Here is a 58,349-nt window from a genome sequence, read left to right as displayed (position 1 = left end):
CTCCCGTTACCACTCCTGCTATTTTATAACCTTCATCAAAAGGCAAAAGAGAACAGGGTAAAATCAAACTACTGTGGGAAATTGGCCATCCCGACATTCAAAACCAATACAAAGCATGAAATATTAACTGTTACTCCTTTAACTAAAAAAAAAATGACTGTTGTTATACTGATGTTTGGACCATAGGAGAGTTGAGGGTTATGGAACAAGCAGAAGAGTTTGTTCCCCGATCAGATTAGTCATAATATTAACTATTTTATCTTCTTTTACTGTAAAAGAATTTACCCCGCTATCAAACAGAAACAAAGACACAGACCTCGGTATGAGGTTAACCACTTAATATGTGATCCCGGGGATCTTTGTCTTATGACTCTGCTAATGTCAGAATACATTTTAAATTTATACAGTAAATTTTGGGCAATAGCTGACAGCTAAACATACTTGGTCAGCGATTTCAAGAAGCACTTGTTAGATATCAGCCTAACGTGTCCTGCATGATACATAAAATTAGAACTGCTCGTCTACATTTAGTTCCTCTATTTACTAAACAGTCTTGGACAAAGGGCATGATCCACAGATGGCACAAGCAAGGCAGCGTCTACGTCCCATCCTGTCATCCTCACGACTCAAATCTTGAGCAATACTTAGCTAATCTAGCTTGACAACAAAATTTAATTTTTCTCTTAATTTTTCCAAACGCAGTCCTTCTTAATAATCTGATCAACCTTATCCGTCACCCACCTCTTCAGAATATTACTCTTCTATTGCCCCAGGGTAGGGAATATTATACGCAAGGGGTAAGGTCCTCGTGTTTAAAAAGGTTTCTTCGTCATATTCGAGACCTACGATTCCAATTCAACGTGTGGGAGTAATTTTATAGGAGGAGCTATCCAGGAACAGGCACATCGTTATGACCATGACCACAAGTAAAATCATTACCAAAATTAACCTTTAATGGACAAGGGTTCCCCACCAACTCCCTTGAAGTTTCCCAAAATGGCCACCAGCCAGTGGAACTACAATCATGGAATTTCCTACCTACCTTTTTAATCTGCTCCACACTTTCCTGAACATGGTCTACCAGAGAGCTGATATTTTCAGATTCATCAGGGAAGTAGGTACTATATTCCTGACCTATAATGGTGCAGGTTCCCCTTTTTCGGCTAGCATGAAGTCTAATCCAATCTATACTACAGAACCACGGTTGTAAAGGCCACTACTTCTGCTGTCAAATCTTTTATTTGCATTTCTGTGTTTTCTAAATCAGATGCTGTTTTATTAGCCAATTTTTCCAGTGCAGAGGCCATATTAATAATTTCTCTAAGTGTCTGGCCCACCCCATACCGAGGATACAATGTCACCCAAAAGCACTCAAACTGGGTGAGGGTGATCTTCTAATTTGTTCACCAGTCTCATAATGGGAACCCATGCCAGTTGGGACTTACCATGCCAGCAAAGGTAAATCTTGCTTCCTCAGACCCAAAGGGTATTGTGTGGGAGAGAAGGAGGGGTCTTTGAGGTAGAAATTCGTTCTCCACTCCATGAACTACTAGTCCAGATGTTACTTGTAACATTGCATGTACTTTTCCTTGCCTTCCATTTCCCTCCCTCCCTGCACCAACAGTTGTGTCCTTGGACTCTAAGGCTCGGGGGTGGGGGCATTGTGAGCGAGTTGTATAACACAGGGGAGTAAGAGTCTCAGCACTGGACACAAATCATCCCAAGGCATCATTCCCAGTTGCACGTTCAATCCAACTCTCCTGTCTTACTCTGCTGACCCCGTTCTTATCGGTAAAGTTATGTCCCCAGAATATCATCCCAAATCTTTTCATTACTTTCCCACAATCTTTAGTTTTGGTATTATTAAGAAATATTGATACTAATATACTTCTCCCACCCCCCCCCCACCCATTTTCTGCATGAGCGGGAATGGCCGAGCACACTCAACAGCTTTACACATTACTTCTGCTAGCGTATTCATATGCAAGTTCTATGTAAGTATTAAATGCATTCTCCTGGTTTATAAATCTCAGCAGTCCGAGCAACAATATATCTCTTCACTTTTCTGCTTTTTCTTCCACTGCCTGCTTTTGTTTATTTATTTATTTATTTATTTACGGGACATGGGCATCGCCAGTTAAGCCAGTAATTATTGCTCATCCCTAGTTGCCCTTGAGAAGATGGTGACGAGCTGCCTTCTTGAACTGCTGCAGTCCCTGAGGTGTAGATTCACCCACAATGCTCTTAGGGAGGGAATTCCATGATTTTGACATGGCGATAGTGAAGGAATGGCGATATGTTTCAAAGTCAGGATAGTGAGCAGCTTGGAGGGGGATTTCCAAGTGGTGGTGTTCCCAGGTATCTGGTGTTCTCATCCTTCTAGATGGTAGTGGCCGTGGGTCTGAAAGGTGCTGCCTTAGGAACTTTGGTGGACCTTGTAGATAGTACACACTGCTGCAACTGTTCATCGATGATCCAGGGATTGGATGCTTGTGAATGAGGTACGAATCAAGTGGGCTGCCTTGTACTGGATGGTGTCAAGCTTCGTGAGGAAGAACTTTTTCACCCAGAGAGTGGTGGATATATGGAATGCTCTGCCCCAGAAGGCTGTGGAGGCCAAGTCTCTGGATGCTTTCAAAAAAGAGATGGGTAGAGCTCTTAATGATAGTGGAATCAAAGGTTATGGGGATAAGGCAGGAACTGGATACTGATACTGAATGATCAGCCATGATCACAGTGAATGGCGGTGGTGGCTCGAAGGGCTGAATGGCCTACTCCTGTACCTATTGTCTATTGAGTGTTGATGGAGCTGCACTCATTCCATTACACACCCGAGTCCTGACCTGAGCCTTGTAGATGGTGGACAGGCTTTCGAGAGTCGGGAGGTGAGTTACACACTGCAGGATTCCTGGTCTTTGACCTGCTCTTGTAGCCATGGTGTTTATATGGCTAGACCAGTTCACTTTTCTGTCAATGGTAACCCTCAGGATATTGATAGTAGGGGATTCAATGATGGTGATTCCACTGAATGTCAAGGGACGATGGTTACAGCCTCTCTTGTTGGAGATGGTCATCACCGGGCACTTGCATGGTTCGAATGTTACTTGCCACTCGTCAGCCCAAGCCTGGATATTGTCCAGGTCCTGCTGCATTTAAGTACAAACTGCTTCACTATCTGAGGAATCACGAATGGTGCAGAACATTGTGCAGTCATCTGCGAATATCCCCAGTTCTGACCTTATGGCGGAAGGAAGGTCATTGATGAAGCAGCTGAAGATGATTGGTCCTAGGACACTTCCCTGAGCAACTTCTATAGTGATGTCCTGAGGATGAGATGATTGACCTCCAACCACCACAACCATCTTCCTTTGTGTCAGGTATGATTCCAACCAGTGGAGGGTTTTCCTCTTAATTCCCATTGACTCCATTTTAGCTAGGGCACCTTGATCCCATTCTCAGTCAAATGCTGTCTTGACGTTGAGAGCTATCACTCTCACCTCACCTCAGGTATTTAGCTCTTAGGTCCATGTTTGGACCAAGGAGGTGATGCGGTCAGGAGCTGAGTGGCCTTGACGGAACCCAAACTGGACATCCGTAAGCAGTTTATTGCCGAGTAGGTGCTGCATGATAGTACTGTTGATGACCCTTCCATTACTGTGCTGATGATTGAGAGTAGGCTGATAGGGCAGTAATTAGTTGGGTTGGACTTGTCCTGTTTCTTGCGTACAGGACATACCTGGGCAATTTTCCACATTACCGGATCGATGCTGGTGTTGTAGCTGTACTGGAACAGCTTGACTAGTGGCGGGGCAAGTTCTGGAGCACAAGTCTTCAGGACTATTGCTAGGATTTTGTCTGGGTCCATAGCCTTTGCAGTATTCAGTGCTTTCAGCCATTTCTCGATATCACATGGAGTGAATAAGATTGACTGCATACTGACATCTGGGATGCTGGGGACTTCTGGAGGAGGCCAAGCTGGATCATCTACTCAGCACTTCTGAATGAAGGTTGTCGAAAATTCCTCAGCCTTCTCTTTTGCACAGGTGTGCTGGGCTCCTCTATCATTGAGGATGGGGATATTTGTGGAGCCTCCTCCTCCAGTGAGGTGTTTGATTGTCCACCACCATTCATGGTTGGATGTGACAGGACTACAGAGCTTAGATCTGATCCGTTGTTTGTAGGACCACTTACCTCTGCCTATTTCTTGCTGCTTATGGTGTTCGGCATGCAAGTAGTCCTGTGTTGTGCCAGGCCATGAGGTTATAGATTGTAGTTGAGTATAATTCTGCTGCTGCTGATGGCCCACAGTGCCTCATAAATCCCAGTCTTGGGCTGCTAGCTCTGTTCGAAGTCTATCCCATCTAGCACGGTGGTCGGTAGTAGTGCCACACAACGGCCGTGGTAGTGCCACACAACAGCAGTGGTAATGCCACACAACGCGGTGATAGTGCCACACAACGGCAGTGGTAGTGCCACACAACAGCAGTGGTAGTGCCACACAATGGCAGTGGTAGTGCCACACAATGGCAGTGGTAGTTCCACACAATGCGGTGGTAGTTCCACACAATGGCAGTGGTAGTTCCACACAATGCGGTGATAGTTCCACACAACGGCAATGATAGTTCCACACAACGCGGTGGTAGTGCCACACAACGCGGTGGTAGTTCCACACAACGGCGGTGGTAGTGCCACACAACGCGGTGATAGTTCCACACAACGGCAGTGATAGTTCCACACAACGCGGTGGTAGTGCCACACAATGCGGTGGTAGTTCCACACAATGCGGTGGTAGTTCCACACAATGCGGTGGTAGTTCCACACAATGCGGTGGTAGTTCCACACAACGCGGTGGTAGTTCCACACAATGCGGTGGTAGTTCCACACAATGCGGTGATAGTGCCACACAATGCGGTGGTAGTTCCACACAACGCGGTGGTAGTGCCACACAACGGCGGTGGTAGTGCCACACAACGCGGTGATAGTTCCACACAACGGCAGTGATAGTTCCACACAACGCGGTGGTAGTGCCACACAATGCGGTGGTAGTGCCACACAATGCGGTGGTAGTTCCACACAATGCGGTGGTAGTTCCACACAATGCGGTGGTAGTGCCACACAATGCGGTGGTAGTTCCACACAATGCGGTGGTAGTGCCACACAATGCGGTGGTAGTGCCACACAACGCGGTGGTAGTTCCACACAACGGCAGTGATAGTGCCACACAATGCGGTGGTAGTTCCACACAATGCGGTGGTAGTTCCACACAACGGCAGTGATAGTGCCACACAATGCGGTGGTAGTTCCACACAATGCGGTGGTAGTTCCACACAACGCGGTGGTAGTGCCACACAATGCGGTGGTAGTGCCACACAATGCGGTGGTAGTTCCACACAATGCGGTGGTAGTTCCACACAACGGCAGTGATAGTGCCACACAATGCGGTGGTAGTTCCACACAACGCGGTGGTAGTGCCACACAACGCGGTGGTAGTGCCACACAACGGCAGTGATAGTGCCACACAATGCGGTGGTAGTTCCACACAACGCGGTGGTAGTGCCACACAACGGCAGTGGTAGTTCCACACAACGCGGTGGTAGTGCCACACAACGGCAGTGGTAGTTCCACACAACGCGGTGATAGTGCCACACAACGCGGTGATAGTGCCACACAACGCGGTGATAGTGCCACACAACGCGGTGGAGGAACTTGATCCCGTGCATCCAGTCCTTCTTGTCCTTCTAGCTTTACGACGGTTCTGGTTACCAAAATTACCTGGTAAGGACCCTTCCACCTAGGCAAAAGAGAATCTTTTAAAAGCTTTTTTACATACACGTAATCTCCACATTTAATGGGATTGGTGTTTTCTTTTCCCGGCTAAGGTAACACATCTGCTATGCACCTCTGACTTAATTGTGTTGCATCTCCCAATGTTTTGACAAATTCAATCATGTTCTCGTTGGTCCAGGCCAGTGCTGTTTGAGCACTTGTTAAGGGGGGCCGAGACGCCATTGGCATTGGCCTCGCCATCAATATATCAAACAGGGTTAGCTGGATTGTCCTATTTACCTGATTCCTATATAGCACCAAGGGAAATGCCCCCAGCCATCTCAGTCCTCTCTCCTGACAGACCTAGCTGGGGTATCTTTCAGGACTCCATTCATTCTCTCCATTAACCTTGAAGACCAAGGCTGATATGGAAAGTGCTATTCCCAGATGAATCCGAACACCTGGCTCAATTCCTTAATCAATTTCCCTGTAAAATGCGTTCCTCTGACTCTATTAAGCTTATGGTACCCCGAGCCTGAGGATAATTCTCTTCATTAAAGTTTTTACTGCTACCTGAGTATCATCCTTCCGCTTGGGGAAGGCTTTTACCCATTTAGAAAACAGGCCCACTATTACTAATAAGTATCTATATGCGAGCGCACAGAATCTACTTGTAGATTGGCAAAGGGGGCCTTTGTCGGCGGTAGGTGATCGAATTTTGCGGGGAACTTCCCTCTAATGTTTTGCTTACAGAGTTGACAACTCGCTACTCCAGATCCTGGAGAGTGGTGGACCGGAGTGGCTGTGGCGTCCGCTGTAGCCGCATAGCCTTTTCATCTGTTGCAGACCATCGGCCACCGCATCGGCCGCTGCATTGGGCTATGACGTGTTTGTGTGAGCTTCGCACTGAATGACAACTATTTGTTTTGGTAATTCCACCGCCTCCTAATAAGGTATGCGTGCTGTATGGGTTTTCCAGTTGACGTAATAAATCCTCTATGCTACTAGAGGGACACCAAATTGTGTACTACCCCGAGATCATATCTAGAGTCCGTGTATACACTTACAGTATATCCTTCTGCCAAAATACACGCTCTTGTTAAGGCGAAAAGTCCAGCCGCCCGTGCGGAGGTTCCTTGAGGGAGAGTCCCTGCTTCTAGAGTTTCAAACGGGCTTATCACCACCGCATATCCGGCCAGTGTTGTATTATCACTGGGTTTGCATGAGTACCCGCCTGTGAATAGTACTAGGTCCGGATTAGCCAACGGTACAGAGGGTAAATCTGGACAGGGCGAGCGAACTAATTCCACAACCTTGATGCAGCCACATGATTCGCCGTCCTCTGTCAAAGGCACTAACGTGGCAGGGTTTGGTGCCGGGGCTCTTTTGAAGGTTAAATTAACCTTACTAAGGAGCATTACCTCATACCCTGTACGTCTGGCGTTTGTAAAGTGGTGGCTCGCCGCCGAATTCAGGGGTAGCATCACTGCACGGGGCGCTAAGATAGCGCAGACATGGTCTCGCAGTAGCGGTTCGTCTTTTTCCAGCATCACTGCCGCGGGCACCCTGGCATTCCCCTTACCACTGGGGATCTCCTTAATCCCCCACGCTCCTGGGTCAATACTGCACAAACCAGCCCCTCCTTTTCACTCGCGTACAAGGGTTTCTTATAATCTGGCAGATCCAAGGCCGGTGCCTGTATCAGTGCATCCTTTAAGGCTCGTTGCATGTCTTCATTCCACGGGACATTATCAGGAACCTGCCTCTTGCAACATCGCCGTTCTGAGAACAGCACCATGAAGTCGATATTCTCGAACCTAATGTCTACAATAGTTTGCCATCCCCAGGAAGGCCACCATTTGCTTTTTAGTGGCGGGTCCAGGGGTTGTATAATGGCTGAAATGCGTTCTGGTCTCAAACGGCGAGTTCCTTGGTATGACAATAGATATACCACAGTAGACTGGCATACTGCAGTCTCGATAAGGATGCTCTGTGTCCTCTAGTAGCCAAATTAGTTAAACAGTACCTGCAGTCAGTCAGGGCCTGAGAAGCCAGCAATAGATCACTCGCATAATGCAGTATTATGCTGCATCCGTTAAATATCAGGCTTGCCAGACGGATAGTAGTTGGATAACTATATGGGTAGCAGATGCGTACAATATGGCAGGACTTTCTGTGCACCCTTCAGGTAGCCGTGTTCACGTATATTGCTGTCCGCTGTCTGTGAAAGCGAACAGGTATTGACTATCCTCATGCAGGGGTATGGAGAAGAACGCGGAACGCAATCAGTTACAAAGTACCAGCAACTGTCCGAGGGAACGCAGACTAATACTGTATCACATTGACTTCTGGCGCAACCGCAGAGGTGGGTTACGCCTCGTAAATCCTGCACAAAACGCCATTCATCCGGCCTCCCACGTTTTCCGATAGGCAACAATGGAGGGTTACACTTTGAGTAGGCCGAAGGACTCCATGATGCAATAGTGCCTCTGTCATCCGGGAATTAAAGAATCTGTTCGGAATCGAGTTAATATTGTAATGTAAAAAAAATGTGGCTTGTCACACTTGCATAGCAAGACCCCAACTCAGCCGAGTGATAATGAACAGATCCTGGAAGGTAGAATGAGAGGAGCTTTGATAGAGCTATTCAAAATTATGAGGGGTATAGATAGGGTACTTACAAACAGGCTTGGGTGGGACTATTGGGTCCGGGATATTTCTGATCGTGTCCAAGATATCCTGAAGTGGGAGGGTGAGGAGCCAGAGGTCGTGGTACATATAGGTACCAATGACATAGGTAGGAAAAGGGATGAGGTCCTGAAAGGAGTATATAGGGAGCTAGGAAGGGAGTTGAGAAAAAGGACCGCAAAGGTAGTAATCTCAGGATTGCTGCCTGTGCCACGCGACAGTGAGAGTAGGAATGCGATGAGGTGGAGGATAAATGCGTGGCTGAGGGATTGGAGCAGGGGACAGGGATTCAAGTTTTTGGATCATTGGGACCTCTTTTGGCGCAGGCGTGACCTGTACAAAAAGGACGGGTTACACTTGAATCCTAGGGGGACCAATATCCTGGCAGGGAGATTAGCGGGGGCTACTGAGGTGACTTTAAACTAGAATGGTTGGGGGGTGGGAATCAAATTAAAGAGGCTAGGCGTGAGGAGGTTAGTTCACAACAGAGGGGTGGGAACCAGTGCAGAGAGACAGAGGGGTGTAAAGTGAGGGTAGAAGCAAAAAGTACAAAGGAGAAAAGTAAAAGTGGCAGGCCAACAAATCCAGGGCAAGCATTAAAAAGGGCCACTTTTCAACATATTTGTATAAGGGCTAAGAGAGTTGTAAAAGAGCGCCTGAAGGCTTTATGTGTCAATGCAAGGAGCATTCGTAATAAGGTGGATGAATTGAAAGTGCAGATTGTTATTAATGATTATGATATAGTTGGGATCACAGAGACATAGCTCCAGGTTGACCAGGGATGGGAGCTCAACGTTCAGGGATATTCAATATTCAGGAGGGATAGACATGAAGGAAGGGGAGGTGGGGCGGCGTTGCTGGTTAAAGAAGAGATTAATGCAATAGAAAGGAAGGACATAAGCCGGGAAGATGTGGAATTGATATGGGTAGAGCTGCGTAACACTAAGGGGCAGAAGACGCTGGTGGGAGTTGTGTACAGGCCACCTAACAGTAGTAGTGAGGTCGGAGATGGTATTAAACAGGAAATTAGAAATGTGTGCAATAAAGGAACAGCAGTTATAATGGGTGACTTCAATCTACATGTAGATTGGGTGAACCAAATTGGTAAAGGTGCTGAGGAAGAGGATTTCTTGGAATGTATGCGGGATGGTTTTTTGAACCAACATGTCGAGGAACCAACTAGAGAGCAGGCTATGCTGGACTGGGTTTTGAGCAATGAGGAAGGGTTAATTAGCGATCTTGTCGTGAGAGGCCCCTTGGGTAAGAGTGACCATAATATGGTGGAATTCTTCATTAAGATGGAGAGTGACATAGTTAATTCAGAAACAAAGGTTCTGAACTTAAAGAGGGGTAACTTTGAAGGTATGAGACATGAATTAGGTAAGATAGACTGGCAAATGACACTTAAAGGATTGACGGTGGATATGCAATGGCAAGCATTTAAAGGTTGCATGGATGAACTACAACAATTGTTCATCCCAGTTTGGCAAAAGAATAAATCAAGGAAGGTAGTGCACCCGTGGCTGACAAGAGAAATTAGGGATAGTATCAATTCCAAAGAAGAAGCATACAAATTAGCCAGAGAAAGCGGCTCACCTGAGGACTGGGAGAAATTCAGAGTTCAGCAGAGGAGGACAAAGGGCTTAATTAGGAAGGGGAAAAAAGATTATGAGAGAAAACTGGCAGGGAACATAAAACCGGACTGTAAAAGCTTTTATAGATATGTAAAAAGGAAAAGACTGGTAAAGACAAATGTAGGTCCCCTGCAGACAGAAACAGGTGAATTGATTATGGGGAGCAAGGACATGGCAAACCAATTGAATAATTACTTTGGTTCTGTCTTCACTAAGGAGGACATAAATAATCTTCCAGAAATAGTAGGGGACAGAGGGTCCAGTGAGATGGAGGAACTGAGCGAAATACATGTTAGTAGGGAAGTGGTGTTAGGTAAATTGAAGGGATTGAAGGCAGATAAATCCCCAGGGCCAGATGGTCTGCATCCTAGAGTGCTTAAGGAAGTAGCCCAAGAAATAGTGGATGCATTAGTGATAATTTTTCAAAACTCATTAGATTCTGGACTAGTTCCTGAGGATTGGAGGGTGGCTAATGTAACTCCACTTTTTAAAAAAGGAGGGAGAGAGAAACCGGGGAATTATAGACCGGTTAGCCTAACGTCGGTGGTGGGGAAACTGCTGGAGTCAGTTATCAAGGATGTGATAACAGCACATTTGGAAAGCGGTGAAATGATCGGACAAAGTCAGCATGGATTTGTGAAAGGAAAGTCATGTCTGACGAATCTCATAGAATTTTTTGAGGATGTAACTAGTAGAGTGGATAGGGGAGAACAAGTGGATGTGGTATATTTGGATTTTCAAAAGGCTTTTGACAAGGTCCCACACAGGAGATTAGTGTGCAAACTTAAAGCACACGGTATTGGGGGTAAGGTATTGGTGTGGGTGGAGAATTGGTTAGCAGACAGGAAGCAAAGAGTGGGAATAAACGGGACCTTTTCAGAATGGCAGGCGGTGACTAGTGGGGTACCGCAAGGCTCAGAGCTGGGACCCCAGTTGTTTACAATATATATTAATGACTTGGATGAAGGAATTAAATGCAGCATCTCCAAGTTTGCGGATGACACGAAGCTGGGTGGCAGTGTTAGCTGTGAGGAGGATGCTAAGAGGATGCAGGGTGACTTGGATAGGTTGGGTGAGTGGGCCAATTCATGACAGATGCAATTTAATGTGGATAAATGTGAAGTTATCCACTTTGGTGGCAAAAATAGGAAAACATTATTATCTGAATGGTGGCCGATTAGGAAAAGGGGAGGTGCCATTATGGTATAATGGTGTCATTATACACCAGTCATTGAAAGTGGGCATGCAGGTACAGCAGGTGGTGAAAAAGGCAAATGGTATGCTGGCATTTATAGCGAGAGGATTCGAGTACAGGAGCAGGGAGGTACTACTGCAGTTGTACAAGGCCTTGGTGAGACCACACCTGGAGTATTGTGTGCAGTTTTGGTCCCCTAATCTGAAGAAAGACATCCTTGCCATAGAGGGAGTACAAAGAAGGTTCACCAGATTGATTCCTGGGATGGCAGGACTTTCATATGAAGAAAGACTGGATGAACTGGGCTTGTACTCATTGGAATTTAGAAGATTGAGGGGGGATCTGATTGAAACGTATAAGATCCTAAAGGGATTGGACAGGCTAGATGCAGGAAGATTGTTCCCGATGTTGGGGAAGTCCAGAACAAGGGGCCACAGTTTGAGGATAGAGGGGAAGCCTTTTAGGATCGAGATTAGGAAAAACTTCTTCACACAGAGAGTGGTGAATCTGTGGAATTCTCTGCCACAGGAAACAGTTGAGGCCAGTTCACTGGCTATATTTAAGAGGGAGTTAGATATGGCCCTTGTGGCTACGGGGGTCAGGGGGTATGGAGGGAAGGCTGGGGCGGGGTTCTGAGTTGGATGATCAGCCATGATCATAATAAATGGCGGTGCAGGCTCGAAGGGCCGAATGGCCTACTCCTGCACCTATTTTCTATGTTTCTGTGTTTCTATAACCAGAGGTCGTGGTTTAAGGGTGAAAGGTGAAAAGTTTAAGGGGATCATGAGAGGAAACTCCTTCACTCAGAGGGTCATGAGAGTGTGGAATGAGCAGCCAACTCAAGTGATCCATGCGAGCTCAATTTCAATGTTTAAGAGAATTATGGATATTAGGGATATGGAGGACGATGGCCCTGGTCATTGGGACTAGGCAGTTTAAATGGCTTTCGCATGGACAATATGGGCTGAAAGGCCTGTTTCTGTAGTTTTTTTATTCTTTAAGGGTTGTCCCAAATAAGCAGCTGCCTGATTAACTGATGACCCACTGTATTACCAAGAAGAATCGTACAGAACCCAAAGACACATGAACAGACAATTTGATGCAACTGACATGTGCCTCTCTATGTTTTCTCATTTCCCTTTATGTGACTGTGAGCATATATTGGCAAAAATCAAAAGGAATTGTTTCATCCTTCACGCAGGTGAGCTAAGTCCGCTCACCTTCTAACTCTGACTGCTCATCGTTTTCCCCCAGTCCTGATGAAGGGTCTCCGTCCGAAATGTCGACTAGACAGATGCTGCCTGGCCTGCCGAGTTCCTCCAGCATTTTGTGTATGTTACACCATCTAAATTACTCATCTCACCGTTATTAGTCTCTGAAGTAACCTTGCAAGTTAATACTGAATAGCGGTGTGTTTTGTAAACCATAGAACCATAGAAACTACAGCACAGAAACAGGCCTTTTGGCCCTTCTTGGCTGTGCTGAACCATTTTCTGCCTAGTCCCACTGACCTGCACATGGACCATATCCCTCCATACACCTCCCATCCATGTATCTGTCCAATTTATTCTTAAATGTTAAAAAAGAACCCGCATTTACCACCTCGTCTGGCAGCTCATTCCATACTCCCACCGCTCTCTGTGTGAAGAAGCCCCCTCCTAATGTTCCCTTTAAACTTTTCCCCCTTCACCCTAAACCCATGTCCTCTGGTTTTTTGCTCCCCTTGCCTCAGTGGAAAAAGCCTGCTTGCATTCACTCTATCTATACCCATCATAATTTTATATACTTCTATCAAATCTCCCCTCATTCTTCTACGCTCCAGGGAATAAAGTCCTAACCTATTCAACCTTTCTCTGTAACTGAGTTTCTCAAGTCCCGGCAACAACCTTGTAAACCTTCTCTGCACTCTTTCAACCTTATTTATATCCTTCCTGTAATTTGGTGACCAAAACTGAACACAATACTCCAGATTCGGCCTCACCAATGCCTTATACAACCTCATCATAACATTCCAGCTCTTATACTCAATACTTTGATTAATAAAGGCCCATGTACCAAAAGCTCTCTTTACGACCCTATCTACCTGTGATGCCACTTTTAGGGAATTTTGTATCTGTATTCCCAGATCCCTCTGTTCCACTGCACTCTTCAGTGCCTTACCATGCCTTACCCTGTATGTTCTACCTTGGTTTGTCCTTCCAACGTGCAAAACCTCACACTTGTCTGCATTAAACTCCATCTGCCATTTTTCAGCCCATTTTTCCAGCTGGTCCAAGTCCCTCTGCAGGTTCTGAAAACCTTCCTCGCTGTCTACTACACCTCCAATCTTTGTATCATCAGCAAACTTGCTGATCCAATTTACCACCTTATCATCCAGATCATTGATATAGATGACAAATAACAATGGACCCAGCACTGATCCCTGTGGCACACCACTAGTCACAGGCCTCCACTCGGAGTAGCAATTCTCTACTACCACTCTTCGACTTCTTCCATTGAGCCAATGTCTGATCCAATTTACCACCTCTCCATGTATACCTAGCGACTGAATTTTCCTAACTAACCTCCCATGCGGGACCTTGTCAAAGGCCTTACTGAAGTCCATGTAGACAATATCCACTGCCTTCCCTTCATCCACTTTCCTGGTAACCTCCTCAAAAAACTCCAATAGATTGGTCAAACATGACCTGCCACGCACAAAGCCATGTTGACTCTCCCTAATAAGTCCCTGTCTATCCAAATGCTTGTAGATTCTGTCTCTGAGTACTCCCTCCAATAACTTACCTACTACCGACGTTAAATTTACCAGCCTATAATTTCCCGGATTACTTTTCGATCCTTTTTTAAACAACGGAACAACATGAGCCACTCTCCAATCCTCCGGCACCTCACCTGTAGACAGCGACATTTTAAATATTTCTGCCAGGGTCCCTGCAATTTCAACACCAGTCTCCTTCAAGGTCCGAGGGAACACCCTGTCAGGTCCCAGGGATTTATCCACTTTAATTTTCCTCAAGACAGCAAGGACTTCCTCCTTTTCGATCTGTACAGTTTCCATGATCTCACTACTTGTTTCCCTTAATTCCACAGACTTCATGCCAGTTTCCTTAGTAAATACAGATGCAAAAAACCTATTTAAGATCTCCCCCATTTCCTTTGGTTCCGCACATAGGCGACCACTCTGATCTTCAAGAGGACCAATTTTATCCCTTACAATCCTTTTGCTCTTAATATACTTGTAAAAGCTCTTTGGATTATCCTTCACTTTGACTGCCAAGGCAACCTCATGTCTTCTTTTAGCCCTCCTGATTTCTTTCTTAAGTATTTTCTTGCACTTCTTATACTCCTCAAGCACCTTATTTACTCCCTGCTTCCTATACATGTCATACAACTCCCTCTTTTTCTTTATCAGAGTTGCAATATCCCTTGAGAACCAAGGTTCCTTATTCCTATTCACTTTGCCTTTAACCCTGACAGGAACATACAAATTCTGCACTCTCAAAATTTCTCCTTTGAAGGCTTCCCACCTACCGATCACATCCTTGCCAGAGAACAACCTGTCCCAATCCACGCTTTTTAGATCCTTTCTCATTTCTTCAAATTTGGCCTTCTTCCAGTTAAGAACCTCAACCCTAGGACTAGATCTATCCTTGTCCATGATCAAGTTGAAACTAATGGTGTTATGATCACTGGAACCAAAGTGCTCCCCTACACAGACTTCAGTCACTTGTCCTAACTCGTTTCCTAACAGGAGATCCAATATTGCATCCCCGCTAGTTGGTATCTCTATATATTGATTTAGAAAACTTTCCTGAACACATTTTACAAACTCTAAACCATCTAGACCCCTAACAGTATGGGAGTCCCAATCAATATATGGAAAATTAAAATCCCCTACCACCACAACTTTATGTTTCCTGCAGTTGCTTGCTATTTCCCTGCAGATTTGCTCTTCCAATTCTCGTTGACTATTGGGTGGTCTGTAATACAATCCCACTAATGTGGCCATACCTTTCCTGTTTTTCAGCTCCACCCATAAGGACTCAGTAGACAAGCCCTCTAACCTGTCCTGCCTGAGCACTGCTGTAATATTTTCCCTAACAAGCAATGCTACTCCCCCACCTTTCATTCCTCTGCCTCGATCACATCGGAAACATCGGAACCCTGGAATCTGCTGGTCCTGTCCCTCCTGTAGCCAAGTTTCACTAATTGCTATAACGTCATAATTCCACATGTCAATCCACGCCCTCAACTCATCCGCCTTCCCCGCAATACTCCTAGCATTGAAGTATATACACCTCAGAAGATTTTTACCACCATTCACAACCTTTCTATTAGCGGATTTGCTTGAACTTTTAACATCATTTATTTTCACCCCAGCCACACTGTCAGCTCTGGCACTCTGGTTCCCATCCCCCTGCAAATCTAGTTTAAAGCCTCCCCAATAGCACTAACAAACCTCCCTGAAAGGATATTGGTCCCCCTGTAGTTCAAGTGTAACCCGTCTCTCTTGTACAGGTCCCACCTGCCCCAGAAGAGGTCCCAATTATCCTGAAATCTGAATCCCTGCTCCCTACAGCAGTTCCTCAGCCACTTGTTCATCCTCCAGAGCATCCTATTCCTACCCTCACTGGCACCTAGCACAGGTAGCAATCTTGAGATTACCACCCTCGAGGTCCTGCTTTTCAACTTCCTACCAAGCTCTCTATACTCACTGTCCAGGACCTCTTCACTCTTCCTTGCTATGTCATTGGTACCGATGTGCACCACGACATCTGGCTGATCACCTTCCCACTTCAGAATGTCATGCAATCGATCAGAGACATCCTTGACCCTGGCACCCGGGAGGCAACAAACCATCCTGGATTCTCTGTCACGACCACAGAACCTCCTATCTGCACCTCTAACTATCGAGTCCCCTATCACTACCGCTCTCCTCTTTTTCCACCCTCCCTTCTGCACTGCAGAGCCAGACCCAGTGCCAGAGATCCGGCTACTGCAGCTAGTCCCAGGTAAGTCATCCCCCCCAACAGTATCCAATGCGGTATACTTGTTGTTGAGGTGAATGGCCACAGGGGAACCCTGCTCTGCCTGCCCTTTCCCCTTCCCTCGCCTGACAGTGACCCAATTTCCTGTCCTCTGCTCCTTTGGCGTAACTACCTCCCTGTAGCTACGATCTATAATCTCCTCATTCTCCCGAATGATCCGCAGGTCATCCAGCTCCTGCTCCAGCTCCCTAACGCGGTTTGTCAGGAGCTGCAGCTGGATGCACTTCTTGCAGGTGTCGTTGTCAGGGACACCGGAGGGCTCCCTGACTTTCCACATCCTGCAAGAGGAGCATTCCAACATCCTGTTAAAGTTAAAGATATTTTCCCCACATCAAGTTCTGAAAGCTTCTCTAGTCTACAAATGAGTTCAGATAAAAATTAACTTCCCATCATCACATGGACGCAGGAACATGAATGTCAGTATCTCACCAGCAGTTTAGTTAGAATTGATGATCTTAGTTCAGGTAATAATTGGATAACCAAGAGCTCTGTCTAGTTACCCCTTTAGCAGGTTCGCACGTGGCCATTACTGGAATAGAAGACAGAAACATTGTATGTTGCAATAGTCAGTGTGGAATATGCACATTCTCTGTGATCACATGGTTTCCTCTGGGTACTGAGCATTCTTCTCACAGCCTGAAGAATGCAGGTCAGCAGGTTAATTGGCAACTATAAATTTCCCCTAGAGTGTAGCTGAATCAAGAGGGAGGTCTTGGAAGTATGGGTTGAATAAGTGGGTCTGGTTAAAAAAAATGGTTGAAGGTAAGTACAGAGTTGAAGGGCTGAAGGGCCTGTTTCTGCACTGAAATACTCTACTGCTCACTTTCAAAATGATAACTGGATAATGTTTAAGATGCCAGAGGTTGTGTGTTTATGCAACTATATTCCAAATTGTGTCAATGTCTTTGGGAGGCAAAGGAGAAACTGAATATAGAAAAGAAATCCAAGGTAAAATTATTTGATACTACATGTAAAAATAGAAAGGACAGAGGTGGATCAGTGTTGTAAGAGTATTGCCACATTTATTTCTCATTTATTGAAGATATGTTGTTATTAGCTGTGGTTTACTGCCCTGTTAGTTCAAGCCCCACGCCAGGTACATGGGATTTACTAAAATTTAAACTTCAAAACTCCGCTCCGGTGCAATATCAAGGTAGTTCTACGTTGGTGGAACTATGACCATTTTTTAAGAGGTTAAATGAACACACCCAAGACTTTTTTTCAGGATGTCCTGAAACGTACCAAAATAGCTTCTTGAGGACAAATAATTGTGCTGCCCTGGTGGAGTCGTGAACATATATCACTCAATTGTAAAAAAATCATTAGCATGTTGCAATTGTATGTGCTTGATGGGTCCAATTTGGCTCCCTTGTTAAACACAAAATACTCTGCAGATGCTGGGGTCAAAGCAACACTCACAACACACTGGAGGAACTCAGCAGGTTGGGCAGCATGCGTGGAAAAAGATCAGTTGATGTTTCGGGCCGGAACATAGGTCAGGACATAGGGTCAGGACCTGACGAAGGTTCCAGCCCAAAACATCGACTCATCGTTTCCACGGATGCTGCCCGACCTGCTGAGTTCCCCCAGCATGTTGTGAGTTTTGCTTTGGCTCCCTTGTTTTCTGCAGCAATGATTATACTTCTGAAGTGCTTAACTAGGACATCTAGTAATTTATTTATTTAGAGATAAAGGATGGAACAGGCCCTTCCAGTGCTCCGAGTGGTGCCGCCAGGGTCCCATGATTTAACCCTAGCCTAATCATGGTTCAGTTTACAATGATCAATTAGCCTACGAGCTGGTACGTCTCTGGACTGTGAAGGAAACTGGAACACCCAGAGGAAGCCTGCACATTCCATGGGGAGGACGTGCACACTCCTTACAGAGGACATTGGGATTGAACACTAAACTCCATCAGCCCTGAGCCATAATGGCATCACGCTACTGTGGTGCGGCAATAAGGTGTGTAGTAACATTATTACATATTTGAGCAATATAGTTTTTTCTAAAAGTGGTGCAAAAATACCAGCTAAATTAATAATAATAATAATAGCTAGCAACTACAGGTCGAGCACCCCTTATCTGAAATGTTTGGTGCCAGGAGGGTGTATCAGATTTTGGATTTTTTTGAGATTTTGGAATATTTGCATCTATATAATGAGATACCTTGGGAATGGGACCCAAGTCTAAACATAAAATCCATTTACATTACATATACACTTATACAAATACCCTGAAGGTAGTTTTATATAATACTTCAATAATTTTGTGCAAGAAACAATAATGTGTACATTGAACCATCGGAAAGGTAAGCTATCACTACCTCGGCTGCCCAGGTGGATAATCAGTGGCTCTTTGGCATCGCCATCATTCCTGACTCTGAATTTAGGTGCTCCTGGTAAGCAGTCTTTGTCTTTCATACATAAGTACTGATACAGCTGTTCACCATGCAAGCTTTTCGTCAATAAATTCCTCTGTTGCTTTGTGATTCGTGATTTATCACCACAAACCTTTAAAAATTTAATGCTGTGCCTTTTCTTAAATTTCTGCAACTTGTCTGCAGAATATTCATAATTAACTTTAATTTTCAGTTTGTTGTGATAGATCTTTGCTTGTTTCATGATCTGCAAACGGTTAAGCGATTCACTCTGACACTGACAAATCCACTCTATCAATGCACTCTGTAAGCTTCTTTTTTAGCTTTATGCAGTGTTTTTCTATTTTTCATTAACTCTGTTCATTACATATATGAGTTTACTGCTCAGAACTGTCTGCAGCGCAGAGAGACCCGTGCATTGCCAGGGAACCTTCCTAGCGCCTTGTAGAATTTTCCATCATGTCAACACTCAAAAACATTTTCGATTTCGGAGGTTTTCAGATTTTAGAATTTCGGATAAGGGGTGCTCAGCCTGTAGTAACTAAAATAGTTACACACACAAAATACTGGATGAACTCAGCAGGCCAGGCAGCATCTATGGAAAAGAGTAAACAGTCGATGTTTTGGGCTGAGTCCCGAAATGTTGACTGTTTATTCTTTTCCATCGATGCTGCCTGACTTGCTGAGTTCCTCCAGCATTTTGAGTGTATTGCTTTGGATCTCCAGCATCAGCAGGTTCTCTCACGTTTGTGTAACTAAAACAGTTACCCAGTGCAGGAAACCAAACTCATGAACTCATATTGATTGCTTCTTTTGTCTGAACCACAATAGACTGCAATTAAAAAGGGCTCTCAGGAATGCAACAGTGGAGAGGCAATTGCCTTTACCTGGCTAGTTCTGTAATTGTTGCAGATCAAGCATCCTGTCACATGATTGCCTGATTTCAAAACCAAAAAGAATGTGTTGTATGCTTGTTGTGACTAGCCAGTAGATAATGCTATAATTTAAATGTGATTACATACACAGTGCATGCCCAAAAATGGTTATGGGTTATTTCCAGACAAGTACAGAGCTGATTAATTGCCTTCAACAGCCTGGGTCATGTTTGCCTTCTTGTTAGGGTGGAGTTTAGTATGAATCACTAGCACAGTTTTATTTTGACCAAGAGTCTGGTCAAAGTATCTGTGGTATCATATAACAAAACTAACTTTCTACTTTTACAGTAAAGGGAAACTGGTCCAAATGATAAATTAATCCTTCTGATGAAGAACAAATTCTAATCCAATCCTGACGAAGGGTCTCGTCCCGAAACGTCGACTATACCTCTTCCGATAGATGCTGCCTGGCCTGCTGCATTTTTATGTGTGTTGCTCTAATCCAAATTGCCTCTTGCCCCCAAATTTATTTCACATTCTCATTGAAGCAAATTTACATACTAATTAGTAACACTAACATGTTGTTTACATATAGTGTAGAACGATCCTTCAGAACCTGAATATTGGGTAGCAATGTTTTTTCCCATTGTTGCAACAGCCACAGTTTTGGACTGTACCCAGAATCAGGTTCATTATCACTGACTGAATGATAAAAAATGTATTGTTTTATGGCGGCAGTACAGTGCAATGACATAAAAGTTACAGAAAATTACAAAATAAATAAAGGAAAGGTACGTCGCGTCTGGAGTTTCTCCGGTTAGTGGGTGATTTCCCTCCACGCCTCTCTGATGTAGTGGGGAACCGTGTATGAGGCAAGTAACAGCAGTGGTTTGCCATTGCCTTCTGCCGGGTGAGTTTCCAAAGAGATCACCAGCTCGTAACCCTGCACGGATGGAAAGTTGGATTGGAACTCAGGACCTTTTGTCCCGAAGTCCGATGCTGATGCCACTGCACTACCAACTGGGTCCACAAAATAAATAAATGTGCCAAAAATGGAATCGTGAGATAACGTTCATGGGTCCATGGAGCATTCAGAAATCTGGTGGCAGAGGAGAAGACAGTGTTCTTAAATCATTGAGTGCAGGTCTTCAGAATCCTGTATCTCGTCCCTGATAGTAGTAACGAGAAGATGCCATGTCCCAGATGGTATGAGTCCTTAATGGTGGAAGCTGCCTTCTTGAGGCACCGCCTCTTGAAAATATCCTGAGTGATGGGAAGGATTTTGCCAGTGATGGAGCTGACTGGGTCTGCTCCTCTTGTGATCCTGTGCATTGGAACCTCCATTCCACGCTGCAGTGAAACCAGTTGGAATGCTGCCACCATATACAGTATCTGTACAAATGTGCAAGAGTCTTTGGTGACATACCAAATCTCCTCAAACTCCTAACAAAGTAGAGCCCCTGGTGTGCTTTCTTAGTGATTGCACCAAGGAGTCGGGCCCAGGATTGACCCTCCAAGACATTGATGCCTAGGATCTTGAAGCTGCTCACCCTTTCCACTGCTGACACCTCAATGAGGACTGCGTGTGTGTTTTCCTGACTCCCTGAAGTTCACGTTCAATTCCTTGGTCTTGCTGACACTGAGTGCGGAGTTGTTTGTGTGGCACCGCTCAACCAGCTGACCTCTCACCTCTGTACACCTCTTCGTTGTCATCTGAGTTTCTAACGACAACAGTTGTGTCATTTGTGAATTTGTTGATGGTGTGCTTAGCCACAGTCATGAGTGTTAAGAGAGGTGGAGCAGTGGCCTAAGTACACATCCTTGGGGTGTGCCTGTGTTGATTGTCAGCAAGGAGGAGATATTATCACTGATCTCTGATGTCTCTGGTCTCCCCGTTGCAGCTTTTACCTGGAACGGGCAAACATGGCCGAGGTAATCCAATGTGCACCAATGAGCACCAAAAAAACCCCACAAGATTCAGAAATAATGAAGCATCTCTGCATAGTTTATGTCACTGGCTCATACTGCAAGGAATTAACTGACTTCTCCAGTACAGCTATTTGAGCGGCATTTTAAAGTGGAATGTCAGGCTTGCAGATCCATTCAGTAGCTTTTAGATTACTACAGCACGGAAACAGAAATGGCTCATCTGCACCAGCCTGTTATTCTGCCTGGTCCCACCGATTCATACCTGGACCATAGCCATCCATGCCCCTCCCAGCAATGTACTTACCCAAGCCTCTCTTGAACATTGAAATCAAACCCACATCTACCACTTCTGCTAGCAGTTTGATCCACACTCTCACCACCCTCTGAGTGAAGAAGTCCCCCCTCATGTTCACCTTAAACATTTCACCCTTAACCCATAACCCTCAGTTCTAGTCTCATCAACCTCCATGAAAAAAAACCTTCTTGCATTCTCCCTATATACCCCCTATAATTTTGTATACCTCTATAAAATCTCCTCTCATTTTCCTACGCTCCAGGGAGTGAAGTCCGAACCTATTCGACTTTTCCCTAGAATTCAGAGCCTCAAGACCTGACAACATTCTTGTAAACTTTCTCTGTACTCTTTTAATCATATTGATATCTTTGCTGTAGGTAGGTAACCAGAACTACACACAATACTCCAAATTAGGGCTCATCTATGTCTTATACAACTTCAACATAACATCCCAACTCCTGTACTCAATACTTTGATCTATGAAAGCCAATGTTCCAAAAGCTCTTTTTATGACCCTATTTATAGTGCCTGTCATGCCAATTTCAAGAATTTATAGATCTACAGCATATTCCCAGATCCCTCCATTCCACCACACTCCTCAGTGCCCCCCATTGTTCTCTGTGTAAGTCCTAACCTGGTTTGTCCTCCCAAAGTGCAACATCTCACACTTGTCTGCATTAAATTCCATTTCCATTTTTTAGCCCATTTTTTTCAGCTGGTCTAGATCCTGCTGCAAGCTAAGATAGCCTTCATTGCTGTCCGCTACACTCCCAATTTTTGTGTCACTCCCGCAAATCTAGTTTACCAGATTATCAGTCAGATCTTTGATATAGATGACAACCAACACCAAGCACTGATCCCTGCAGCATTCCACTAGTTACAGGCCTTCAGTCAGAGAGGCAACTATCTACTACCACTCTCTGACTTCTCCCATGAAGCCAATGTCGAATCCAACTTACTACCTCCTCCTAAATGCCAAGTGACAGAACCTTCTTGACTAACCTCCCAAGGCCTCATCAAAAGCATTGCTAAAATCCACATTGACAAAATCCGCTACCTTTCCTTCATCAACTTTCCTAGTAATCTCCTCAAAAAATGTATAAAATTGGTAAGATATGACTTAATACACACAAAACCATGAGACCATAAGACAAAGGAGCAGAATTAGGTCGTTTGACCCATTGAGTCTGCTCCACCATTCAATCATAGCTGATCCTTTTTTCCCCTCCTCAGCCCCACTCCCCATAACCTTTGATGCCGTGGCCAATCAAGAACCTATAATTCTCCACCTTAAAATACACCCAATGACCTGGCCTTCACAGCTGCCTGTGATAACAAATTCCATAAATTCACTATCGTCTGTCTAAAGAAATTTTTCTGAATCTCTATTTTAAATGGACACCCCTCTATCCTGAGGCTGTGCCCTCTTGTCCTAGACCCCCTCACCATGGGAATCATCCTTTCCACATCTACTCTGTCTAGGCCTTTCATCATTCAAAAGGTTTCAATGAGATCCCCTCTCATCTTTCTAAACTGCAGCATGTACAGGGCCAGAGCCATCAAACTTTCCTCAGATGATAACCCAGAATCATTCTTGTATACCTCCTTGGTATTCTCTCCAATGCCAGCACATCTTTTCTTCAATAAGGTAGCCCTAAACTATTCACAATACCCAAGGTGAGGCCTGTTACGTACCCCGTAACTGGGTTGCCAAACCAGCAGAAATGGATCACTCAGTTGGAGTCTGGAGTACTAGAACTAAGAAAGTTTTATTAAAGAAACAAGCAACACATTAATCGAAAGGATAATAAATGCAACAGTTCAGCGATGATAAACGCACATGTGCACAGAATTAAGATAACCGCATCAATCAAGCTCTATCGTTGTCTAGGGGTAAATGACCAATTTCAAAATGACTCAAAGTTCAGTCCAGTTTGTAGTTCAGTTCGCAGTAATCGTTGTCATGGCGATGGACAAGGTGGGGAAGAGAGACATAGAATAGGAACAACTCATCATTCAGCACAGCTTCACTCACAGACCAGCGAGATGGCTCACAAACAGCATTTGGGCGGGTCCTTGGTGATGTCACCTGGGGTCACCGACTGTGACCCCTCCTCCAGATGCGGTCGATCCTCTGCAGTGAACCCGGCACCCAGGCAAGGGCGGACACACACCGGGTTCCCGCTGATCGTACCTTTCCACCCTGGTCGTTGTCTGGTACTTCTCACCCACTCGTGAGAAGCGTACCGCTTCCAGGGTCTCGTTACCTCGGGTGGCGTGTGTGTCCGTCTTAGCGAACCTGTCCCTTTTTATCCCCCTGCTGGGGTATCGCCTGTCCATCACTTCAAACAGTTCAGGGTTCAAAGGGGGGGAGCCGCTCCAGACAGCTCTCCCTCCCACATCCCTTCATTACACATCTCCAGACGCTGCTCCATTGTTCCTTATCTCTCCTTCCCCTGAGGGCAGGTGGCAGACCAACTGCTGATGCCACTGATGCTAGCCCAGGCCAGCAAACATCTTAATTTTATGTGTATTCTCGTAACAGGCCTCACTAGTGCCTTATAAAACCTCAGCATCACAGCCCTGCTCTTACGTTCTAGACCTCTTGAAATGATTGCATTTGCCTTCCTCATTGACTCAACTTGCAAGTTAACCTTTAGGGTGTTCTGCACAAGGATTCCCAAGTCCCTTTACATCTCAGATCTTTGGATTTTCTCCCCTTTTAGAAAATATTCTGCACACTTATTTCTTCTACCAAAGTGCATGACCTTGCATTTTCCAACATTGTATTTCATTTGCTATTTTCTTGCCCATTCTCCTAATCTGTCTTAAGTCCTTCTGCAACCTTCCTGTTTCCTCAGGTTGATACGGTGATTAAGAAGGCAAATAGAATGCTCGACTTTATTAGTCAAGGCATTGAGTTGAAAAGTCAGAAAGTTATGTTGCAGCTTTATAAAATGCTAATTAGGCCGCATCTGGAGTATTACATACGGTTCTGTTCGCCCAATTATCGGAAGGATGTTGAGGCTTTGCAGAAGAGGTTTACCAGGATGCTGCCTGGTTTAGAGGGCATGTGCTTTAACGAGAGGTTGGGCAAACTTCGGTTGTTTTCTTGAGCAGTGGATGCTGAGGGGAGATCTGATAGAGATTTATAAGGTGATGAGAGGCATAGATAGAATGGACAGACAGTATCTTTTTTTTACCAGGGTTGAAATGTCTAATACCTGAGGGTGTTTAAGGTGAGCGGGCACAATTTCAAAGGAGGTATAAGGGACAAGTTTTTTTTTAAACAGAGAGTGGTGGCTTCTGGAATGTGCTGCCTGGGGTGGTGGTAAAGGCAAATGCATGAGGGATTTTTATGAGATGTTTTGATAGCCACATGAATGTGAGGAATATAGACACAGTGTAGGCAGAGGGGATTAGTTTAGTTGGCCATTAGATCACTAATTTAGTTGGTTCCGTACAACGCCGTGGCCGAAGGACTCGCCCCCGTACTGCACTGTTCCCTGCTTCATGTTCTCTTCCTGGAAATAGAGGCTTTCCTTCCAATTATAGAACATAGACCAGTACAGCACAGGAACAGGACCCCCCCGGCCCACAACATTCTGCCGAACCAGCTAGCACTAATCAGCCCGTCTATCCATGTGAAGTCATGGCTTCATATGGAACGATGGTGTGTCACTGTTAAAGGGGCATTTATAACATCCTTTGTGAGGAGAATCAGAATTGGATTTAAAATCACTGACATAATTGTGTGGCGTGAAATTTGTTGCTTTTGATCCTAAGATTGCCAGAGATTAGAAATATTAAATATTCCTGAAGGCCTCAGACACAAATAAGGTAATTCCAAACTTCTTATGAGGGCCTCTTATCTACTACAACTGGCTTCTGACCCCGGTCTCCTTGTAGAGTCCAGAAGCAGAGCACCAACTTCCTGCAATTATACTGGGAAGTCGAACTGTTGCAACTGCAACAAGCATGGCTCAATTAGTTGAAACAAAGTCAGTTCAGACTTAATACTGATTTAGCAATTCTATTCTTTGAATGGAGAGGAATTGCTCTGAGGCAGATGGCAGGTTTTAGATCATTGCATGTTCAATTACTGTGCAATTTAAATATATCTAATTACCTTTAAATGTTTTCTGGTGTTATTTATTTTTAGAGTTGTTTTAATAGTATGATTAATTTTTTAACCATGTTTGCATTGTTTTGTATGCTTGAAAATACCACAGACATTGGAAGTCTATTGGCAATTGTTGTAGCCAGGAAGCCTATATCTTAGTTTTCAAAGCATTGGGAGTGGGACTTGCTGCCTTTGGCAGGAAGCCTTGTACTGCACAGCTTCCTGGATCAGAGACCCACTTCAGAACAGTCAGCTGAGTGACAAGCATAGGGGACTCATTGATGTCGACTCCAAATTGACCAAAACTCATCCTCATATTGGCATAGATACTGCTTTGTTCTCATTCTCCATTTAGTTACTTGCTATATATTCCCAAGTCCATTCCCAAATGTTTCAAAGTGCACCAGGTTATGCATGAAAGATGAACACCTGTATTTTCGTTCTAAGGCCTTGTGTGCTTACTAAATACCCAGCTTGTCCTTCATCAAAGGAGAAAGTAATCTGGTATAGGCTGGTATGATGTACCAGTGTCTGAGTGGCTCTGCAAACAAGACAAATGTGTTAAATCAATAATATTAACAGTACAGCTCTGCTAGTAAGAGATTTAAGCTACATTCACCCCCATCTATCTTGCAAATTTTCAGTTTCAGCAGCAGGTCTCTGATTTTGACGTAATCTCGGGTGGGGAACATGATTAAAAAGCAACAGTGAACAAATGAACCTGGGATGTAACTGACACTGTAAGGTCCAATTTCAATAATAAAGTCAAAATGATAAGGCACAGGAACAAGCCCTCTGGTCTACCGAGTCAGTACGGTAAAATCTATAGGATTTTACAGTAATATTATAGCAATCCAACATTCTCATCAACTACTACCAGTTTCTATCCCACTCATCTACACACGAGGGAAACTTTAAAATAGTTGTGTCCTGAGTCTGACAGCAGGGCGTCAGCAGGTAATCTAGGTTGACAGCTCAATGTTCTACTGAGGAAGTACTGCATGATCAGATGTGATATTAATGTTCTCTGTGTTATTTGTTTAATTTTTAATTATTTTCATGATTTGTTCTTTTTTTTCCCCACCTATTGGGTTTCTTTAGTGGCTTCTACTGTGCTTCTTTGTTCTGTGGCTGCCTGCAAGATGATGCAAGTTATAAGAAAAGATATTACAATTTGTCAGCTACATTTGGATAGATAAGTGGATATAACTGGACAATGGCAGTCCAAACCATATGCACGATAGTAGGGCAGCATTGGAGGACAGTGCAGACTGCCTTGTTAAAGGATGGATAAGTATTCCATGGTCACCGTCATAATGGGTGCTATCAGTCATTTTGGGAATGGTTTATGTGGCGCTCGCCTCTCTTGATCCCAACTGCATTTGTATATCTATCTAATATAGTAACTGAGTCTACTCGCATCTCACATTGCACTATCCACTCACACTTGGTTTGCTCCTTTCTAATGTCCAGTCACAGACCCAACTCATCTGTTTAATTCTGCAAACTCTGAACATCTTAAAAGCAAAAATGATGGAAACACTCAACAGCATCTTAGGAAGAAGTGAAAGTTAACAAAAGAGAACAAGTGGAAAGGGCCTGATCATGTGCTGTACTGTTCTATATTCTATGGTGGTGGTTGTCTGTTGTATCTGGTGACGACAGGAAACCTGTGTCGGAGAGTCTTTACAGTGAGAAGGCCGTTACACTGGAGCAGTTCCACTCTCTCGACCTTGGAATTCTGGGTCCAGTGGTAGAAACATGCGTTATAACTGAGGTCTTCCTTGGTTGCACTGGATGACCTTGACTTCTTCTGTGCCTTGTCAGGCCTTTCACTCTCCATGGAATGCTCTAACAAAATACTCGGGGGGAGTACGGAAACGGACATGATCCCGGACGCCGCCATTCAGCTGTTTATTTATGTAACAGTTTTTCCCCCAAGCCATCGGACTACCAACCTACTGCCCTCCACTGTCTATTGTCTTGTTTATTATTTATTGTAATGCCTGCACTGTTCTGTGTACTTTATGCAGTCCTGGGTAGGTCTGTAGTCTAGTGTAGTTTTGTGTTGTTTTATGTAGTTCAGGGTAGTTTTTGTGTTGTTTCATGTAGCACCATGGTCCTGAAAAATGTTGTCTTGTTTTTACTCTGTACTGTACCAGCAGTTATGGTCGAAATGACAATAAAAAGTGACTTGACTTGACTTGAGCAACACACATCAAAGTTGCTGGTGAACGCAGCAGGCCAGGCAGCATCTCTAGGAAGAGGTACAGTCAACGTTTCGGGCTAAGACCCTTCATCAGGACTAACTGAAAGAAGAGCTAGTAAGAGATCCTTACTATCTCGGTCTCGGCCTGAAACGTCGACGGTACCTCTTCCTAGAGATGCTGCCTGGCCTGCTGCGTTCACCAGCAACTTTGATGTGTGTTGATTGAATTTCCAGCATCTGCAGAATTCCTCATGTTTGACTTGACTTGACTTGAATTTTACAGAGCTGCCTTCCTTGCTGTTGGGTCTCACTGTAGATCTCCTCTGCCTAGTCTGCCAGGCTGACTTCACATGCTACGACAGGCATGTCCCAAATTCACTGGGATACGAGGTCGCTGGTTACTCTCACCTGGGTTAGCCTGCCTGTTGAAGGGGTGTGGCTGCTGTCACATGCAAACAGCTACTTGGAGCCACAGGAGAGAGCTGAGTGTCTGGTGGGAACTAAAGATGAGTGAGCTGCCACAGAAAGGACCCAACAAGCCTATTCTCCAGAGGGGCTACTCCTCCCCGGACACCCCATACACATCCATGTTCTGTATTTCATCAGAATTCTGTTTGCAGGATGAAAAATGGGGTACAAATTGTCTGATCATTGTCCAAATAAAATAAATTCCACAACATCTTATTCATGAAGATTTTAGCTTAGAAATTCTCTCTTGTCGTTCAACATTCAAAGTCAAAGTTGGGTTTATTATCATATACTGTATGCAGATATCATATTTTGTATGCAGAGCACAATGAAAGACCTGCTTGTAGAAGCAGCACAGGAACATAGCTGTGTGCTGTGTGGACGAGATTTCTTGTGAATGCTTGTACTCCATATCTGCATTCTCCAGGCACATGGCACACTTATTCACATGGTTCTTCTGGCGTGTAGTGGCATCAAACAGCATCCAACACACAGGCTGATGTCCCTTGTCTAATATCCAGTTGTGCTAACAAAGCTTACAGTGCGAGATTTTCAGACTGGTGTTGCAAATCCCCTACCCTGCAAATACTTACTGTAAATTGAATTGACTTTATTACTCACATACTTCATAAACATGAGGAGTAAAAATCTTTACGTTACTCCTCAGTCTAAATGTGCAATCATAGTAATTTACAATAAATAGTATGTACAACAGGTTAGTCAATATAACACAGAAATACAGTTGTGTCAGCATGAATTAAGCAGTCTGATGGTCTGGTGGAAGAAGCTGTCCCGGAGCCTGTTGGTCCTGGCTTTTATGCTGTGATATGGTTTCCCTGGATGGTAGCAGCTGGAACAGTTTGTGGTTGGGGTGACTCGGGTCCCTAATGATCCTTCGGACCCTTTTTACACACCTGTCTTTGTAAATGCCCTGAATAGTGGGAAGTTCACAACTACAAATGCACTGGGCTGTCCGCACCACTCACTGCAGAGTCCTGCGATTGAAGGAAGTTCAGTTCCCATACCAGGCAGTGATGCAGCCAGTCAGGATGCTCTCAATTGTGCCCGTATATTTCTCACATCACACCCCTCCCCCCACCACTGTCCTAGTTTATTTTCTGAGGTAGGTCTAGTTGTGCACACATCCAGGACTCCCAGCCAGTCCCTGATCGTCCAACTCTCATTCACATTTGACCAACCATTTGCCATTGAGTCTGGTACCTACAGCTCTTAAAATGCCACCTCTCTCCCTCTCACACTCTCTAGCTCCACAGTATCTCAAGGCTTACTGACTCCATCTTAAAGCTTAGCAATATTAGAGTTCACGTGGGATTTCTCCAAAACTTGTACGAGCATCCACTCAACACCACTTTATGGAGCTTTTTCCTGGTGTAGAGGAATTTCAGGACGTATGTCACATCGTTGAAAGCAACCCTCTGACCTTTTAACACAGCAAACTAACTTTCCTCAGTCTTGCTGGCCGTGGGAAATAGGCTGGGGGCTGCGGAGCCCTCTTTATTCTTTTGTTCTGCAGCTGCAGCAGGATTTCCATTTACAGCACCTGCCGGTCAACGCTTTTAAAACTTTGCAGGCAAGGATTACTCAGAATTAGTCACGCTGGCTGCACCCAAGGTGTGGAGGAGGCGCCCTGTCGTCATGACTTGACGTGATGTTTCCTGGTCTATTTAGTCTTTAACAATCCAATGCTGATCACAGAGTGAGTCCAGACATTTGTCGGGCAACATGCAGGGAGAAACAAGTGTAATAAGAGAAGGATTCCTGGTCAAACGGGTAAGGAAACTTACTTTTTTAAAAAAAAGTTTCATCCAGAGAAATCAGTTTGGTGTTAACCACTTATAGTGAATTGCTCGAAGTAAATTAATTGAAAAATAACTATTTCTAATGAGTAAATAAAACGACGGGCTAGATTTTAAGAAAATCGTCAACAACATAAAATCTGCATATGTTTTTCTCTTCACCTCCCCCCATTACCGTGGTATCTCCAGTTTTATTTTGCCTCCACCTTGCTTCTTGGGAGCATCCTGGTAACAAATTCTAAACATGAGGAAATGGAATACCATTCACCCAGAGCCCCCCTCCCTTCGGGAATTATTCTCCCGTACTATCTGAATTTAGGAATTTCTGTACCGTGATGTGATAACGAAGTTGCCGCATGATATTCTGTTTTCTAAACAGACTCGAATAAAAGAATCACAAGTTGGAGCCAAAGTGAAGTGTTGATAATTCATTCGCAAAAAAAAATCTTAAGCCTCTTTTATCAAGGAACAGACTTTCAGCAGTTTACCTAACCGCCTGACGCGACCCATGGTAGTAGAGGGTCTTATTCTGTCGGAGCGGGAGAAGAACATAATTATTTTTTGCCTTTGCATGGCCGTTCTATAACCACCACATCCCGTTTGTCCGGCCGCGGTCTCCAGCGTCCCCGGGAGTCCTGTTTTAGGTACTTTCTTCATGTGCGGTCGGGAAAGGGCAGTCAGCTGGGGATATTCCACCGCGTAGCCCGGACCCGATTTTAGACCCACCAACACACGTATATTCCCAAACTGACTCACTGGGGACGGAGCAGGCACGAATGTGTCGGGTTTTCACTCACAACGCTAGCTCGCTGGCGCGGGCGGGGTGGCTGAGGTCGCCTCGACCTCGACCGAGTGGAGGAACTGGGGGCGATTGAGGCTGGTCAGGGTGACTCAAAGGTCTAGAGGATGAAAAATCGATTCGTTCATTCACCAATTGTTTAGAAATGTCGACCTTTTATTACACCACAGTTAAACAAGAGGAACATCGAAGTACATCGCTTCCCTTTTACCTTGCAGGTTATTCATTATTGTTTTCTATTTAGTGGCTCTTCCCAACGACATTCCGTAACGGGCAGTCAATACTGTTCAGAATTATTTATGAATATGACGCTACTTGCGTATATTGTCAATTAGATCGTCTAATAACTATAATTGGCACAAGAAAGAGACGGTTGGAGTACAAAAAAAACGTGCGGTAGGAACTCGGCTGGCCAGGCAGCATCTGAGAAGGGAGAATCATTGTCGGCTTTGGACTTTGAACGAGGAGGGCGTAGTGAATTATGAAGTGTGGCAGGTTGTTCCTATTAGGATTTTCTAGAACTGTCACTCTACAGCAGGTGTAAATAGTCGAGAATTTGTTGATAAATTTTGTAAACAAATTTTGTAAACTAATTGTTGATAATACCAAGTATGGAAGGCTATGCTTTTGTCTGTCAAAGTTAATCGGTTTTAATAAAAATTCTTACTATGGCAATTAAGGGTGTTTGTACTGATTAGGATTTCCTTTTGGATTGCTTTAATTCCAGGGTCATATTGTGCACAACTGGAAAGCACGCTGGTTTGTATTGTCAAAAGATCAACTTCTCTACTATAAAATTGAAGGAGGAAAGAAGGAGTCTCGTCCCAGGGGCATTATTTCTTTGGTAGGATGTACAGTCTATTGTCCCTGCCTGGATTATGAAAACAGACCGGTAAGAATGTTGAAACTTATTTCTTCGTTTTGCTTATGAATTTCTTTCTTCCACCTCTCTAATATTACAATGCAATTTAAGATTCTGGTTACACAATTTCTTTCTGATACTGCCCACATTTGTGTATCTTCTTAATTAGAATAATATCCCTGGTCATTGAATCTGGTGACTGATTGATCAATGTGACTCTCTTCCACATGTCACAGTTAATGTAGTTATTTGTTTTTTGAGCAAAATCAGTTATTTAACATCTTGAGAATGCAGTTTGTAGTCATTTAATAGAATCTGGACAATTTTTGCCAACATACAAGAACATGAAAACAAAGATCTGATTATCTGTTTACCTTTTTGACAGCTGGTGATAAAATTGAAGGCAAAGAATTCTGTAGAGCATTTCCTTGAAGCTTCCTGTCGTGAGCAACGAGATTCATGGGCTGAAGACATTAATACCATGATCAAGGCCTCAAACCCGGAACATCAAAACCAACCGAGTTCTTTAGATGCATCCTTTGAAGAATCAACAAATATCTGCCTGAGGTAAGTGTCATTATGCTTTTTCCTAGACCATCAAGTAGGTCCCGTTTCTACCCTCCCACTTCCAAGAATTTTCTGCTTCCTGTCCTGATGTGGCCAACTCATTCTGGAAGCTCAGTGCCATTCTTTATGTGTAAGGTGTACTGTGAATGTCAACTACGTAGTTAACTAAACGGAGTACAATGGATAAGGTGTGCATAAACAAGGTGGACTTTTTATAAAAAGGAAACCTGCACCGTTGAGCCTTCAGCAAAACAAAAGTTCGTTCAGCCCATTGTGTCTTTGTGTACTAGTTGCTCATGCAATTTAATTAAACCATTCCCCTGCTCCATCTCCACAGCCCTGCAGATTAATCCTTTGTCCAATATTATATTGAAAGGTGCTATTGAATCTACTTCCACCATCTTTGGTGTATTTCAGATCAATTACTGCTCTGCAGATCTAATATTGCCCTGCCTCAGATTACTAATGGATTATAGTCCAGACACTAAGGCAGGGATAATTACAAATTGCATTGCTCTTAACCATAATTATAATTTCACCATAAGGTAAGTCAAAACAATGTTTGTGATGGTGAAAATATAGAAGTGGTTTAATTGTTTTCGATTTGTACTCCAGGGAGCGCGAAGAGCAGAATCAAATATCACTATGATGATTGTACGTTCTAGTATCAATTGTTTGGCGACAATAAAGTATAAGTATAAGTATAAAGATGCAGTGAATTCTGCAAGGTCTGTTTTATAATAGTAGTGTTACCATCTCTTTTTTGCATTTTAACAGCTAGTAGAGTTCCATTTAATGTGCCTCAATGGCAGCAGAAATGCAAAAGCTACTGTTTGCAATAATTTTGTTAGTCAATAAAAGCAGTGGGAAAGGTTCTTGGCTTTTGTGCCATTATGATGACGGTTGATTCTTGACTACCCTTTCACATGTCCCCATAATATCTGTGATACTCTTGGAGAAGTAAAATCTGTCCACCTCTGACCTGAACAGCTAAGTATTCACTATCATCTCAGGAAGAAAACTTCAAAGATTCACAACTCCTTAACTGTTTTGAAAGTTAGGTCCCACTTCCCCTTATTCTAGACCCTCCAGACAGGGGATGTAGTTTCCCTGTCAAGTCTGCTCAGAATTTCACATCCCAATGAAACTACTTCCCTTTAAAACTGCAGAAAGTATAGCTTCACATGACTCCGTCTTGCCACGTCTCTGGAATTAATCTTGCAAGCTTTTGCACCACATCATATCCACCCTTGGATATGGATCCCCAAAGCTGTACATGTTACTACGAGTAGTGTCTTATCAAACCCAGTACAATTATAAGACTTTGTTAAACTTGTACTCTGATTCTTTCTGCAGTAAAACCCATTAGTCTGCCTTCCTCATATGTTGCTGTACCTGAATGTTACATTCCTGAGTTTGAAGCACATGGGCACTTAATCCTTTGAATATATGTACATTGTGGTTGTACACCATTTAAAAAAAATTGGTTTCTTCTTGTACATAGAACATCAAACAGTACAGCACAGTAACATTGGCCCACAATGTGGTTAAATTAGTAATTAAATGTCCAACTAAACAAAAGCCTTCTGGCTCCACAATGTCCATATCCCTTCATTCTCTGCATGTTCATATGTCTATCCAAGTCTCTTAAATGCCTCTAAATGCTTATGTCAGATTTCCTCTGAAACTCCTCCACTCCATGGAAATCAAACCAGGTCTGTCCAACATGGACATGCCCTTCAATCCCAGCAGCCTCCTGGTGAACCTCTTCTGCACCTTCGCCAAAGCCTCAACATCCTTCCGAAAATGGGGTGACCAGAATTGAATACAATACTTCAAAAGTGTCCCAACCAGAGTTTTATAAATCTGCAACATAACTTCAAGAATCTTGAACACATTTTCTCAACTAATAAAAGCAAGCATGACATATGCTGCCTTTATCACCCGATCAACCTGTACAGCCAAGGACATGAGCCCTAAAATCCCTTTGCACATCAACACTGTTAAGGGTCTTCCCATTAACAGTGTACTATCTCTCTACATTTGAGCCCTCAAGGTTAATGCCCCAGAAATCTCATTCCTTGCTTCACTCAATGTCCTGGGGTATATTCCATGCTTTAAGTTAATCTCCCTTACCTTTAGTACCAGTAGCGTTAAATATACACACTTCAACACGCCTGTCTCATGATATTGATGACATTGCTTATGCCTGTTCTTACTAGTCCTGGCATCTATCTTCCTCCTGATCCCTCTGCTTTCTGACCTCGTGCTTTGGTTCCATTCTCATGCCAAACTAGTTTAAACTCCCCTGAGCAGCATTCGCAAACTTCCCAGACAGGACACTGGTTTCTCTCTAGTTAAGGTACAACCCATTACTCTTGTCACTGCCACTCCAGAATGGTTTTAATGATCCAAGAACCTGAAACCTTTCCTTCTGCTCCAGTTCCTGAGCCAGACATGCTGTATATTTCTCTTTGTGTCCAGGTAAGCATGAAGCACCAGAAGTAACCCAAATCAAGAGTATGGGGATCACTTTGAAGTTGTCATAAAGATCAGCATTGGGGCACTGCAGCTGACAGTCTATATCAATGACTCTATATTTTTATCCACTTTTACTGAGAGCACACAGCTAGGTGGGAAAGTGAACTGCGATGAAGGGACAACCGTTTTGCATTGGAATATGGGCACATAAAAAGGGTGAGCAATGTGGAGAAGTGTGATACTATTCATGTAGATAACCACAAATACACGTAGATATTCATCTCTCACTAGAAAGGCTACAGAACATTCTGAAGGGGGAGGGTGAGCAGCCTGAGGTTGTGGTGCACATTGGAACCAATGACAGTGGGGGAGGGGGTGGCGGAGAGACCCTGCGCAGTGAGCATAGGGAGTAATGAAACAAGATCTCAAAGGTATTAATTCAACTTTAACCAATCCTTTATCCATAGTAATGCATTACCTCTAATCTAATGAGACCCTAATTAATGAAGGGCTTTTGAAAATCCAGAAATGCTATATTCATCGCTTCCTCCTATCTATCTACCTGCTGACATCCTCAAAAATATGTTAGATTGGTCAAGCATCAGATTCTTTTCATACAACTGTGGACTGACTCTGCTAACCCTTTTATGATTTTAAATTGCCTGTTTTGCCTATTTTCTTTCTTGTCTGCACTTCTTGAACTGCAGGATTACAGTTGCTACCTTCCAGTCTACTTCAGCTATTCCAGGTACGAGGGGAAGTCTGAAAGTTCACCACCCATGCACCCACTGACTCTGCAGCCACTTTGTTTGGAACTGCATGTTAGGCCATCACATCCATGGGATTTGTTTAATCTTATTCCCGTTAACTTCTCCAAGATTTCTAATTACTCCAGTATTTTAATTACTGTTACTAAATAACACATTTATTCAATGTAATCCCCTTTTGGTGCAATGAGGAGGAAATAAACGAAACTGGATTCTTTTGATATGATTCTGTTTTATCAATATAATTTCAGTACTGTTTTAACCATAAAAACAGAAAGAAAGTTGTAGTTCAAGTTAGTCTAACTTGACTCTGTCCTCTGGGTGGTTAGGTATGCAGATGCTACTGGATTAACAATTTGGAGATGAAAAATAATGAACTCGAATGCTGAGAGCTAGATGAATAACCCTAAGATCCTGAGTTCAATTCTCACTAATGCCCTTTGAGAAGTTACTTTATTTAAAATATTATTGTCAGTAAAACGACCATTGATCTTCTGTTCAACTCAAAGTGCTGGCCTGTATGAGGCTCCATATCTTCTCCTGCAATGTATTGCTAAACTTGTCAGCTCTTCTGAACATGTAGGAAAGGGCAATTAATGCTTTACCTGAAATAACTGCATTGGGAAATATGCAAAAAATAACGCAATTTATTTAATTTACAGTCACTTAATCAGGGAAATGAAAGAAAGCAACAGTGGGATCAAGGAGATGACAAATGGAGAATATGGGAACACTTACAAACAATGCTTTGCCGGTAAGGAAAAGAATGTGGGAACCTATGGAATAATCAAATCTTGATTTACTACTTTTTTTAAAGAATTTCTTTCCCTCCTGATCTGATGGAGATGAATAAGGCTTGCTCCAGTTTAGCAGCATTCCTTGGGTAGCACATCAAAATGTTCATTTTTTCACATGGATTAGCTTTTGGCACTGAGTGTTTCAACACGACCAAGCCCAATGCTTTACTCTCCCAATATCCCACAGCTGCAAAGCTTGCTGTTACCTCGACTGACAAACCATCAAAGGCAGCATGACGTTTCCCTCAGGAAGACTGTTTGAATCATGGATATCCCTGTAATCCCTATGTCATACATAATTACCAGTTGTCAGCCATTTTGAGAGGCAGTCAGAATCAGATTTGTTACCATGGACATGTTGTGAAATTTGTTCTTGTACAGTGTAATACATTAACAAAATACCACAAGTTACAGTTAAAAACAGTGTAAAGAGGATTAGTGTGGCAGTGTTCATGGGCCGTTCAGAAATCTGATGGCAGAGGAGAGGGAGCTGTTGCTGAAATATTGAGTGCAGGTCTTCAGGCTCTTGTACTTGCTCCCTGGTGGAGGTAATGAGAAGAGGGCATGTTTCATATGGTGAGGGTCCTTAATGATGAATGCCACCTTCTTGAGGCACTGCCTTATTATCTGAATTCAAGTTTACTTGAATAGTGATACCTTACTCATGGAAGGGATACAAAATCTTTGGATATGACGCTAAGGTCTGATACCTGCTGCCTATTCTTCTCCCATATCTCTTTCTTCCTTCCCTTCAGTCATCAGTCCAAGAATCTTGATATGTTGGTCTGCTCTCTGCCTCAGTCGTTAAGAGTATTCCTCAGACTCTCAGCATCTGTAAAATGTTTATCCTGTACACTAATGCAATCCTCTGACATTTATTTTACAATCTGTGTGCACTTCATTCTAGCTACCCAATCACAGGAAACAATCAGTTGTCATCCACTGTGTCTCATCTACAGATAATGATAAACAACTTCATCAAGCTACCTTTTAATCTCTTCTGCTTTGGAAGTGATAGCTCTGATTCTCATGTCTTTTTTAAAATTTTGGAATTTCTCATACCAGGCAGCCACTTTCAGCTCAGATTCAGCCTTTAGGCATCTGTCCTATTATGTGGAATCCAAAGCTGCTCAGAATACTTTAGCTGTGGTTCTATTTAAGTTTTTTTTTATAGAATGAAAATTGCACTTTATTATATCTTCTATCTATGCTAAGAAATAACCCTATTTAAAGAATACTAACTACTTTAAAATTTAAAAATTGTTTTTACAACCTATGGTTTAGATGACCGGTGGTGTGGGAAGCACTTGCAAAGGACTTTGAGGCGAGTGGTCCTGGGTTTGAATCCGGCCAGCTCCTTTCACACTTTCCATCCGTGATGGGTTGAGCAATGAGCTAGCAACTCAACCTTGTCAAAAAAAAACGACAGACAAAATGCTACAGCAACAGCAAGGTTGCCCCCCCCCTTGCGGCACAAGGCATGGAAGGGAACAACAAACAGCCTATGGTTTCACAAAATGAGCCATCCGACATTTTTAATATTTCTTTAAAGAGAGAGGGAGGCCATAGAATCTATTCCAGCATTCAGAACAATCCCACTGGCCCACATATTTTCCTGTGACCCCCATTCTTGGAAGGAAACAGAATGATCAAAGACTGAAATGTAAATTTTTACCATTGATAATCTTTATGGTAATTTTCCTAGCTTCATCTATTCGATTTGTATTTTAAAAATGACACAAATGAGCAAGTTCTTGCAGTTCAGTTGATTTTGGTGTTTAAAGGCTTAACTAGGTATTGCAGTCCAGAAACCAGAATAAAGAGGGATTGAATGAATGGCTTTTTGGGGATAAAACAAAACAAAGCCAATCAAGAAACTGCTCAGATAAGTGAGTGTGATTGTAAGTGGGAGGGCAGGATGTAGAACTGGATTTCATTGTTGGTGGAAAGCTCTTACTAAATGTTGGAGGAGGGGGTATGATTTAATTGCAACTTGGAACAAGATTGACAGGGTCCCTCTTGGTGGACCTTCTTTCTCTTTCACCTGCGTGGGTTCAGAATCCTTACACCCAGTCACTTAGCATGATCTTCACTAGTGAATGACTGTTAATGTCTGCATGTCCTTCAACTAGCAGCCAGCTTTGAATTTCTCCTGTTGTCTCTGCAGTGCTGCCAGGCATTTGGTCTAGATTCACTGCTCCCTGCCAGTTCTGAGAACTTCTTTTTTTGGGGGTGGGGAGAGAACAAATGCTTGAAAAGACCAGCACTAGACTTGCCCAGACAAAAGTTCAGCATGCAGCTGGAGTCTGACAGATTTCCACAAACATCTGCATCCTGGTTCACTCCAGTGACGCAATACTCCAATCCATGTAAATAAGGATTTAGTAAGGTAACACTACAAGAAAGAACAGGAGCATAAAACTGTTTTGGTAATTTTCCAATTCAAATTAATGTTATTTTGCTTAAATGTAAGATCTGAATTTTAGGCATTTTGCAGGAATTTGTTATTAAAACTTAGTTGTGTTATAGTTTTTCTTATTTCTATAATTATTTGGCTCTTTGTGTCCATGCCAACTTCTAGGAAAGTTATCAGTTCCATTCCCTTCCCACGCCTCATTTCCCAGTATTGCTGCAACATGTTCCCTCTTGCACATGCCCATCAATTCCCACTCGATTCCTTTCTTTACCCATTACAGTAGGTCAATGGTTAATTTAAAGAAGCTGATTAACCCAACAACATGTGTTCTGAAATATGTCAGGAAACCAAGCATCTGAGGGGAGCTCGGATGGTGCAGGAGAGAATGTGTGAATGTTAACCCATAATATCTGAGGTCAGGATCAAACCATGTCCCTATCATGGAATAAGAAGATGCATATTAATTTAGCTTTTAATATATTTTCTACACTTTGATCACAATAATAATCATTTTGATTAAAGCAGTGGAGGGAATGAGAGTAGACGGCATCTGTAAACATTTGGATAGAACTTTCTTGCAAACATTGAGGGAAGCCTCAAACATTTGTTGGAGGTGAAGGAGCAGGGAGAGGTTTCTCATTGGTTTTTCACCTTGTTCATACAGGGACCTTTCCTAAACGTTATTTACTTTGGAGGTGCAGTTTTTCTACCAATCTGGTTTTACAAATTACTTGGGAAACAATCTCACGCTCTTCAATCAATGAAGTTGGACAGCTTTGATTCTTTATTGAATGCAATGTTCTCTTTGCAAGTCTCTGGACTCATTCTAGTGAGAGGAACTAATCATTTCATATCGTATTTTTTTTCCTGTCTGTAGGTTCAACAGTGATTGACTGGTTGGTATCCAGAAACATAGCCCATTCCCGTTCAAATGCCGTTACTATAGCTTCCCTTCTAATCGAAGATGATCTCATCAAACCAGTTGGAGATAAAAGCACAAAGGCCAGATTGAATGTCGTCAGCACAGAGCAGTTCCTTGATGATTCCACAGCACTGTATTGTTTTGTAAGTTTCCTGCACTGCACAGCAGTGGTTTTTCTGGTTTTGTGCATTCATTTTCTCTTCCACAGTGGTTTTGCTACTGCTGTGGTGTCCCTTGCATAGTTCAGGATGCCAGCCCACCTGAATTGCCCCAGATAAGGTGCAAGTCTATCAGGCACTGCAGGCAGCAGCCAGAGAGAATACTGTGTTTTACAATTTGAGTAACACCTTGAGCCCCTGCTCCATTATATCAGTGACTGTCCCTGCAGAACAACCACAGGTTTAGTGACATAATTACATTCCATCTTCACCCTTGCAATTGGGATCCAACTCATTGACTGACTGGCTACGGAACTGGCTGTTGTGGCTACTAATGGTTGTCACCTAACAGATTCTGTTTGAATTGGGAGCAGGGAAACAATTGTGGAGGGGCAAACAGAATGAATATCGTTCAAAAAAGGAAAATTATAGAAATTGAACATGTTTTAAGTTGCAGAGAAGGGAAATGAATAGAGGGAAAACCAGGAATATTTGTGATTGGGTGGAGACCACTTGACTCGAATGTGAGCGATACGAGGGTGGGGAAGGCTTGTTCTTTACATCTGATCAGTATGCTGGGAATGCAAGTAGAAAGAAATGAATGAGGACAGGCAGGAAAGGTAGGGATGCAGTTTGGGTGGAAGTAAATAATGTTGAACTGCGGGACACAGAACACAGTAGTTGCTGTAAATGTACTGCATGAATTAAAAATGATGCTCATTAGGTCAGGGGGCATCTGTGTGAGAAGGGAATCGAAGTTGATGGTGCAGATTGATGTAATTGATCCTCGATCCAGGAACATTTGTTGGCTGCAATCTATTTATTCCACAGGCATTGTTGAGAAGGTAACTATTGGTGGGGAGTTAGAATATTTGGTCGTGTCAGATGAGGCATGACTAATACAGTTAGATTCCAAACACTATCTTCTCTCAGTTCTAAAGTCACGTCTTTTCTTGTTGCTTTGTTTTCCCTTGCATGTTCTAAAGAATTTTTTGTTGTTGCTGAGGTTGAAAAATTGTAATTCGTACAACTCGTGTTAATTATTTCATCTGGTGGGCAAGTCAGTGAATGGAAATATCCAATGTGTACATCAGTTATATTTGTGGGGTGGAGATCATAGTTTCAAAGAGTATAAAGGAGGCCATTCAGGCTCTCTTGCCTGTGCTGACTTCTACACCTTAATCCTTATCCGTTACCCTGCAAATTTCAAGTTCAAATGGCACACATGAGAACGTAACCTCATGTGAAATAAATAACTCATCTTCTCTTTGCTTCCTTTATCATTTTGTTTAAATATTTAGTCTTAGTGGCAGCATGGCTGATCCTGCTACTATTAAAACACACAATTGATTTTGTATTATAAAGTGGAAAAACTGGTAGGATCATCAGTGGATAGGTGAAATAAAGAAGGGTCATTAATGATTCTACTTGTATTGGTTACTATTAACAGTCCTTTACACTCATTACATGCCAGATTAGCTTCAATGGGCATTGTCTTTGTAGTGTATTCAATATCTCAGTAATATTTGAGTAATACTGTGAATATATTGTTTGATTGAGCTTTCTTTGTTTACATAATTCATTTTGGGGTTTATATGTAAGAAGTATGTGAATGGCGTATGTCATATGTGGGCGCCCCACTAAGGAAAAACTAAGTAGACAGGATCCTGGCTCCTATGCTTTTCTTTTGATTGGTTTCTGAAAGTTCGGAAACATTACAGTCACAATGAGGAATTTTTAAAACAAACTCTAGTTGACTACCTGCCTGTTAAAGCACAGCACATTTTTCTTCGGAAAGGGAGAGAGCCGTTCAAGTTTTTTTAAAAAGCCAGAAAATGAATGAAACCAATAAGCCACAAGTACGACCATGGATTGATAAACAATGTGTACTGGATGATAGCAGTAAATTCTATAAAAACAGAAATTGGCTGACTACATTGGAAAGATATCGTGTTCATTTGCACAACAGATAGCTGGATGATTTATACTGAATGAATTGAGCAATATTTTGAAGAGAATGAAAAAGCCAATGAATAATGAGTGCCCGTATTGCTGAGTGCAATGGGTGGAAACAGCAGCTAGAGAAGGACACAACTGAGTTGCAGTTGGGAATGAAAGTGAGCATAATAAAATGACAACATTGCAACAGGAAGTTGCCTGGCCGAACGAATTGTTTTACCTTTCTTCAGGGGCTGACATTCACCAGATCAATGCAGATTTAAAGGTGAAACTTGCAGAACATGCCACAAAATAGGACATATATAAAAACCATTTTGGGCAGACGAAAACAAATGGATTTCACAGGGAAGAGGAAAAGATTAAAAAAGTCAAGTTGCAGTTTCAAAAAGAGCACTTATCTGCATGCTGTTCATTTAATAAAAAAAATCAGATAATGATGACAGTGACACAGGACTGCGCAGCTTTAAGATTTATAATGTGAAAACTAACAGGAGACGAGCAATATGGCTTACAGCAGAAGTAAATGGCAAATTAATTAAAATGGATTTGGACACTGGCTCGGCTGTTTCAGTCATTCCACAAAATGAGTTTGAATGGCATTTCTAAGATACTGAGCTGAAGCCTGCAGATATCCAGCAAAGAACTTACACTGGTTTGTGGCAGAACAGTTTCAGTCATACCTGAAAATGAAAATGAATGGAATAAGACCTATTACCTCTGCACCATGCCACCCAGCTACAAATGGTTTGACGGAAGGGTTTGTTCGGAGTCTGATGAATACACTGTGAGCAATGTCGGCAGAACACACTATACTGAATCAGAAGCTCACCAATTTCCTCTTTGCATTTCGCAATGCAGCACACTCACACTCACCAGCTATGCTGTTCCTGAGTCATCCCTTGCAATCACACTTGGATCTGCTCAAACCCAGTCTCAGAAGGAGTTTGCAGGACTGAGACAAACTGAGGGCTCCTCAGGCGGGGAGGTTCGATGTTTCACTCCTGGACAAGCAGTCCAGCGACGAACTGCAGAGGTGATCAAAAGTGTGTACTTGGCAAGATTAAGGACAGAACTGGACCACCCTCCTACACAGTGGAGATTGTAATGTCATCTGGAGATGACACATCGATTAGTTGAGGACTGCAGAGTCAATTGTTAGAGAAGAAAGAGGTCCAGAGCTGTCAGAACCACTGCCTGTCGTCCCAGAGTTTACTCCTACAATCACCATGGAGGAGGCCCCAGAACCTGAGATCGTTTCACAGCTCAAGTCTCATCTCCAAACAGAGTAACCCCAGCCCCGCCACCCCAACAAGGGTACAAAATCCTCCTCAGTGATTTAAATCATGAGGCTTGAATGGGACAATCTAAAATTTACTATGCTGAACTATGCTATGGATGTCTGTATAGTAGTGTTGTGTGTGTGTGAGACTAAAGAGCAATATATTACATATGAGTTGAGATGCATTCTATATTGAGTTGGAATTTATAGCTAAGCAGGGTGCATTGTAGTGTATTCAATATCTCAATAATATGAGTAATATTGTAAATAAATTAATTAAACATTCTTTGTTCACACAATTCATTCTTGGTTAGATGTAAGAACCTGAATGGTGTACATCATTATGCTGCCGCATCATATATGGGCAGCTCACTAAAGAAAGACAAAGTAGGCAAGATCCTGGGTCCTGTGTTTTTTTTCCGATTAGTTTCTAGAGATACAAAACATAAACAGTCTCCATGCTGTGTCTGAAGTGCAAACTCATTACTCTATTAACTCTTTGTGAAATATGTGTAGGTCGCTTGGTTCGAATTTTGAAACTATAGTATTTTGCATTTCCTGTAGGCAAAAAGTTTGAAGAAGACAGATAATTCAAGCGATAACATTGAAATACCTCACATGGATCTCAGTGGCAAGATTGTTAAGCAGGGGTTTTTGATGAAACAGGTAAGGTAGTTAGGTTTCAGGTTTACATAGTTCATTTGGCTTGATGTGTGAATATTGTGAAATAAATGGAAAATCTAAGATTATCATTTTTTAATTACCTCCTCCTGATACATGAGTGCAAGTGTTTGAATTGATATGTTAACTGCTTTAGTTTTAAACTAATTCAGTAATCCAGACCTGAAACATTATGGTGCAATTCCCAGTCAGTGCTGATCTACCAGGTCATGGGAAATGTTAACCAGTGACCAGTGATCACTGGGTACAAAGTGAAAACACGCATGTATCAGATAAGGAAATGGTGGGAACTCATTGGACAGCCTGTTTCTATATAAAGGATGACTACTTTGAGGTGTACCTTGGAAGAGTTCTGCTAATTATCTGTCATCACATCTCAGGAAGTAGTGGAGTGGTAGTAATGGTTAGTTTAGTATGTAGTTCCAGTTCTGCCCTTTCAATGGAACAATAATTGAAGGAAATGTTTAATGGTATTGTTAATGTCACACTGTTGCTCAAATCTAGCCATACTATCTTTTGGCCTTAACAGTCACATACTTACAGAAACTAATTGCCCATTTCACCAGTGAACCCAACCATCTTCCTCAAATACAAGCTCATCAAATGACAAGTCCACCTACAGACACCTTATATACCCTCTCCAGTGAGCAGGGCATGGACAGAGCATAATGCTCGATCCTGATTGGCTGGATCTGAATTGTATATTCCTGATTGGTTAGTTTGAATTGGCCTTGTTTTGATTGTGTTTTTTTTATATAGGCCAAACCTTGGTCTACATGAGCATGAGGCCAACATCCTTGGCAAGGAAGACAATACCTACAAGAGAAAGATTAGGGGATCACTAAAGATGGAGTATGTGGGGACCTAAATGTAGGTTCCGAGAGTGTCGAGATAGCTCCAATCTAGGGGACCACATATTCCTAAAGAGTGTTTGGCCTAAAAAATTGACCAGTCATAAAACTTCTGTAGACTGTTGCTCAAAGACAAGGTTATTCCTAATGTTGTTAGAAGGGTCAGTGTGGGAACTGATTTAGTGTTTGTCAGAGTGCATGGTGTTACATTCCTAAATCTGCTTAGCTTTTACTTGTAATATGTGTATAAGTTCTGAATACTATAACCTGTAAAAATTTCTTAGACAAACCTAGCAAGCTTGGGTGTCACAGAACATCATTGACCAACAATAAACCTTGAAGAAAATAATATCTGTTAAATATTGTTGTTCTTTACCGGCACATTTTTCAAATTCCTAAACATGATTTTTGTGTGTGGTGCTTAGGGACACAAAAGAAAGAACTGGAAAGTGAGAAGATTTGTTCTGAGGGAAGATCCTTCACATCTACATTACTATGATCCCTGCAAGGTATGTGCTATCTGCTGTTTACAGTGAGAATAGCTTTCTGCTTCTATCATGCCACCTCAGGATCAGGAGAAGGGAGTTGTGCCTACACATCTCTACATTTCCCTCTTTACATTGACAGCCAAATCCAGATCTCTATCCAAATCTAGATGGGGACAAATTATTTGATGCTTCAATCATGAATTGAGGTTTCTGTGCTGCATCACTTTAGATCTTTATTTAATACTGATTATTGATGTTGGATGGCTAGATGAGGAGATTCATCAATGGTAAAGAAAGAACATGTGAAAATTTAACTCAGTCACAGTAACTTCACAAGGAAACCTGAAACAATTATTGTAGTGGAGAAAATATAACGTGTGCAAAGGAAGTTAAAGTATAATTCAGACCCAACATTTGTTCCTGGCACTTTTAATGTGTCTACCTAATTACTTTAAGTTTTTGCCACCCACTGACTTGCAATAACTGTTTTGCATCAATAGGAAAAAAATAATGAACCAGTTGGAGGTATGTCACTTCGAGGTTGCTTGGTATCTGCATTGGAAGACAATGGAATTCCACCAGGTGAGGTTTGTCTTCTTGGTATTAGAAACAGGTTATGATAGAGTTAAAATTCTGCAAACTGGGCATGGATATTTTGAGCAACCATTATGAATTGCTTCAAAGAATATAGTACTCCAGTGGTTAAAATGCTGGACTACATTTAATCAAGTTCCAATTCAACTACAAAGATCATGGTAATTTATGAGTAGCCACTAGAAAGAAAAATGATTATGAATTGTTTTAGTTTATCATTAAAGTTCAATTGCTTTCATTAGAGAAATGCATTCCAGAACATCTCCCCAGGCTGGCTTGGAGGGGGTGACTGCAGGTTCACTGAATCTTAATAACTTCCTTGCAAGCCATTCATTTGTTAAGAAAATTATTGGGGCCAGATCGTGCATGATCCAGACTTCACAATGGCTATTACTCCCTGGGTTATTGGCTGACCTGTACTTGTCTGTTGTAGCTGCACAATTTCTGATGACCTTGATAATCAGAGGAAGTTTAAAAAGAATTAAAATATTTAAATAATGTTAAAGAACTACAATGAAAAGGTATACAAGATTAAAAAAAAACAAAAAAAGCACTTGCCTGTTCATCTTTTTGCATTCAGACATGAATCCATTGGAAAGAATAGTACTGAGTTAGACACACCGGTCCTGGGTTTTTAAAAGCAGGGAAATAGATACAGAGCATAAAGCAGAACCAACTCAATGGGCCAAATGGCCTTATTCTGTTCTACATCTTTATATTTAGCCTCTTGGCTTGGGTTCATCAGAAACCAACAATGTATGCAAGTGATTCCAGAGAGAGAATGAGAGGTCTGATGCACCACTTGCCCTCCAACACATTCTGTATTACCTTGCTACAATGCACGAGCACATAGCGGGGCAGGAACCCCTCCAGAGGTTCTCAGCCGACCCATCAAAAATATGTGTTGTGTCATGATGCGAGATGAATTCCCACTTCACCATGACTTTCTTTCTTAAAGCATCTAAAGAAATTATTTGTAACCTTGCTGGAGGCATGTATGCCCAAAGAACAAATAAAAAAAACAAATATTAAACTAAGAGTCAATACAACAAACAATAGTTGCTAGTAGCATTTAGTGTCCAAAGGTTATGTTGACTTCCATCAATCTCAATATAACTACACGAAAGCATTATTGCAAAATGCAAAATTTAAATATTTCATAAGGAACAATAAATGTACTTTAAAAGTTTATGAACTTTATCATTGTGACTGTGGTAACTATGCTAGTGCAGGGACTGGTTTCAGCCAAAGTATTAAGGGAGAAGTGCACTCTAACAACAAAGATGAATCAAAGTACTTGAATCATAGACTTTCCCTGATTTCTCTTCGACTCACTAATCTAAAACGTGTTCAACTTCTAATTTTCCTAGTTCTGATGCAAGATCATTGATCTGAAATCTTCACCTCTTTGCCCGTAGGTACTGGCTTACCAGCTGAGTATTTCCAATATATTGCATTATTTAGATATCTTTCAAATCCCCATGGAATCCAAAAATTAATGAATGTTGATTATGACTAATGTAAGTAGATTTAGAGTACTACAACACAGAAACCAGGTCTACAGTTATCATCAAACACTGATTTACACAGATCCTACCCCAGTCCCATTTATTCCACCCATATTCTCATCCCCAACCCCTTCACACACTAGGGACAATTCATAGTGGTCACCAGAAGTCAGGAGTGAAGTTGGGTCACTAGGACTGCAAGTCAACTTTATTAACCGTCCCACAGTGCTACCCTTAAATATTTTTAAATTCGAGAACTTGGGCCACACAATGAAATGTTTTTCTATGTAGTAGATATAAATATTTACCTTTGTTAATATTTCAGGAATAAAGGGGAACGTTCAGGGCAATCTCTTCAAGATCATAACGACAAATGATGTGCATTATTATATACAAGCTGGCTCCCACGCTGAAAGATCAGAGTGGATTCGGGCAATCAAGCAAGTATCATAAAAGTCTGTCCAAACACCCTCAGTTGGACAGTAGAACACAAGCAATGAACTGGGAAACTATTTCAATGATCTTCAGTCTCATCATAGTTGGTCTTCTCTAAGTAGTTCTACGTCAACAGAAAAGATGGTCTTGAATATGTAAACATTTCCTGTGTGTTACTTTTCTGACTGGCACATTAAGAGAAATACATCCACTGACTTTCAGGTGTGTCACTGGAAGAATGAGTGAATATGATGGACTTTGGATACAAAAGTGGGATGGATACCAGGTTGTAATCTTCTCTGCCTGTAACTCTTCTATGAAGATGTATCTGACAACAATCTAAAGTCTCTAACATCTATACTCACATCAATAATGCCTTTCAGTGCAATCTCAGACAAGAGAGAAAGCCTGACCCTTACGTCACTATTTATTTTTCCAAATTATTGTTAATGCACTTTATTCTTCTAAGTATTGTTTTGAGTTTTTATTATTACCACTTTAATGTGTATTCTGCATGTAAATATCAAATGCAAATAACTGATGCATTCGGACTTGCTTTCCTCTAATTGTTACTCAGTGCAAGTTAAAGTTGGCCTGCAATTTTGAGTGTAATTAAAGGAGCATTATAATAATTAAAGGGGGCAGCTGGCTTATCTCTCATCTCTGGCCTATCTTCACTCAACTGATGTTGCCATTGAGACTTGCAGCAAGCAGAGTAGGGAGTTGGGAATATTAGCTGGGTTCTCTTTTAAGTTGTTCACCTGAAATGATAATCAGCAGAATAAACTTGGCAGGTGGGTGCATTTTTACTATTAGCAAAAACTTTGCTTATATTCTTGATAGCACTGGAATTGAGCAGAAAATATACATTACTCCAGAGCAGTGTCTTCTGCTTGATTCCACTGGTATCAAGATAGGATTAGTTGGAGCAGAAAACAAAGATGCTGCAGGAATCCTTGCTGGAATTTGCTTCTCCTTGCCTTAAATAGTAAAAGCAGTACAAATCTGAATGATCCCGCATTCAATCCCTTGACTATACCATGTTGTCCATGTGCACAAGTGATGAGGTGGGGAGTTTGAAATTGGTGGTTTCAATGCTCTTAATTTCATGAGGAATTATTAGCCAGGATTCCCACTTTTTATTGCCTTCCTGAAACTAGTTCAAATTGCACTTAAATTAAAGATCATGTTTGTCATTGATGGCCCCAATGCCCACCACCCTCTCAATTTTTGGGAATGATCTATTGCAGCTTCTAGATAAACTATAACCACTTGGGTGAGACGCATGAGCATTCCAATTCAGGTATCCAAAAGCAAAAGAAAAATTGCAGATGCTGGAAATAAAATCAACATGTTGGAGATATTTAGCAGGACAGACAGAGTTAGTGTTTCAGGTCAAAGACCTTACCGCAGCAGGTGTCAATATTTAATAGAAGACTCGTGAAAAAAATTAGTGGCAACAGTTGGGAAATATGATTTGTTGAAAAAAAAATAAAAATAGGCACAGCTATTAATACCTGCCTGGTGGCTTGTCCAGTAAGTATTTTCAGTCTCCTCAACTGTGGAAGTGTGAGAGTCAAGTTTAATTCTGTTACTAACCAATGTTTACACAGGTCTTCTCACTGGAGGAGGCTGCTGGTAACAATGCAAGATGCTCATCAGAACCACACTTGTCCTCATCCAATCAGCTTACAAATGTGGTTTCTACAAGTGCAACTGGATAGTGAGAAGGACTGCGAAGCCAGTTTGATACTTTCTCTTAGTCTGCAGCCAAAAGATTCACAAATAGAGGAAACAGAAACTATTATTAAATGCATATGAAAATAAACATATTGTCTTGCATTGACAATACATGGGATTGATTGAAAGTACTAAGAAGTAGATGAATATATTGCAAATGCTTTCACAATTTGATGCCTAGTGGTTGCAGGTATGTGTGGGTTCAATAATTCCAGGGGCAAAGGGCTAGAGATCCTTTGAAGATACCTTATGAATTCTGTATTTACAATGACCTGACTTACCTTGTCCCGGGGCAGACCAAAAGATCCTCCAACCTGTTTTCCCTATTCATTGTAACCTTAAATGAAAGTGCAGACAAAATACAAGGTATAGGACATGCTACAACTTTTTATAAATAAAGTGACTATAAATGTGACACTAAATGGAATTCAACAGAACTTTAAACAAAAACATTTCTGTCAAGGCATTTGGGAGGGGAAAAAAAAGGATTGGAAGGAAGGACTAAAGAGTAGAGCTAAGAAGAGGAAGATTTGAAGATGGAAAGGGAAGCATTTGAGATTAGAAGGCGAACAGATGAAATGGAAAGATGTGGAACACTGCTCAGTTTTCTCAACAAAGATAGCTGACATTTTAGAGAAAAAATCATGTAAGAATTGTGAACCCAGGAATTTATGTTCTTTAGTCATTAACCAGCAAAAACTTTACCGGGGCATTCCTTGCCTCTTTTTCAGTCCATAGAAGAATGAGTTTTGAAGGAAACAAAAACATAATTTGATGAGTGCATGCTGAGATAAATTGTAGCTACAATCTGCAATAAGTTGCAGACGGAAGCATGGACTTCAGCCATTAGTATTTAAAGGATGAACATGAGATGTAAAACTCAACATGTTATGATCTCAGCTTTAAACATCTCAATTCCATGATCATCCATTTCCACCTCACAGAATCTGTCAGCTGAACCATCAACACAATGCCCATTCTTAACACCTGTTACCTCCTGCCATCCGTTCGCTTGGCTTCCCAAAAGCTTCAATCACCATCCTGCAGAAACTGCAGCTTGCTCTAGATTCTGCTGCATACACACTAAACCATTTATAACCTTGTTTATCTTTGTCCTTTCTCACAGACTTTCACTGAATTTCTATACATCCACAGATGAAGTTCAAAGTGTTTCCTAGCCTTACTCTATTCTATAATCCTTCATTCTGACTCATGCCCGCTGACCACTATGCAAGTGATCTGGGTTTTGACAAGAAAAAAAACTGGACAAAAATTAAGTTGACATTGCCTTGTTTTTCCCAATTCCTATTTCTTCATTTCTAATCTGCCCAGTCTAATAGTCTTTCACCATTTTTTTCTGTAATTGTCACAAAGGCATGGTTCACAGTTCTTTTTTTTCTCATTTTCAGAAGTGATTATCTTTGATCTATTGGTCATTTTTGTCCTTGTTAACTTTCACTGTTCACAGCTGGTTCTCCTCCTTATCACTTCAAGGCGGCTTTTTGAAACAGTGAAGGCACTTTTCAACCGCACATTGCATACGATGGAGATAATTTCTTCTGACTCATAAAAAGACAAACATTGGAGAAACTATAGTCTTCCTGCATACTTCTTTCATTTGGGATAATTTTAAAGAAGGTCAAAAGTTGAGAGAAATTATGGGGAGAGGAATTCCTAACTACCTGATTAATAACCCTTAATGGTAAAAAAATGTCAGGAGGAAATGGGAAAATTAAAGGCCAAATGTGGTCTTCATAGTTGATTATAAAAATTGCAACAAAAATATTCAGAAACAGGGCATGAAAAAAATAGAGAGAAAATAACAGATTTAAAATTAAAATGACATGTATCTCTCACAAATGTGGATCCCAAAACATGAAAATGTATTTTCTGAAAATGTACCAAACAAACAAAAATGTAAGTTTTGGATCTTGTATAAAACCAGATGAAGATGAGATACAGATCACTGCAGAGTCCTGTTAATCTCGAAGATGTTGAGGGTGAACTTCCTGCACCACAATGACTAATATAGCTTTATAGTGTAATGTTCCAGATTTGACCCCAGGATTGTGGTGAAGGAATATCATCTTTAACTTTCTCAGAAGAACTCCAGATTTCCCTGAAAATTAGAATTTTTGTTTAGAACCATGGAAATATTAATGAAATCTCACTAAAAACTCTAACTGAGGTGTCACTTATTTCAGAATCGGAATCACTTTATTGCCAGTATGTGAATTGATTGTGGTTCAGTGCCAAGCATAAAACATGGAACAATACCATAACAGAAATGGTTTAAGATGGCACTGGTGATGCCCAGTGACGCCTTACAGGTGGTAAAATATAAAACAAAGAAAACTACAAAATAACAATGCCAACAATGGAGAGGTATGCAGAGGTGAGGCTAGGTGAGTGGAGGTGGGAACAAGGAAAGTCCTGATGTCTGATCGATTTAAGCACTGGGCTGAATTGGAAAGGTTGGGTACAGGCTGAATTGTTTCGGTGGAGTTCAGGCCCCAGAGCTGTCCCAGAACGAGGAACGGCCCGATGTTTGGATGACTTAAGCACCGGGCCAGATTGAAAAGGTCAGGGTGTTGGGACCAGAGGGAAGGGATGAGCCAGTTCTGCTTGCTCTTCTGTGACGTTTAATCAGCCCTGCGCCTCACTGAGGCTGTAGTTTGCTGCGGCTGCAGTGATAACTGGCTTCGCGTCAGTGGTCCTGCGATCTTTACTCAGCTCTGCAATGAATTGACCTATGCCCTACTCCAGCTGCAGTGATGTCTGGCTTTGTGTTTTCCATAAAGCTTCAGATCTGAATGATGTTTGCTTACTTTATAGTTTGCACCATTTTATTTTGTTTCTGTGCATTGGGTGTTGGTCGGTCTTTTTTTATAATGGGTTCTTTTGGGGTTTCTTTGTTTTGGTGCTCTCTGTAAGGAGGCTAATCTCAAGGTTGTATTATGTGTACATACTTTGATAATAAATGTACTTTGAACTTTGACAATAGATGTACTTTGAACTTTGAAGAGTAGCAACCGACAATTTACAAGGCAATAGTGCAAACATCAATGACAAATCAACAAATTGCAGAATGGTCACATGCACAAATGTCAATAATCAAACTTAAATAAATGTGAATATATGAACAGACTCAATAATTAGCAACAGGAAAGACCATTTAATGTATGTTGTGCAGGAACAGTTAGGATATTACACCTGAGTGAGTTTTGTTGAGAAGCTGGACAGCTACAGGAAAGAAGCTTTGGAGATGAAATGCAATCCTGGTGATGATGGATTTGTAGCGTCTCCTTGATGGCAATTTGGTGACTAGGTGGCTGCTAGCATGGGTGGAGTCAGCAGTAATTTTTTCACCTGTGGCAATGAACAGGTATTTTAATGTCAATTGCTGACAGTCAATGATCTTCTCTACCGGGTGGAGCACTCAGTGGAACCTGGACTTGAAGAAGGAGGTGGCAGAGGGCAACCAAGTGGAGATAAGAGGTGGTCACAATACTCTCAATGATGGCAGATTAAAAATTCATCCGGATACACCCTGAGATGTTAAGTTTCCAAAGAACAATCTCTGCTGGTTTTTTCTAGTGATGAATGTAACATGCTTGTTCCACTTCAATGGTAATTGTAATCCCCAGGAATTTGAATGACTCAACCACAGACACAGCCTGACCATTAATTTCCAAGGGGGGGGGGTTAGCAAGTAGGGTGTTGTTAGCAGAAGTCAATCCTCATTTCCACTATCTCGATAGCATTAAGCTCCAAGTTGATACGAGCTCACCATGCTGCAAGACGGTCTACCTCCTCTCTTTAGGAGCAGGTCACATCATTGTTAGAGATGAGGCTAACGATAGTCACGTCAGAGTGTTAACTAAAACCAATATAGGAACCTTCCTAAACAATGAAAAGCCGTGAGCACTCATTTAAAAAAAGCAATGTAATATCATGCTTCAATATTCTAAAAACTCTGATTTTTATTAGTGAATTCTTTCACCAGCCCCATTTACTGTCGTTCTCTGCTGTTCTGTCTTCCCAGTTCACTGTGCATTGACATTATAATTTTACTTGCCTCTTTTTTCTGTTTACAATATTGTGGAGTGGTGACCACAAGCTTTGTTCACTACTTAAGATAGAATTCCATGTCTACTCTGGAATGACCTTGTTTACTTGCAGCTCTACGCCGCAGTCTCCACTTCCTGCAACTGTTTACTTATCGAGGTGCTTCAGGCTTGCATGGGTAGGCATCAGAAATATGGACTGTTGAAAGTGTTTTTGAATGAGTTCAAGCTGTAACATCTATGAAAAAAGGTTACATGAATTCTTCAGCATTTATTGTATAGACTTTTCTTGTTTTAAACAGCTGGATGTAAGGTTTGTAAGTAAAAAATAAAATTCCATTAACAATAAAATAATTCAGTTATTTAAAAGTTTACTCGTGGCTGGATATTTTGTTATAAATATGGAAAGTGTTATGGGCCTTGGTGAAGGAATTCAAAGAGTATAGCTGCACATGCTTGTTGACTGGTCTGAGATTAGGTAACCAAGATACATGGATCAAAGTGTTTGTCTGGTTCTTTAAGCCCTACCTCTTCAAAGCACAGGATCACCAATGGGTCCACAGCTAACACAGATTAACAGTATAGAGGCAAAGCAAATTTGCTATCTATTTGTGTTGAACAAATTGAAGAACACTAGTTATGTAAAGTAGATACAATACATAATTGATGTTTTTACTGGGTTCAGACCTTCTGAGGAATTGTTGAGCAAGACAGGGCTTTTCTCTGTGGAGCAAAGAAGGATGAGAGGAGACTTGAAAGAGATGTGTAAGATGATAAGTGGCACAGAATGACACCCAGCACCTTTTTCCCCAGGGTGGCAATGGGAAATATGAGATAACAAACTGTTAAGGTGACTGAAAGAAAGCATAGGGAGGTCTGTCAGAGGTAGTATTTTTTTTACACATAGAGTGATGGAATGCACTGCCAGAGATGGTAGTAGAGGCAAATATATTTGGAATGTTTATGAGACTCTTAGATAGGCACATCTATCTAGGAAAGAAAAAATGCAGGGCTACATGAGAGAGGATGGTTAGATTGATGTCGGATTAGGTTAAAATGTGGTCACAACATTGTGTGCTGAAGGGCTTGTACCGTACTGGGAAGTCCTGTTCTACGTTTGCTCGTTATTTCCTTTGACTTCAACTCCTATTCTACAAAGGCCCACAATTGTTGTATTAGTTCACATCCCACTTCCACATATTTAAACTTCCTTAAGCTATGCATCAATACAATATCCATTAAATAGAAATGCCTTGAACTTTTCCTTAGCTTTCTACACATTTTGTTTGATGCTTATGCCTCTATTTCTAATAAATCTTCAATGGTGATCACTAAACTTGCCACACTCCATGAATCAGTGAGATAATTGTTTCTGTCATGTACCAAGTGTACAATGACAGTGTAAACTTGAACTGAATGAGTCTAAACCTGCAAAAAAAGGAGATACTGTAGCAGATATGTTAAAAATGATTGTTAACTATGCAGAATTCTAATTATTTATTTAATTAATTGGGGGTGTTGTTTTGGCTACTCAGTAATAGCTGCAGGTATTGACTGGAAATCATTTAGTCAATTAGTTCAGAGGTGAGTAAATTGTTTGAATGACAATTGTGATTATTGTATAAAACTGTAAAATGCAGTGGAAAACCAGGAATCATGATCAGTGAGAAAGTGGCCAGGAGATGGTAGAATTTAATTGAATGAGTATATTAAGTTTAAAATGTTAACTTGATCTGGTAACCAGACTTGTTTTAGTTAGTCACTGTAAGTGGTGTTAAAATGGCCTTCAATTGAATACTTAATACAGAAAGCCACTTACAGTATGTATTATTGTAACAATGGCATTCTTGTGAAATTTAAGATAGGTCTCATTCAAATGACAAGTGAAAAGATATAGGTCTTCATGCAGACGAAATGCTACATGACCTATTTTTTTCACTGAAAAATAGTGAGACTTAGTGAATATTTGAAGTAGATGGATTTACATGTTTGGGTAATGGAACTTCATTTGGATTGTTCATCTGAGATCCAGCACTGACAATGGATTGGACAATTTCCTTATGTGCAGTAAATATATGCAGCTGAGGCCACACAAGAGCTGCTGTGATTCATCAACTGTATCCATTTCCAGCACCTTTGCTTGTTCTACCTGCTAGCTGCTCTGTCTTAAAAATACTTCTTGTTGGGTTGCACAGAGGCTCAAGAAGAGGGAAAATAATTATTGTACTTTGTTGTCTAAATGCTGGCTTGATAAGCAAAATTTCTTTTCCAAAACACAATACATTGACAGGAGTTTTGGAATCTGCTGTGACTCTAATATTTAACATTTGACACCCTTATTTGTAGTTCGGTCTTAAACCTTAGCTAATACAATGCAGTGTGATCAACTTTGTTTTTATAAATTATTTAACTTGATATGCAAATTTTCCTCATCTCCATCATACTTACTGGCAATGATCATTTCCACGTTCACACTCATAAAACTCAGCAACTTTTAGTTCTCCAGTGTTTTGTTGTGGTTAGATTGTTTATGTTGACACTGACTTTGTAGTTCAGCTGTGAATGTACTCTCAGTTATAATTATCAGTCCTTTTCACTCCTAGCTGCAATATTCATGACAACAAATAGTACCTGCTATGTGACGGACAGAATAACAAATAAATGGTGTGAGGAACAGGAGAGGAGAAAACAGCTCTAATTCTATTACAATCCACATAACGTGAACATCTGTGGCCATAACCAATGATATTTCTAAAGGGGCACAATTGAGAGCATCCTGACAGGCTGCATCACTGCCTGGTATGGGAACTGTACCTCCCTTAATCGCAGGATTCTGCAGAGAGTGGTGTGGACGGCCCAGCGCATCCGCAGTTGTGAACTTCCCATGATTCAGGATATTTACAAAAGCAGATGTATAAAAAGGGCCCAAAGGATCACTGGGGACCTGAGCCACCCCAACCACAATCTCTTCCAGCTGCTACCATCCGGGAAGCAGACCGCAGCATAAAAGCCAGGACCAACAGGCTCTGGGACAGCTTCTTCCACCAGGCCATCAGACTGATTAACTCACGTTGATTTGAGTGTATTCTATGCTACATTGACTGTTTTATTTATTATTAATTACTACGATTGTACATTTAGATGGAGATGTAACGTAAAGATTTTTTCTCCTCATGTATGTGAAGGATGTAAGAAATAAAGTCAATTCAATTCAACCTTATGGAGCTTTGGAACCATTCAAATGCAGTGGTTAGCAAACTTTTCATGGGTTACCGCCTTCTTGGCTCCCAGATGAAAACCCCACAATTTTTATCAGCAATTTTAGAGTGTACATCAGTAGTACAACTATTTATTACTTCATTGCTTTTACGTCTTTCAATGAGATGGATGGGCTTGGTGCAGTGACATCACCTTCTCAACGTTAGGCTGAATGCCACTCAGATTGAGTCTCAGTTTAGTAATTTGCAGTCTGTTTCATTGCTTTGAAAGGAGTTGGCTGACTGCACTGAAACTAGGCACCACTAAAAATGCTGTTGGAAAGGAAATAAAGAACATGTATTTATCTTTTGAGATACTGTGGAACAGGCCTTTCTGGCCCTTCAAGCCATACCACCCAGCAGTCCCTCGATTTAAACCTAGCCAATCACGGGACAATTTACAGTGGCCAATTAACCTACCAACCGGTACGTCTTTGGACTGTGGGAGAAAACTGGAGCACCCGGAAGAAACCCACGTGGTCTTCTTTTTGCGATTGACTCTTTACAGGCAGTACCAGGAATTGAACTCGAGTTGCTGGTACTGTAAAGCACTGTGCTAACCACTATGCTACCGCACATTCAGAGGTTTCTTTCTACAAGATTTGAGTTGAGTTTTTGAACTTTGGCTTCAGCTCAAAGTCATTGTGTAGCAGGATCAGTTCTTCCTCTATCCTTTCCGTTAGTTCCTCATTTCAAGTGTTCAGGAATGGATTTCAGGTGAGGGCCCGGAGGGGAATGGAAGCCTGGCTGGGCCAGGGTTAGGGTTAGGGTTAGGGTGTAATTATGTGGGCAATGGGAAAATTATCCCTCTTCTTTTTCTTGATGTCATCACGGAGATTCGTTGCCACTCTACCCTGCCACTTTGATCTGGCACACACCCTTATCTAGCATTTCTTGCCTTTATTGGGATCTTGCTCCTTCTTACATCTATGTTAAGGTTTAGGGTTATGAATATGCTAGCGTTTGTGGGAATATGAAGATTAGGATAAGGGAAAGGAGTAGGTTTGGGGAGAGACCTGGCGGGGAGGGAGAGGGAGGGGGACTGGATCTGGCGGGGAGAGGGAGGAACCTAACAGGCAGAGGGAGGGGGAGATGACGAGAGGGAGGGGGAGAGACAGGGAGCGGTGGGGGGGGTGGTGCTGGACCTGGCAGGGAGAGAAATGGGTACCGACCAAGTCGCCCCCACCATGTCCCCGTGATGTCATGACCCCCTCTCTCCCCCGCCAGGCCACCCTCTACCCTCCAGCCCTTACCAACATTCCACAACCCGATCCAAAATTATACCATCCACACTCCC

The 58,349-nt window shown here is 42.1% G+C and overlaps 1 protein-coding gene across 1 annotated transcript; it reads left to right on the top strand.

Moving 5' to 3' along the window:
* Positions 1-30,292: 30,292 nt before the first annotated feature.
* On the top strand, positions 30,293-57,902 carry plek2 (pleckstrin 2). Its single transcript, XM_063051343.1, has 9 exons — positions 30,293-30,398; positions 31,951-32,115; positions 32,471-32,652; positions 36,563-36,654; positions 39,991-40,178; positions 43,996-44,097; positions 45,389-45,472; positions 45,952-46,033; positions 47,879-57,902. The coding sequence occupies exons 1-9, from the start codon at positions 30,351-30,353 to the stop codon at positions 48,004-48,006; spliced, it is 1,071 nt and encodes a 356-aa protein (XP_062907413.1). The 5' UTR covers positions 30,293-30,350; the 3' UTR covers positions 48,007-57,902.
* Positions 57,903-58,349: the final 447 nt, after the last annotated feature.

This window comes from Mobula hypostoma, chromosome 1, assembly GCF_963921235.1.
Source record: "Mobula hypostoma chromosome 1, sMobHyp1.1, whole genome shotgun sequence".
Classification (NCBI taxonomy): Eukaryota; Metazoa; Chordata; class Chondrichthyes; order Myliobatiformes; family Myliobatidae; genus Mobula; species Mobula hypostoma.
Note: the sequence above shows the minus strand (reverse complement) of the source record. Positions and strands in the feature narration are given on the sequence as shown.

Excerpts from the sequence above, each read along its gene's own strand:
- plek2 (XM_063051343.1), top strand. The coding sequence starts at position 30,351 with ATGCAGGGAGAAACAAGTGTAATAAGAGAAGGATTCCTGGTCAAACGG. Across the intron at positions 32,653-36,562 it reads TCAACAAATATCTGCCTGAG|TCACTTAATCAGGGAAATGA; the intron begins GTAAGTGTCATT and ends TTTAATTTACAG. Across the intron at positions 44,098-45,388 it reads AGGGGTTTTTGATGAAACAG|GGACACAAAAGAAAGAACTG; the intron begins GTAAGGTAGTTA and ends TGTGGTGCTTAG.